This window comes from Gossypium arboreum, chromosome 7 (assembly GCF_025698485.1).
Source record: "Gossypium arboreum isolate Shixiya-1 chromosome 7, ASM2569848v2, whole genome shotgun sequence".
Lineage (NCBI taxonomy): Eukaryota > Viridiplantae > Streptophyta > Magnoliopsida > Malvales > Malvaceae > Gossypium > Gossypium arboreum.
The window spans coordinates 105,104,086-105,176,174 of record NC_069076.1 but is presented as its reverse complement, the minus strand read 5'-3'; the positions used below and the strand labels follow the sequence as shown (position 1 = coordinate 105,176,174).

Sequence of the window (72,089 nt, the reverse complement as noted above, 5' to 3'; positions counted from 1 at the left end):
GTAGTGGAGTAGGCTGAAGATTGTAGATCTTGTCTCCCTGAAGTTGCAGTGGAGCAAATTGATCTTGTCTTTCTAAAGTTGCAGTGAAGCAGATTTAAGCCACCATCCTATCTCCCTAAAGTTGTAGTGGAGTAGGCTGAAGATTATAGATATTGTCTCCCTGAAGTTGCAGCGGAGCAAATCAAAGAAGCAAGCCTTAACTCCCTAAGTCATAGGGCAACAGGCTGAAGATTGTAGATCTTGTCACCCTGAAGTCGCAGCGGAGCAAATCAAAGACGCAAGCCTTAACTCCCTAAGTCGTAGGGTAACAGGCTAAAGATTGTAGATCTTCTCTCCTTGAAGTTGTAGCAGAGCAGTTACGGTAGAACAGATTAAAAGCTACAAGGCTAGTCTCTCTAAAGTCACAGTGGAGCATATTGAAGCTATTTGAAGAAAAAAGTGCCAAAAGAAGTCGAGACTCAGCAGGTCCTGGCAAAATTAGCCCATTTATAGTCTTTGCTCTATTCTCGTTACACGATAATGAGCAAAGAGGGGCAGCTGTAGTGGGCCAAATTTGTCCGGTCTGTTACAAACAAAAAATAAATAATAAAGCTAAAATAAATAAAACCAAATAGTCTAGTCCAACTCCATTTACACATCAAAAAGGCCCAAATTAACCCAATTACAACCCAAGCAGTAGCCCAGAAAATACAAGGCCCAAATGGCCTAAAATTAAAACATTAACAGGAACCCTAGGTTACCCTATTGCGCCGTAACAGCCTCGCAGCAGCCCTCATCCGCATCTCCACGTCGACACGACCGTACCACCTTCGTACACGCCACCTAGTGCCTCCATACCTGCAAGAAAATAAAAAGGACAACAGCAAAACAGAGACAAGGAAAAATGAGCAGATTTTTTTTGTATTCTTTTCTTTTTTCTTTATTTTTACTTTCGGCTACAAAAGCCAAAGAAGGGAATGTAACAGACATGCACACCACGCATATTAAAATAGAGATACGAAACAATCAACTAAAAAAAAGCAAAGATTTCAAGGTGATTCGCAAATTATTTCTTTGTTCTTGTTCTTTTTTTTACTCTATTTTGAATCCATTCGACGAATCAAAGGAAAGAGGGTTTATTTACCTTTTTTTGAGGATAACTTGGTCGATAGATCCTTGTGGATCTGGTCAGAACCGCGACGGGGTGGAGGCGTGTTTGGCATCGGTGAAGCCCACGAGTCAACTGAGAGGGAGGAGAGGTTGAAAAGTTTTGAAGAAAAAAGGGGTTCTGAAATCTGTTTTAAGAGAATTTGGGGGTGTTTTGAATTTTTTTAAGAGATAAAAGAATGATTTTTCTTTTTTTTTCTTTCTTTTTGCTTTTGTACGTCGATCAGACGACGTCGTTTTAGGCCAATGTCAATGGCCTCAAAACGGCGCCGTTTAGGGTACGACCCGCCCGACCCGGCCCTATGGAGGCCATGACCAACGTGTTTTCACGCCTTATGGGTTATTTGTGCTGCGGGTCCTTCCACTTTGTTACTTGCTTTCAATTTGCCCCATTTTGCTCTTTCTTTTGCGTTTTCAATTTGACCCCATGGTTTTTGCGTTTGTCACATTTTGGTCCTGTGTGGAACAGCACGCATGAGTGCTGGGGATAATTTTCTCTTCGGTCCTTGCACCTTTGCGCGTTTGCTATTTTACTCCTTAAATCTAATTTGATTTCTTTTTATTTTAAATTTACCCTAAAAGTTCGGCTAAGTTGTATTTTAGTCCCTAATCCGTCTTGTTTATTCATTTAAAAAAAAATTGTTTTATCATTATTATATATTTTAAGTTTTGTTTACATTACTTATTTTAAAACTGTTCTATTATTATTTACTTTAAGTTTTTTACATATTACGTACTTTTAATCATTTTAAAACTATCACCCATTTTAAAGTTGTACATTTATTAGTTATTTTAAACTATTTTACGTATTATTTACTTTCAATATTTTTTATATATGCTATTTATCTTAAACTATTTTGTGTATATACCTTTTACTTTTGTTTTGTATATAATTTATTCCTTAAAAACGTATTTTATCATATATCTTTGTTATGTAAGACTCTTTCAAATATTGTTGTCACCATTTATATGTTATTGGTGTTAATCTTATTCCTCATTGTATGTATATTATCAACCTTGTTCTTTATTGTATGTATATTATCAATCGTAAATAGACATGTTTCGCTTTTTAAAATATTTTGTACAAGATTCGATCCAAACTCCCTCTTTCATAGCATCTATTAATCTTTGAATATTATTAGTTTTTATTTTATACATATAAATTATTTCAAATTCTAGCATGTGTTATTCCTCTTTTAATTTCTTATGTAGTTTTTAAATCGTTTTGTATAATATTGTCTCCTAGTTTCCATATTGTTTTATATGTTATATGTGTTGTTTTTATATTATTTCATATATTATTATTTCATATTGCCCATTAGTCTTTTGTGTTGCTATTTAATTTTACTTATCTATGTTGGATAACTTGTTATAGTTTTCTTCGATTTGTTACTTTAAATAGTTACCTTTTTAGTTTTCATATTTTCGATTATTATTGTTTGGATGTAAGCTTATCACTATTGTGTATTATATCCCACCATGTATTATTCTTTCATATTATATTTTATTATATAAGTTGTCATGTACATTGTCAATTTTAAATGAATTGTGTTTAAAATATTTTACATATAATTCGATTCAAACTTTTATTCTATAATATCTATTTCAAAATTATATATCCTTAGTTTCTCATAAATTTGTCAACTTATATTATTATGTGTTTTAAAGATATTCATTCTATAATACATATTTTAATGGTTGCATGTGTATATTAAGCTTGTCTTTACAAATGGTTTTTAATTGATCAATCCATCAACTCATACATCATATATACCATGTGCTTATCACTACTTTAAACTTGTTTCATATTATATTTTTTATTTTTGCTTTCCACATCTTGCTTTGATTATTTTATATCCTGTTATGTATATTATTGTGGCATATTGTTGTGTGTATTATTTTGGTTGTGTTGTATTGTTATTATTTTCGGCATTGCATTATTATATCAATTATTTCCCATGCATGATCGTAGTCGGGTTATATTTTTTAGGTTAGTTATACTTAATTATTAGCTTGTTAATTGATTGTATCTCATGTGAGTATATTATCCCATATCATTGTTTTCCACTTGGTTTATGAAATTTGGTTTTATAAGGTCCAAATCTTTAAGATTGATTTCGTTTTAGTTCAAGCCGTATTAACGCGTTTTAAGCTATTTTTGCAATCATTCATTTAAAAATCCTTTAAAACGAAGGCGATGTTCGATATTTGGCAATACGCGGAATCGTGCCCTATCGTACTGGGTTGCGATTTCTCGTTTGCTCAAAACAATCGAATGTCCCTTTAGAATTTCACTCATATTTTCTAAAAACTCTTTAAAATGAAGGAAATATTCGATGTTTGGAAATTCGGGGAGGCGTGCCCTATCGTGCTGGGTTGCAATTTCCCGTTTGTTCAAAATAATCGAATATCCCTTTAGAATTTCACTCATGTCTTTAAAAACTCTTTAAAGCGAAGGTAATATTCGATTTTTGGGAATTCGGGGAGTCGTGCCCTATCGTGCTGGGTTTCGATTTCCCATTTGTTCAAAATAATCAAATATTCCTTTGGAATTTCACTCGTGTTTGCTAAGACGGGGTAATGTTCAATGTTCGAAAATTCGAGGAATCGTGCCCTACTGTGCTGGGCTTCGGTTTTTCGTTGGACTAAATAATTGGGCATCCTTTTGTAATTTTCAACATATAAACTTTTGGAAATAGAAATTTATCGTGTCTTCAATGGTATAAAGGATCGCGTCCTATCATGCTGGATGTGATGCTGTATTTCTCCGAAACAAGAGAATTTTGATGACCAATTTGGGCTATTCAAATATTTATAAAAGGAACCAAATTTAAAAAAAAACATTTTTAAATATTAGACATAAGGACAGTATCTAATCAATTTGGTACCAATTTTGGGCGTAATGAGGGTGCTAACCCTTCCTCATACGTAACCGACTCCCGGACCCGTTCTCTCATATTTACGTAGACCAAAATTGTTGTTTTAATAAGCCAAAATGTTTTATTAAAATGACCAAACTTCTTGGTGATCCAATCACACCTAAACAAAAAAAGATTGGTGGCGACTCCATTCCCATTTTCTTTCTTTTAAAAGTCGATCTCCCGTTTTTCTTAAAATTTAAAAATGGTTTCGACAAAAGGGATGAAATTGAACAATGTTGTTCTCTTTCAATGATAATTTAAATGGAGAATGGACAAACAAAGAAAGAAGAGCCCCGGCTGGCGGATAATAGCATGATTAGGTACATGACCCTAAAAATATGAAAAGTTTAGATAAAAAGGGTAAAATTCTGGTTTTGGTCCTTATACAATATTCAATTTTAAAATTTAGTTCTTATACTTTAATTTGAGATAATTTGATCATCCTAGTTTTATCACATTTCTTCTAATTAAAGTTTAATTAAAATATTTTCTCAAAAACACATTTTCCAACTTATCTTGTTGACATGGTTTTTATTTTTGTTGGAAAGGGTGTTTATAAGTACGAACTATATCAACATTTTAATTAAAATTGTTAACCTTATTAATTATTTAGATTAATTAATAATATTATAAAAATAAGAAAAAATATATTATATAAAAAATATATATAAAAAAACATCTCAACTTATGTATGATTGTTAGATATTCCCATAAAAAGAAGAATCTACTATCCATAAAAGCAGTGGGTGAATGTAGGAACCATTCCATAAGGCAATCTACGGTGACCTTCCTAGCTCTCAAATTTCAAATAGGCTATTAACATATGATGTTATCAGAGTTGGAGTTTTGTAAATAAAAACATTAATACTTTCATTTATAAATTTTATTGAACTCAACTAAATATTTAATTGAGATTCTATTAAACATCAAATGTAAGTAAAATAAAAAAAATGATGGCATTAAAGAATTTCATAACATTGTCAATTTTGAGCTTAAATTCTATTTGTTTAAATTAAATTAAAAGCAAAGCCAACAAGCAAGTCTTCTACTTGTACATTTCCCATTTGCAAATAGAATGACAAAGATGCAAACTATATCTCACCAAAAGATGCAGAAAGAGGGAAAATTAAATAGAAACTGGGGCCCTACAAAAGGTGATAGTCACATGGGATGTTAGAGCTTTGCACACCATAAAAAAAATGATGTAAAACTTAATTGAATTTTGGGTTTAATTTTACCTCAAAAATGGGGCATAACTATCATTTAATTAGTGTTTGGACAGGCTATGATTAGGTTTCATGTATTGATGGAACAATATAAAGCCATTGCTTATCAAAAATAATTTAATATATGATTTCTTTTAACAATTTCATTATAGGTTCATTCATTATTTGTTTTTTTACGTAATATTTAAAACTACTTATAGCTTCTCTCCAACTCATAAATAGGAGGATGATACGCTTTTAGCGCACTTGAATCCATAAATAGGAGTTTGACATTTTTAAATGTATTATTTTGTTATTTTTAGTCCAATTTAATACTTGTATTTGACAAAAAGTTATAGTTTTGGTAAAGTGACGATGTTAATTTTTAGTGTTTAATTTTAGTTTTAGAGTTGATTTGGCGAAAGTTAATTGCTAATATTATTAGTTGATTATGAATTTTTATAATATCAAACTTAGAATCCGAATTAAATACAAAAAAAATTATCATTGTTATCTTTAGCACCATAATATATAAATTTTGTTAAATACAAATATTACATTTAACTAAAAATAACACACAAACTATATTAAATATATATTAAATTCAAGTACAAAATTATACATTAAAATCATAAAAAATTGACCCCAATCAACCAAATGCAAAAAGGAAAAGTAAATAAAATAAGCATTTCCCCATCAATTTACCAAATCCCACCCCCAATGATGTAACACTCCAAACCCGTATCCGTTGCCGGAATAAGGTTAACAGGTATTACTTGACTGAACAAAACTTCTATAAGGTCAAAGATACTTACCAGACATAAATAATCAACAATGCAAACATGTCTCATTGATTTTCCATAAGAGCTCTTATAAATTTCCAAAATGACTCACTATCAAAACATAACCGAATATCTAATAACAAATTAACTCATGTCAAGTTATAACTAAAGCATTTCACCACATTAGTTCAATTATAAGGCTTTCTAAACAAAATGAGCAAGCCATCTTCGCATGGCTATAATGTATACAAAGTCGAAATATCATTCTACCTATAGTCTATCCTATACATGCCTTAAACCATGATGATATACAATCTTCTCAACTCACATAATGACTCGATAGTGTGATGATATCTCCGCCCTTCCAACTCGAGCTAAAGTATAAACCTATAAGAAATGGAAAAGAGAACACGGAGTAAGCTTCAATGCTTAGTAAGTTTTAAGCAATGCAAACAATTAATTTACTTATAGATCGATTATTTCAAATTTTCAAGAAATCATTCCTAGATAATTGCCACTTTGGCCAAGTATCCATGAACGTAATGCATATTTAGCAAATTCACCTCACTTGAATCTGAACTCAATTAAAACCAAATATTTAAATCACAAATAAGATCGTAAGAACTCGAAAAGCATCTCATTAACAAGTTTTAACCATGTTTGCAACAAAATCACAAATTCACTACAAGCTGTCTTCCTGAGCAACAGTCACTAAATTATTTATAACTGGAGATAAGAAACTCCAAATCAAGTGCTGTAAATTTTGCCTGAAAATAGACTCATATATTTTCCATCTATAAAATTTTCAGAATTTTTTGTTTGATCAATCAATACCAGATTTTTATTGAAGTTTCCCCTGTTTCACTGTTTGACTATTCTGACCACTCTTCACTACGAATCAATTTTCTCATTATAAAAAATTCGAAATATGTTATCGTTTTTTTCATTTGAAACTAGACTCATTAAGGAGTCTAAGAATATAAATTTTATCTTATAACCATTTTTGTACCATTTATAATGATTTTCTGAAGACAGAACAGGGGACCTCAAAGTCATTTTGACTCTATTCCATGCCACTTCAATTATCTCATTATTGGAAATTCTTTTGCTTACACGGTTTCTTTTATAAGAAACTAGACTCATTAAGATTTCATAACATAATTTATTCAGCCTCTAACTCAACTCCCACAATTTATGGTAATTTTCCGAAATCACGTTACTGCTGCTGTCTCAAGCAGATTTATTACCCATTCTTTGCATTCATATTATTTAACATGTATATCACCAAATCAATCTCATTTAACCTTTCACCATAACCGAATACACACATACACATATGAGATTTTCACATATACTTCTCATTTCGCATTCATGATTCAATTCCGATCAATCTAACATATAAAAGTATATAATACATACCTGACCAACTTAATGTATTGAACATATTCAATGGTAGTTTACTACGAACATTCGAAATCAAAATCTTACTCCAATCATCGGCATTAAGTCTGCTAGGTTTAAAACCCAAATCCAATCACCACCATAAAGCATGCGGGACTTTAAGCCCGGATGTAATATCAGCACAAAGCCTTCAGGACTTAGCCCGGATATAACACCAGCACGAATGCCTGCGGGACTTAGCCCGGGTATAACACCAGCACGAATGCCTTCGGGACTTAGCCCGGATATAACACCAGCACGAATGCCTTCGAGACTTAGCCCGAATATAACACCAGCACGAATGCCTTCGGGACTTAACCCGGATATAACACCAGCACGAATGCCTTCGGGAATTAGCCCGGATATATATCTCACACAAGGCCTGCGGGTCTTAGCCCGGTTAAAATCCTCAATTATCGTTCACATATATATATATATATATATATATATCATAATACATTAGCATTTCATTTACCTTACTAGAACTCAAGCACAACATGCTTATCAATAATTTCACTTTCAGCTCAATAGTCACATGCAAAGAACCTGATTTCGTTTCACTATCCAACATGATTTCTATAACCATTCGGATACAAGTCATATGTACAAATTACTTATCTCACTACTTAATTCAAGTAGATACATTAGGTCACAATTTATATATTATGCTTATATATCATGATTTTATCAAATCATAAGCTAAGTTCCATTGAAAATTTTGAATAGTTGTGAATAGGCTATTCGACTGCTTTCTCCTTTCCCTTATCGGATCTAGCTCCTCTTTGCTCTTGAGCTTAATTTAAACCAATAAATTTGTTTAATCATTTCGAACATCAAAGGCAATTTAAAGCACTTAACCCTTATACTCAATAATGAAACCAAACCGTATACCTAATTATTTTAACACATCACCTCCAATGCATATATTGACTAACATATACCCAATCCACATGCCAAGTTACCACGAATAAAAAAATTACATGTATATATACTACTAGTAATCTAATTATCTACTCGATCATATAGGGTAACTTCAATGCATCATAGTTATACAATTTGCCATACACATACCGCATATTTGACAAACCGAAACTACTCATACATATTATCCATTATAATCATTTCAATATATATATATTGTGAAAAATAAAATAGAATAAAATAAATAAAAATAAAGAACACATAAATTTTACGTGGAAACCCTTTCGGGAAAAAAACCACGGGCAGAGGAGAAGAAAATTCACTATGTCGAAAAATTTTTACACAAATACAAGAGGAATAGACTATGTCTATTTATAGGCTTGCAAAGCCATATTCTAGTAGGATTGAAACACCTTATCCTAATCAATATAAAATAGATGGAGTTTAATAAGGTTTAAAACCTTATTCTAAAATAAAATAAAAGAAGTCTAGTTCTATATGGATTTTACTTTTATTTTATTTTCCATCGTATTTTATTTAAATAAGAATTTGGGTCACTTAATTCTAACAATCTCCACCTTGACACAAATTCTCAATGAACAAGTTCTTCATCGCGAACTTTCAATAAACAAGTTCTTCACCTCTTCCAAAAACCCCTTAAGGGTTTAACTTCAACAATGAACACCAACCAAGTCTAAGCAATGATCAAACTTGGTTATAGGAAGTGACTTAGTCATCATATCTGCAGGATTTTCATGAGTGCTAATTTTGCTCACAACAATATCACCACGAGCAATAATATCACGAACAAAATGATACCGAATATCAATGTGTTTTGTTCTCTCATGAAACATTTGATCTTTTGTAAGAAAGATGGCACTGGTGTCACAAAATCATTGTCTTGATTTGAAGGTCTTCATTGAGTTCACTAAATAGTCCCTTCAACCAAATAGCTTCTTTACAAGCCTCGATGAATCGCCATGTACTCGCTCGTTGGTAGACAAAGCGATCGTAGTTTGCAAAGTGGCTTTCCAACTAATTGCACAACCTCCGATTGTAAAGACGTAACTCGTGAGAGATCTTCTTCTATCAAGGTCTCCAGAAAATCAGCATCAACATACCCTATAACTCCATCTTTAGTTCTTCCAAACTGTAAGCAAACATTAGTAGTGCCTCGTAAGTATCTTAAAATCCATCGAATCGCTTTCCGGTGTTCTTTACCGGATTCGCCATGTATCTCGCTAACTGCGACCGACCGCATATGATAAATCGGACGTGAACAAACCATAGCATACATGAGAGATCCTCTGCACTAGAGTATGGAACATGTGACATGTACTCAATCTCATTATCGATTGAGGAGATAAGGCCGATGAAAGTCCGAAATGGGTCGCTAAAGGAGTACTAACGAGCTTAGCACTCTGCATATTGAACTCGCAAAGAACTTTCTCAATGTACCCTTCCGACTTAGGTACAATTTACTTGCTTTTCTATCTCGAGAATCTCCATACCAAGTATCTTCTTTGCTGGTCCTAAATCTTTCATCTCAAATTCTTCACTTAGTTGGGCTTTAACCTTTCTTATCTCTCTTTATCTTTTCTTGCTATCAACATGTCATCAACATAAAGAAGTAGATACACAAAAGAACCATCACTATTTTTCTTAAAGTAGACACAACTATCAAAACTACTTCTTTTGAAATCATGAGAAGTCATAAAGGAATCAAACCTCTTGTACCCTTGTCTTGGTGATTGTTTCAAACCGTAAAGGGACTTTTTGACAAGCAAACATAGTCCTCTTTTTCGAGACTATAAAACCCTCCGGTTGTTGCATGTAAATATCTTCCTCAAGTTCTCCATGCAAAATGCGTTTTACATCTAACGCTCAAGCTCCAAATCATGCATGGCAACAATACCAAGCAAAGCTCGAATCGAACTATGCTTAACAACTGGAGAGAACACATCATGAAGTCCACTCGAATTTGATCTGTAACCCTTTGCAACAAGCCTTGCTTTATATCCGGGTTCTTCAACTCCTGAGTCCCTTCTTTCTTTTAAACACCCATTTACAACGAATGACCTTTTTACCTTTAGGAAGTTTTACAAGATCCCATGTTCTGCTTTTTGTGGAGTGATTCCATCTCCTCTTGCATAGCAAACATCCACTTTTTCGAGTCTTCACACTAATCGCCTCGAGAATAATTAAATGGCTCTTGATTCGCATCTATATCTTCACCACATTTAAAGCATAAGCAACTAGATCAACCTCGGCATACTTCTTTGGAGGTTTAATTTCTCTTCTTGTCCTGTTTTTGGCGATAGAGTATTGCGGTGAAGAAGCAACTCTATTCTCAATTTTGTCTTGGCTTGAGGAGTTGATTTCGTATTAATCGATGCTCCACCGCTTTTGGTTTTCTTTATTGGAAGAGTCTTTAAGAGATAAGTTAGGTAGCATAGCGGTTTCATCAAAAACAACATCTCCGCTAATCACAACTTTTCTATTTTCAGGACACCATAACTTATAGCCTTTTACACCACTTTATAACCAAGAAAAACGCATTTAATGGATCTCGGTTCCAATTTTCCATTATCAACATGAGCATACGCAGGACACCCAAAAATCTTTAAATCGTAATAATTAGCGGGATTACGGACCATACCTCTTGTGGAGTCTTTTCTCAATGGCAACGGATGGAGATCGGTTGATCAAAAACATGCGAGAGGTCGCTTCGCCCAAAATGACTTGGTAAGTTGGCATTTGACAACATACATCGAACCTTCTCCATGATCGTTCTGTTCATTCGTTCGCAACGCCGCTTTTTTTGTGGAGTATGACGAATCGTCAAGTGTCTCATGATCCTTCCGACTTGCACAATCTATTAAACTCATCGAATGTAACTCTAAGCCATTGTGCATGCGGAGGTATTTTATCTGCTTTTCCGTCTGTTTTTCAATCATAATTTTCCAAGACTTAAATGTGGAAAACACATCGCTTTTCGCTTCGGAAGAATGCCCAAACTTTTCGGAAAAATCATCAATAAAGGTTAGCATATAATTAGCTCCACCTCTCGAAGGCACTCTGGACGGCCCCACAGATCGAATGGATATACTCCAACGTTTCCTTCGTGTTATGGATTCCTCTAGTGAATCGAACTCTCTTTGCTTCCCAAAACACAGTGCTCACGAAATTCGGTTTGCAAATTCCTTGCCCATTAAGAAGTCCTCTTTGCTTAATTTCGCCATGCCATTCTCACTCATATGCCCTAGGCGATATGCCAAAGTTTAGTAATATCATCATCGACAAGGAAGAGGAAGCGACAATTGCATCACCGAGAATGATGAGAACCTCTCAAAACATATAACTTGGCAATCTTTCTTTGCCCTTTCATCACAACAAGGACCCTTTGAAATCTTTAAACCCCACTTTCACGTGTGTATCTGCACCCTTTTGAATCAAGAGTACTCAACGAAATTAAATTTCTTTTCAATTCGGAACATGCCGCACGTCACTAAGTGTTTCGACAACTCCATCAAACATCTTAACTTTAATTGTTCCAACACTGCGATTTTACATGAAGCATTATTTCCCATCAAAACAACACCTTCAGAATCTTGTTTCATAAGTTGTAAACCAATCCCGATTGGGACTCATGTGGAAGGTGCACTGAATCAAGTATCCACTCCTCGCTTACTTTAGAATCATTGATGAAGTAACTAGAAGTTCACCATCATTGTAGTCTTCTACAACATCGCCTTCACCGAATTTTTCATTTTGTTTTCCTTTTGATTCGCAGCCTCCTTTTAATCTTATTTTGTAGCTTATAGCACTCAGATTTAATGTGCCCTTTCTTCTTGCGAAGTTGCAAGTTTTACCTCTGTTTGAAGATTTCGATCTACCCTTAGATTTACCACGAGGATTCCGTTCCTGTGTTCTACCACGATCATCATCAACATTCCGGTCTTGTCTCCCACGAACAATGAGACCCTCTCCCTGAGAGTTGGGTTTAACCACAAGATGCTTCAGCTTATCATACGAGGTTAAAGAATCATAAACCTCATTAACTGTGAGAGACTCGCGACTATATAAAATCGTGTCTCTAAAGGTTGAATAAGACGGGGGCAACGAACAAAGTAGAATCAACCCTAGATCTTCCTTATCATACTGAACTTCCATGGCCTCCAAGTTTGAGAGAATTTCTTTAAACACATTAAGTGTTCGTGTATGACGCACCTTCCTCCAAACGATGAGCATAAAGACGCCGCTTCATATGCAACTTGCTTGTTAGAGTTTTCGACATACATATTTGTTCTAGCCTCTTCCATAATCGTGGCGGTTTTCTCTTTCATCACATCCCGCAAAATTTCGTTGGACAAATGCGATGTAATTGTGTTAATGCCTTTCGATCCTTACGCTTCTTCTCTTCATCTGTTAATGTCGAAGGCATCTTATCTATCCTAGCAGGGCATCCTCTAGATCCATCTGCAAGAAGCGCTTGCATCTTAATTTGCCACAACGCAAATCGGTGTTGCGATCCAACAATGAATTTCATACTTCAAAGACGCCATTACCGTGATCGAGATGAATAACCAGGAAGCTCGATACCAATTTGTGAAAAATAAAATAGAATAAAATAAATAAAAATAAAGAACACATAAATTTTACGTGAAACCCTTTCGGAAAAAACCACGAGGCGAGAGGAGAAGAAAATTCACTATGTCGAAAAATTTTTACACAAATACAAGAGGAATAGACTATGTCTATTTATAGGCTTGCAAAGCCATATTCTAGTAGGATTGAAACACCTTATCCTAATCAATATAAAATAGATGGAGTTTAATAAGGTTTAAAAACCTTATTCTAAAATAAAATAAAAGAAGTCTAGTTCTATATGGATTTTACTTTTATTTTATTTTCCATCGTATTTTATTTAAATAATAATTTGGGTCACTTAATTCTAACATATATATATATAACATAGCTGAATATTCCTTAATATAAATGTATATAGTGATACTTTAGTAAAATATAATAACCATCTCCATAAGTATATTTTTTACTCATGCAAAGACCGTACCTAAATCAACCATAGGTAGCACCCAAATCATCAACATTTTAACGCACCAACTACTTAAACTTAACTTTTCATACACTTATATCTAATGTCATAAGAAATGCCGAATGCCTAATTTAACCAAACTTAAAGATTTAGCCTTCATCACTTTCATTAACCACTACCTATTTTTCAAGACTTCAAATACAAAGAAATGAACACTTATACTCTTATGCCGAATTAGCTAACACTTATAATCCATAGCCGAATGTCATTAAACCTAAGCCACCATAATAATTTTACCTATCACCTCATACTTTATTATCAAAATGAATTAATTATACTTATAAAGATAATATCAAGCGAAACCTATGCATAACATTACTTATATTATTCAAAATTATACCTTAAAATCATATACATAGCCGAACCTTTTGATAATTAAACCTCTAATTATTTATTTCAATCACCCAAACGGCATTTGCTCCCATTTAACATTTATATACTAAACGATTGTTCAAGACAAACAAAATCTCATCTCCTCCCTTGACAACCACAACTGAAAGCTCAAACCAACATCCAAATTTCAAAGTTTTCAAATGGGCTAAATATGAAACTAGTTAATTAACTTAAACTAAGCTTAAATTTTCAAAAACTAACATAATTTACTAACCTTCTTCAAGCTTCAAGTGACCGAATGTTTTTGCCCCATTTCTTTCTTTCAATTCGGCGAAGAAGACAAAGATAAAGCTTTGTTTTCTTCACCCAAATTTTTACTTATTTCTTTATTCATTAATATTATAAAAATTATAAAGCCATTTAGTTGCCTTAAAACTAATAAATAATACATATATATTGTCATAAACATCAACATGGCCGCCACTATAAACAAAAAGGGACATTTGACATGCAAGTCCAAACTCTTTAAAACATGCATTAATAAACCACTTATAAATTTATCTATCACATTTCAAAATTTTCTCACATAAGTCCTATTTAATAATTTTACATACAATTAACAAAATTACAGTATGAAACTTTCACACATGCACGTTCACATATAATAAGCATCGAATATGACGATTAATTATTTTTACGACTCGGTTTTGTGGTCCCGAAACCACTTTCCGACTAGGGTCAAATTAGGGCTATTACAAATGATTTGTGCTGTTCTTATGGTAATCTTTTTGCCCATACTTGCTATCTAAGTATTATTAAAAACAAACAAATCCTTACAAATAGGTAACCTTAGAAAAATAATACATCTTGATGAAGATATTAAAAGAGGATTTGTAATTTTGCATCCCAATGATGATCTAGATGAGTTAATGTTGAGAGTAGGGGCAACCCGCCAAATCCGAATTTAATATATTATTAGCTGATGTGGTACCTGTATTTAATAAAAATTATATATTTTGGTACTTAAATGTAACATTGTTAATTTTTTGGTGTTCAATTTAGATTTTAAAGTTCATTTCATAAAAATCCATAATTAGCTAATAAAATTAACAATTAACTTTCATCAAATTAACCTTAAAACCCAAATTAAATAACATCCATCGGACTATATTTGACAAATTAAATGTAAAATTAAACAAACTCACAATTGGCACTAAATTTATTATATCAACAAAATCATGAAAAATTCAAACCTAATAATCTTAGCAATTAACTTTCATAAAATCAACCTAAATAAGCACTAAATGTTAGTACCATTATCTTTAGATACCAAAATATATAACTTCTGTCAAATATAGTTACTCAGTTGGACCAAAAATAATACAAGTATCACATAAGAAACAAGTGTCAAGCTCGAGTACCAAATGATATATTAAGCCATTTATTTATTATATATATCCTTTGCTATCTTTATATATTTATTATTTTTAAAATTTATAAATGAAACAACTTAATATATTTTTAGTATTACATTACAATATACTATGTCTATTTTTTCATAATATATAAAAGAAAAAATTATAAAGTTCAAAAAGAGTTAAGTTGAGCTCATGTTTTGAATTTTAGGGTTAGAATCATCCCATATTTTAATCAGGTCTAATGTTTTTATCCTAACCCATTTTTCAATTCTAATATGTATGTCCTAACTCTCCCAAATTTCGGACAAATTTTGGGCTTGAATGAAAAGCACGATTCTTGAACATGTTTAGGTTTAATTATGCCTTTAGTTTTCTACATTATTGAAATTTAATATTTGATATTTAATGGTTGGAAGGGGCTATTTGGATTATGGTCTTAAAACCACTGTTCCGATTAACCCCAAAAACGGGCTGTTACAGATAATGTCCCAATCTCAGATCAATTTTCTAAAATACTGTAGCCCCTTTCAACTGATCAAACAAATCATCAATCTGTGGTAAAGGATATTTGTTCTTTATAGTCACTTTGTTCAGCTGTCTATAATCAATACACATTCTCATCGACCCGTCTTTCTTTTTCACAAATAATACCGGAGTACTCTAGGGCGAGAAACTTGGTCTAGCAAAACCTCTGTCTGTTAACTCTTGCAACTGAACTTTCAACTCTTTCAACTCTGTTGGTGCCATTCTATACGGAGTTATCGATGTAGGTGTTGTTCCCGGTATTAATCCTAGTAGTTCTTCAGGAAATACATCCGAAAACTCGCAAACCACTGGTACAGATTCAATTTTCGATTCCGATACCCTAGTATCCAGTACATATACAAGATATGCATCACAACCTTTTTCATACATTTCTGTGCCATCAAAGATGATATCACAGTAAAAAAGAACAGATATGATAAGAACCTATAATGAAATTAATACTATTTTTTATATATATTTTTTACTTTAATATGAGTTATAACATTATTAGTAGGGTGTAGGTTCGATTGCGCTGACACGCATTATTCTCCTATTTAAGGGTTGGGGGAGGGCTATGGTTAATTTTAGGCATTGTATCAAAAAGAGCACATATGATAAGAGCTTATGATGAGATTAATATTAAAAAAAATAATAAAGTGATGACATGAAATAAGCTTTTAAATGGTTTTAAATATTCAATTGATATGTAAATTTTTTATTGATAATTTTAAGTATTCAATAAATTAGACTATCTTATCACTCTAATTATATGATCGAATAACAGTAAAAAAAAAATGAATTTCACTTTATAACTTTAACAGCAACAAAATTAAATGATGATGATCTAAAATGAAAATTAAACTTTTCCCCCTTTTATCTCATTGCCCTTGGAAGGGGTTAGTTTTTTTATTCTGATGCTGATGGATTGTTATGATAAATGATGATCTATGGTTATAATCCATCACCATCAAGCCTAATGCGGACGAGCAACATGCATGGATCTTTCAATGTAAACACATTTTAAAAGTTTTGACAAGCGGCATTTTATGTCATGTATTAAAGTAAAGATTTAATCAACTCTTGTGTTTAGTTTGGTGATCAAGAATTGTTTGTATATAGAATCGATACAGATTTAAACTTCTAGAGAATAAATAATAGATTTTTATTTGGACAACTCGCTTTAAATATAATATATATTTGTGTGGTATGAATATGTTCATATTGTGTATGTGTATACAATACCAAAAATAAATTTAACAAAAAAATCAACATAAGAAAAGATATATATTTTAAGGGTTAATTTTAAATAAATCAAATTCTAGTATGAATATAAGGCATGTCTTAAATTCTTAATTTACCCTTGGTGCAGGTCTTACAAATTTTAATCGAATGATTTAGTAAGAATTTAGTCTAATTTTAATTTTCTTGGTTGAAAATTACTTGACAGTTAAATTTATTAATACGATAAATATTCTTAATAAGTAAAATATCTTGATAAATAAGATTTCTTAGTCCATTAATCCCATTCAATAATTCTTAGCCAAAGTTTTAATCAATTATCAAATCAATTTAATTATTAATTTTTAGTTTAATAGTCAATTTAATAATAATTAATATTTTTATAAAATTATAAATCAATTTAGTTATTAACTTTTTTATTTTTATTTTAATTTTAATTAATTTTAAGTAATTCATTTAGACTAACAAATATATTAATTAATTCCCACCCAATTCTAATAACTCGTAACAAATAGTGGGGATAACGGTAAGAAGCGTATTTGAAAGTGGAAAGTAACGTACCAACAAATTACTATTATTTTCATTTTGGTTACTATTGATAGCTGAATTACTTCAATTTTCCCATCGGAACACATGGAAAGAAAAGTCCTCATAAACTGGACAAAAATAGTAAAATATTTCAATTGGAGTCTCAAAGCATTACAATTGTATTAATTAAATCCTTTTTAGTTACTTAATTATCAGTTTTAGCATTAAATTCTAACTTGGATCAGACATGGAATATATGAACCAAGTTTCATGGACAATTTATATATTACATTAGTTCTTCAGGTATTTGGATCAAGTGTGAAACTTGGAATTGACAATGTTAGAAGGACTTTACCTCAATACCGTCCTCGACTTGAGCATGATTAAATTTAAATTATAAAACGGATGAGGTAAATGTGACATGTCATGAGTTATTTTATTAATCATGTCAGTTTTCAATAATATAAATGAATAAAATTTTTAATAGAAAGAATTAATTTGTTCTTTCATCTAACACGCAAGAACTAAGTTATCTATTTTTTTTTTGAGTAGGAGGGTCAAAATGTAATCTAACTCTTATTAAATCTTCATAATATTTTTACCTAAATAAACTCAAGGCACAAGCTAACATTTAACGTCTAAAACTAAAAACGATGCAGAAAATAAGACTAAAACTTTAAGGGATCCATCAGAATGTTTTAAAACTTTAAACCAGTTAACCCAAAAAATTTCACCCTAATCTTGTGATATCACCAGTCTACCCGGTGGATATATTATTTTTGTGGTCAACAGTGGTGGTCGGAAAATCCTACTAACGCATATAGTATTTTAAAATAATTTGAAACTTTAAAAATTCAAAAATTGGGAAGGTACTGGGTGACAATTTCCCCTTTTTTATTAAAATGGGTTGGTTCTTGTTTCAAGTTTGAAATGGGAATGAGATTCTAAAAAGAGTAAAGTCGTCAGCCTAGCTATGAAAGAGAAATTTGAAAGAGATAGAAATAAAAGGAGCTGGTGGCTTTGAGCTGTGATTTAGCTGTCCCTTTATTATTATTATTATTATAAAGCAATAATTTTGGTTTTAGTCCTTTTACTATGTTTAAATTTCAAAATTAATCTATCTATTTTAATTTTACATAATCTGGTCATTCATTTTTTGTGATGTTACAAATATGTTAAAAGTGTAAAGTGGTTTATTCAAGCTTAGGCCACAATTTAACTTTTAAATTATATTCGTATTTTTACTTTGGTACATGAATTGTTTTTATCTATTTTGATACTTGAACTATCAATTTCGTTCAAATTCATCTCAAAATAAAAAGTTGCTAATAACAACATAATATATGACACATTCTTATAGGATACCTATAATTCTTTAACGAATGTTTGATTTTCCCTTTTTTTAATATAACATTAGGGGTAAGGGATAGGATAACACCATTCAAACCCATGCTAAATAAATGTATAATAATCACTACTCCATCCAAATCAAGGCAATGACTGATTTTCATATGATTTGTGTAATTGAATAAAAAAGATAAAAGAATTATAATGTTACTTCAATGATATGAAGTAATTGTGTTGTCCTTCCGAACCTATAATAATATTATAAGATTGTAAAATTAAAATTATCCCAAAATTGAAGTAAAAGGACTGGATATCAAATTTTACTATAATATAAGGACTACAGATAATATTAGACCTTAAATCTAAAAATATATTTTATATATAACAGCTTTACAAAAATCCTTATCTTCTCTCCCATACACACATACTCCATACTCGAAAAAACCCTAAAAGCTCTCTCTTTTGTCTCCTTCTCTCTACATTTTCTTCTTCAGATCTCCAAATTGAAACCCCAAATTCGTGTTTTCTGCACAAACCCCATTTTCAAAACCCAAGCTTTTGTTCAAAAAAAGTTCAAAAAAAGGTGGCATTTTTTAATATCAGATGTCTCATGTGAAATGAAGAAGACGAACATTATCGACCTCCATTGTTATCCTTCTTTTTGTTACCTTTTGTTTCTTTTAGTTTCAGTTTTTGTATCCTTATGTTCATGCAATGAGCATTATCTTTCCAGCCATGGCGGATTTACCGACAAGGAAGTATCGTACATAAAGCAACGACATCTGCTTTATTACATAGATGAGTTCGGTGACAGAGGGGAGAACGTCACCGTCGACCCGTCACTGGTTTTTGAAAACCAGAGGTTGAGAGACGCTTATATAGCTTTACAAGCTTGGAAAAAAGCGATTCTTTCCGACCCGTTTAATCTCACCGCCGATTGGGTTGGATCCGGGGTGTGTGACTATACTGGTGTTTTCTGTGCTCGAGCGCTTGATAACAAGAGAATCAGAACCGTCGCCGGTATTGATTTAAACCATGGAGATGTTGCCGGTTACTTGCCGGAGGAGCTTGGGTTACTCACCGATCTGGCATTGTTTCATATCAACTCGAACCGGTTTTGTGGTACGGTTCCGCATAAGTTTATAAAGTTGAAGCTGATGTTCGAGTTGGATCTTAGCAACAATCGGTTCGCCGGTAAGTTCCCTGAAGTGATTCTTAAGCTTCCTTTACTTAAATTTTTGGATTTGAGGTTTAATGAATTTGAAGGAACTGTGCCCAAAGAGCTTTTTGATAAAGATTTGGATGCTATTTTTATTAATCATAACCGGTTTAGATTTAATCTACCGGATAATTTTGGTAACTCGCCGGCTTCTGTTATTGTTTTGGCTAATAACAAGTTTCACGGTTGTGTACCGGCGAGTCTTGGGAACATGACGAGTCTTGAAGAGATAATTTTAATGAACAATGGGTTTCGATCTTGTTTGCCGGAGCAAATTGGGGGGTTGAGAAATATGACTGTTTTTGATGTTAGCTTTAATGAGTTAATGGGTACTTTGCCGGAGCAAATTGGGGGAATGGTTAGCCTTGAACAGCTTAATGTGGCACATAATATGTTGTCTGGGAAGATTCCAGCAAGTATTTGTCGGTTGCCGAAGTTGGAGAATTTCACGTTTTCGTATAATTTCTTCACCGGAGAACCGCCGGTTTGTTTGGGGTTACGTGCTTTTGACGATAGGAGGAACTGTTTGCCGGCGAGGCCTTTACAACGGAGTGCTGCTCAATGTAGGTCTTTCTTGTCTAGACCGGTGGATTGTAATTCATTTAGGTGTGCTCCTTTTGTTCCTTCTTTGCCGTCTCCTCCTCCGCCTTCTCCGCCTCCGGTTGTTGTGCTGTCACCGCCACCCCCATCGCCTGTTTTTATTCCACAATCACCACCCCCGCCGCCACCACCGCCAGTATACTCTCCCCCTCCCCCTTCACCATCTCCACCAGTATATTCACCTCCACCTCCGCCGCCACCTGTGTACTCTCCTCCTCTGCCTCCACCATCTCCACCGCCACCTGTTTATTCACCCCACCACCCCCCTCACCTCCACCACCTTCACCACCCCCACAAGTATATTCTCCACCACCACCACCTCCATCCCCACCTCCACCATCACCCCCGCCACCTACTTATCCATCACCACCTCCACCATCTCCTCCACCACCTTCACCAGTATACTGTGTGAGGTCTCCACCTCCTTCACCACCAAATTCACCCCCTCCACCACCTCCATTGTTTTCCCCACCTCCACCAGTTCCTTACTACTATAACTCCCCGCCACCGCCACACCATTCACCGCCACCTCCTGTACATTCTCCACCACCCCCACCACATTCACCTCCTCCACCAATTTATCCATACTTATCTCCACCACCGCCACCACCTCTTGTTTATTCCCCACCTCGTCCAGTTCACTCACCACCACCACCGTCACCTCCTCCATGTATTGAGCCACCTCCACCACCACCACCATGTGTAGAGTACACGCCATCACCCTCACCCCCAATTCATTACAAACCACCTCCATCACCTTCACCCCCACCCCCACCCCCACCAATCCATTATCATTCACCTCCACCACCATCACCTCCGCCGGCTCCCGTATACGAAGGGCCACTTCCACCAGTAATCGGAGTATCATACGCATCACCTCCACCGCCACCTTTCTATTGATTCTTTCAAGAATTTCCCTCTAACCTTGATTAAAAAAAACCCCAAAAAAGAGGAGAAATTCTCTCCCATAAATTATTTGATATTTGGAGTTGTGAAAAATAAAAGAAGAAAAGAGTGTAGGTTGAAAGGAAAGATGTATGTATAGGGGATGAATTTCCAAAAAAAGGAAAAACCATTGTAATCTAAAGCCCTTACAATGGTAGCAACAAGCAACACTTTCTTCATGTTGCTATCTTGCTTCTAGTTTGTGGGCTTTTTTTCTTTTTATTATTGTTATTATTCTCTCTTATTTTTTCTTTTATAGTATATTCTCATGAATATTTTACATGTACTTTATCATCATTTAGCCATTCATAATCAATTCTCCCTTGCTTCATTCATACCTTTTACATTCTAAATGCTGATGGAGATTTTGCTTCTTCAATGTAATTTGACTTTTCCTATAAAAAATTTTGCTCTTTTAAAATTGTGTGGGGAGCATTTTCCAGTTTTTTTGGCTTAAAAATTCTGGGTTTTTTAAATTAGTTTTGTATGAGTTGATTATGAAAAGCTCCCTGGAATTTCTATAGAGGAAGTAGGTGGTAATTGAGATGATTAGTGGGACCCTAAAAAGGGGGCCATTTTCAAGTTTATTTTTGCCCTTTCCTTAATTGGTGGTTGATTCAATCTGCCATCAATTTTTTAAGCATTTAATTAATGTTGTTGGGATTTAGTCCCATGTGCAACCCTTAATGCTGGTGGGTTTAAATTTTCCAATTTACACTGATTGTCTCTTTCTTTTATTAAGAGATATAGAATCAGTGCCATTACAAACGATGGAACTGATTGTCTATTTGAACTAGTTCAATGATTTCTGTCAAAATCTCCTTGAATATTTTAAGATCATAAGAGAGATTTTTCATTAATCTAGTTAAAGTATGTATTGTAATATTGGCTTCTTTTGAGATCTTTTGTATATTCACCCAAAGTTCGTAAATTCTTATCACCAAATCTCTATTCGATTGTCCACCAATCTTATTCAAAATTGCTGAATAGCTTGAGCCCAACTCGGAGAAGGTGAACCCTTACTGGTCGGCGTCGGTTGGTTTCTCGTCTGTGTCCTTTTCTTATTCGTATTAGTATACGACCGATCATGGGGTCCATTAGATTGGCTAGTACCGAGTGAGATTTTCCCGTTAGAAACAAGATCAGCAGGTCAAAGCATGGTGGTGTGTATGAACCTCCTCTTCACAGCATTAATAGCACAATGCTTCTTGGTTTCACTTCGCCAGTTAAAATATGGGATCTTCTTGTTGTTTGCTGGCTTAATTTTCATAATGACTGCTTTCATTTACTTTTTATTGCCTGAAACTAAACAAGTTCCCATTGAAGAAAGTTTATTTGTTGTGGAAAGATCATTGGTTTTGGAAAAGGTATGTTGATGATCATGATCGGTATGGGTCGGACTGGCCATGAAGAAAAGCAAAAATTGTTTGGGTTAAAAAGCCGAAAAAAAAATGTAAAACGGCGTCGTTTTCTGTTCTTTGATTTTTTTTTCAAAGATGATGATTTTTTAGTTAATAATTTGATCTAATTTGTTTAGAGTTTTCCTGTAAATGCAAATGGAAAATGATGAAATAGAAATTACTTGGTATGTGGTAGTGATGGGTAAAAGTTATACGTTTTGGTATTTGAAGTTTATGGTGATAATTTTTAGTATTCAATTTAATTTTTATAGTTAATTTGATAAAATTTATAATTAACTAATAATATTAACAATTAATTTACATTAAATCAAACTCTTAAAGATGAAAAATATCACAGTCGTCAGATTTTATTTAACAAATTAAATATAAAATTAGATAAATTCACAATTAACATTAAATGTATTCTATTTATAACAAAATAATGAGAATTCAAACTTAATAATATTAACAATTAATTTTCATCAAATCAACTCTAAAATTCAATTAAACACTAAAAATTAACATTGTTATATTTAGATTCCAAAATATATAGTTTTCACCAAATAAACTCATTTAATTGTTGTGGAAAGATCAATGGTTTTGAAAAAGGTATGTTGACGATGATGATTGGCATGAATTCGAGAAACCATGAAAAAAAACACAAAAGTGTAGGAGTTAAAATGAAAAAAAAGGAGAAATTATGTCTTTTTTAATCATTCAACTATAAAAAATTGTAAAATAGACATTTAATTATTAATAAATCTTTTGTCACTCAATTATTAAAAATTACAAAATAGTCACTTAATTATTCAATTATATTTTTTATCATCTAATTTTCTTAAATTTTTAAATATTTCTATTTTTATGTTAGTCAATTGGTGACTACAACAAACAAAATTGAATTAAATTTCCATCCCATGGTTGTGTTGCCAAGTATGATGTTTGTCCATTTACAGCTCTTGCCAAGAAACTTACCTCCAACCTCCAAGGATCTTTGTGGGCGATGATGTGAGCTCTTAGGGGGGTTAGCATCAAAGGAGTTAAGGATGCATAGGTAAAGCTCATTTATCATTTTTATGGCTCCATTAAATTTCTTGAAAATAAGCTTATTTCTTAGATTTTTTGATAATTTATAGGGTGTAAGTGAAGAATGTATAAAAATTTATTATCTCTTATTATTTGAGATTATTCATCTGGAGCTATTAAAAAAATCAAGATTAAAATGAATTTATTCGAAGAGAGAAAAGGGAACCGAACCACAACGCTCTAGCAAAGTCATAATGTATGAAAAGGTGTTCTAAGGACTTAGAGCTATTCCAGCATATTGGACAACAGTTATCTGTTTTGATGTTCCATTGTTCAAGAGTATCCTTCATTGGGAGATAGTTCTTGCAGATCTTCTTCTGGAAAATGATCAATTTAAAGGGAAATTTTAATCTCCAAAATTTATTCCATACTTTATTGTTAAGAGTCATGAAGAGAGCCGCTTTGATATTCAAAGTATCAAAGACGTATATAGGCATTTTTTTATAGAGAAACACTATTATGATTGTTTCGCCAAACAATTCCGTCACTATCACCTTGGAATGATATCGGTCTATTAAGGAGATCATTAACATGCTCATATCTAAGAATTTTTAAGGATTAAAAATCATAGAGAATAGTGATTAAATTCATACCTTATATATGGTATAGGACTAATGGCAAAGTTAGATCAAGTCAATTGTAAGCACCAAACCATGTAGTCATTTTTTTTTATTTTTTTATTTTTAAGTTACTACAAATATAGTAAAATTACAAAAACATATTAAGGGTAAATTATATCTAATATAACGAAACTGTTAGTAAGTTTACGTTTTAGTCACTCAACTTTAAAAAATTATAAAACGGTCACTGAACTACTTGAAAGTTTTCAATTAAAGGTAAAATCACTGTTGTATGGCATTCTCTATTCACACTGCCTGTACAAATAAAAAACTTTCATTCTCCTTCTATTTTACAGTTCATTTTTTCATGTAACAACTTTAAACGTTCACGAATTTACGAATCAAAATCTAAATAACTTTCTTATCCGATCTTCTGTAATGGCTATTAGATTGACTTGGAACTAATGTATATTTTTTTACCAGTACTTGAAGCTCATTAACCGAATTTTTTTAAATAAAAAACTTAACTGACTAATTACTTAAATAAAATTTTTTAAATATTTCAATGACTAATTTATAATATTTTAAAATTAAATTACCAAAATAAACTTATTTAATCACAGTGTAGTTTATCTAAAATTAAAACCCTAAAGAAGTTGCCTTCTTAACACTTAAAACAGTAAAAGCTGCAAATAAGAACATATTTTTTTTAATAATAATAAAAGGTAACCCCACCATTTTTGATTTTTTTTTTTGGGTGGGTCTTTTTGAAGAATTTATTGGTTAATAATATTAAATTCTTGCAAGTTGCAGCCTTGCAGGTCGGGAGCCAAATAAACGAGCTTTTCTTTTTCTGTTAAATTCTTCTATTAGTCCCTATACTTTAAAAAAATTATAAATTTAGTCTTTATACTTTATTTGGATCAATTTTAGTCTTGTATTTTTCAAATTGATCATTTTTAATCTCTATACTTTTTATTTTTGAAATTCTAATACTAACCCAAAGAGTAACAGTTAAATCCCCATGGTTAAATCCAATTACTAGTCATGTACTAGTGATAGCTATAGATTTAATTTATATTATCCAATTAGATCATTCAAAGACACTATATTTTTTAAAATTTTAAAATATTAGTCTTACCACAAATAATAAGCGTCAATCCATTAACTGCATTTTTAGAGAGTAATATGTAGGAATAATAAGTTGATAATATATTACACATATGATAATATGTTTACCACGTCAAATTTTGAAAATAAACATAAGTTGACTCAATGCATTTAACAGTTATCATTTGATGATGACTGAAGTTTTAAAATTTGAAAAGTAGAGTGACTAAAAATACCAAATTACAGGGACTAAATCCAAAACTTGCATAAAGCACAGGGACTAATAACAGAATTTAACCTTTTTATTTCTAGATATTTGATTTCACTTTACTATTCTCGTGAATATTAAATTTGCTGTGTTTTTTCTTTCCTCTCTTCCATCAGACAAACCTCACACATATTTTTTTGCCACCGACAGGACTCCGAGGATCTTGAGGTTTGGTTTTTTTTCAAGAAAACCCCTTTTTTTCCCTAAATTTCGTGTCTTTTTTTCTCTTGTTAATTAACGAATTGATGCTTACATTTTCAACTGTAAAATGAATCAAATTTGCTGTGTTTAAAGCATTTCTGGGTTTTTACTTATTTTGATTATGGAATTACTCAATGGGTTCAAAAACCCATTTCGTAGTGAATATAAAAGATGGGTTTTTTTAGTTGGATTAGTAGCTATAAGTCATTTATTGTTTCAGTCCTTTTTGCTTCCATATGGTAATGCTCTTAGATCTTTATTATTGCCTGGTATTGATGATTCAATTGAGGGTAATTATGGAAATGTTGTTTCTCCGGTTCGATCGGGTTCAAAATCGGTTGTGGTTCGTAATACTCTTACTATAAATGGTTCTGATTTTAGTACTAGGGATGTTATTTTGTTTAATGATGGTAATGGTGGTGGAGGTGTTGGAATCAGTGGTCGAAAAATCGGTGATTGGGTGGAAAAGGGTGTGAGTAACGTCATTTTCGATGGAAATGTTGACGATGATTATGCGTCCGAGAATGGTGAGGATTTAAACGAGAATGCCGTGTTGGAAGAGGTCATTCGAGATCAAGATAATTATGTAAATGCTACGTCGCGTATAGAGCAGGTTGCGAAACACGGCCGGGAAGTTTCGATCGGTGAACTTCGGGATGTAAATACTACTTCTCAGTATCCAGCATTGTCTTCGATGGCAAACCCAACCCCGAATGCTGGCTCTTCTTTCCGTTCCACGTCCCTGCAAAGTGATCATACAGTATCTAAGAGTAATTCTTTGATGGTTGTTAAACCGGGGAAGAAAAAGATGAGATGTGAAATGCCACCAAAAACAGTAACTACGATAGATGAGATGAACCGTATATTACTACGGCATCGTAGGTCGTCACGTGCAATGGTAATCTCTAATACTATATTTATTTGCTTTATATACCTAACTTAAATTAAACTCGTTTTATTGTGTTATTGTAGAGACCACGTCGTTCTTCTATACGTGACAAAGAAATCTTTGCCGCAAAATCTCGGATTGAGAATGGTCCTGTCATAACAAATGATCAAGATCTTTACGCTCCCGTTTTTAGGAATGTTTCATTGTTTAAAAGGTAAGTTCGATAACATCTATTTGTCTATGAACTGTTGACCTTATTCTCGAATGATGGTTTGTACACTGTAGGAGCTACGAACTTATGGAACAAATACTCAAAGTTTACGTCTACAAAGATGGGAAAAAACCCAATTTTCATTTACCAATACTTAAGGGATTATACGCGTCGGAGGGATGGTTTATGAAATTGATGCAAGGGAATAAGCATTTCGTTGTGAAGGATCCTCGTAGGGCGCATTTGTTTTATATGCCGTTTAGTTCTCGAATGTTGGAGTACACGCTTTATGTTCGGAATTCTCATAACCGGACTAACTTACGCCAGTTTTTAAAGGATTACACGGAAACTATATCGGCAAAGTATCCTTACTTTAATCGAACTGATGGAGCAGATCATTTCCTCGTTGCTTGCCATGATTGGGTATGTTCTTTGATACAAGCACTGTTGTATTTTCTCGGGTTTGTAATTGGAATATAATTACTGAATTTTTATAGGCTCCATACGAAACAAGGCACCATATGGAACACTGCATCAAAGCACTTTGCAATGCAGACGTCACTGCGGGTTTCAAAATCGGGAGGGATGTTTCTCTTCCGGAAACATATGTCCGGTCAGCAAGGAATCCTCTTAGAGATCTCGGAGGAAAACCGGCTTCTCAGAGACATATACTTGCTTTCTATGCCGGAAGCATGCACGGGTATCTCCGTCCGATCTTACTAAAACATTGGAAAGACAAAGACACCGATATGAAGATCCTCGGTCCGATGCCTCCCGGTGTTGCGAGTAAAATGAATTATATCCAACACATGAAGAGCACTAAGTACTGTATATGTCCCAAAGGTTACGAGGTTAACAGTCCACGAGTAGTTGAATCCATCTTTTATGAATGCGTCCCCGTTATCATCTCCGACAATTTCGTGCCACCGTTTTTCGAAGTTCTCGATTGGGGAGCTTTCTCGATAATACTTGCAGAGAAAGACATCCCTAACTTGAAAGACATACTTACGTCAATACCGCAAGAGAGGTATCTCGCGTTGCAACTCGGTGTTCGAAAGGTTCAAAGGCATTTCCTATGGCACGCGAAACCTGGGAGGTACGATCTCTTCCACATGACACTTCATTCCATTTGGTATAACAGAGTCTACCAGATAAAACTTAGGTAGTAGTAACATTAATGGCCATTCCAAATGTGAATATACTTTTTTTTGTCCCTTTTATGGTCCATGTTCAGGTTTCGTAGTTTTCACGTCTTTGTGGCTTTTTCTTGGATTTGTATATATAAACTAATGATATTTTTCAGTGATTCTTATATTTGGTCTGTAATTTTGTTTTAATCTTGAGAGTTAGTATTGTTTGCCTACTCAATTAATCGATTTAATTGACCAAATCGGTCGATGTTAAGTTGGTTTGGTTGAATCGATTAATGCTTATACATGTGGTTAGTCAGTTATAGTTGAAAGTTAAGTGGTTTAGTCCGGTTATGCATGAAAAAATCAGCCGAACTGTCTGATTTAACCAATTGCTCACACTTATCGATCCTATTTCGTCCATTAAAAAATATATATCAATAAGTATTAACAAGTGGTTAGATGTAACGGTAAGACACGTTACACTCTTAAGGGGGACCTAGATTCGAACCTTGGAGATGACATTATTAGGAGGGGTAGCAACGGACCCCGAACATAGACCGTAAAACGGATATAAAAGAATATAAAAAATATATAAATCAATAAGTGAAGGTAAAAGTACTATAGAAGTCATTGTGGAAAGAGTTAAATTGCAGGAGATGATTTTGGTTTTAACATAGATTTAAATCATATAAGGTTTGAATTATTTCGATTCCCATTGTCAGGTTTTTCCGGGTCGAGTTAGTTTTATTTTATCACTCAAGTTGGATTTCGAAATTAAATAGAATATATCCTAATAAAAAGGTGGAGAGGACTAAATTGAAAGAACGTCGACTGGATGGCCCATTTCCCAAGCAAACAAAATAGCTTCAGGTTTCTTGCACGGAACTGAACTGAATCTAGACCATTTAGAAAAAAACAATGATTAATGTAAGAAAGAAGAGTGAAAGACTTCTTTTCAGCTTTCAGGGGGAAAATTCTAAACGAAGTTTTTATCCACTTCAATGTTATATAAAATATTATAATAATTATAATAATATTTTTAACTAATTATTGTTTTGTGTATAAATTTGTGTATAATTAAATAAAACCTTAGACATAACAATTTTAGCTTATTTAAAAACATCATAAAAGAAAATCGTAATAATTTATATATTTTTAAAATTTCATTTTCCATGGAGGAACTGTTAAATGGCATTTGTCCACCAAGCTTAGCTAAGAGTTTGTTGCCATCATGTCACGTGTCCGTCCCTAAACAGAACAACCCAATGACAAATCTCTCCACACGTGTTGTCCCTCCAATGCCAGTTTTTACAGTTATGTCGGTTAATTTTAAGTAATTTTCTTTTACCTAATTAAATCTAAGGGCCTAATGCTGCTTTTACGGCTTATATTGTGTTAAAAGTTATAATTTAATCCCTTTTACTTTAATTTTATATAATTTAATCTTCTATTTTTATATTGCCAATTAAAAGTATTATGAATTTAGACTTACTAATAAAATTACAAAAGTTATTTTTATAAATAAACAATCAATTATGTACTATTAATTAATGATATTGTTATGTTAACAAATTTATGAAAATCAACCTCATCACTTTAAAATAAAGGATTAAATTCCAAATTTGCAGAACAATAGAAGGACTAAAACCAAAATTAAACCAAACTCTAAGTGTTCCTAATTTTTCGACAGACAAGCATGTCTAGTGTCTACTTAGCCATTGTCATAATAATTTCCTTTCCCTTTTAATTTTTTTCATTCAAAGCAATGGAAATATCATCAGAAAAATGTAATCAAAATTGGGTATTTTATAATAAGGGTAAGACCAAAAAAATACAGTGGAAAAACAAAAGTAGATAACGTTATTATCTTCATTCAGCTGACGAAGCCATACAGACAGTTTATTTCTTCTTTTTTTAAAAAAAGAAAAGAAAAATTTTCTCAGTGAACAGAACACTTTTGCAGTGCTCTTTGCTTGAGAATTGGGCAATCTAAATTTCTATCCTTCTTTTTATAGATTTGGGTTTTGAAAGCTTTCATTTTTGAAAACAAATTCTGGGTTTTTCCTTCTTCAGTGGTTAGTTTATCTCTTTAATGTCTTTTATTTTCTAACTTCTGTGTGGTTACTGAGAAAATGTGTCATTTTTTTGTTTTTAAATTGGATTTTATGTTTGGATCAGGCAGTGGTTGAAAAGAATTTAATGGGAGATTTACACAACAATGGAGGATTTGCTGAAAACCAGTTATCTGTAAGTATTGATTCAGACCATTCTGATTTGTTTCTGTCTTAATTACATCATATTGTGTTTCTTTCATCGCATTATTTAAACCCGAACCCGAAAAAATCCGATTCTGATAACTTGATTTAATCTGATTTGATCAGAAAAATACATTGACTTGAAAAATACTGAATGCCAAATGACCCGAACTTGAAATGATTTGGAAATTTTAAAACCGAATTGACCCGATCCGATTCTTGTTATCAGGTCCATCATGGTAGTCTTCTGGATTTTCTCTTATTTTCCTCACCAATGGATGATATTTTCACACGTATTCTATCTTGGACATCTTATTTACGTCGCCGATTCATCGATTTTGTAGGTGAGTTCTTCGGTTTTTGGTGCGTGCGTACGTAGGTATGCATGTATGATATATGTATGTGTGTTTAGACATTAATATGTGTCTGCAGAGAATCTTGTCGTCCAAGATGTTTACAGAAGCAAAGGTTCTGTTTCTGTGTCTTCGACATCTTACACGGAATATTTTAACTCCGGAACTTGCCAAACTTCGTCGGGCCAGGGGGAAGAATTTCTCGCAAATACGGACTCCGGAATCGTAAATACCAATCGCTCTATGCAACTAAGACAAGCGGTTCCTTTCATCTTTCAAGGGTAATGTATCGATACAATGGTTGATTTTCAAGTTTCAATAGCTGTACCTTGAATGTATTCTGATAATATTATACAGCTATGATGGTAATGTTTCATAGCAATGCGTTTGTATTCCGTTTTTGTTTTTATCATTTACCCTATTTGCAGTTGCTTCTACCGGGTTGTAGGTTGGCATTCCCGTTTTTAGCTTTGCGGCTTGCTTGGAGTTCGGTCTTGGTGCCGTGGAGGTTCGCTTTCTGCTATGTGAAACGCACTCAAGCACAAGTCTATAGGTAAAAAAAGTGGGTGTCTTCGATTTTCTTTTTTCGTGTAATTGAATTTATACTTCAATATCTGAAAAAGTAGAACCAGAAGAAAAAGTCTGAAATAAGCCGGCAATTGTTTTGGTTTAGGCCATAGTTCCAAAACAAATCTCTGTTTATAGGCTTACGAGGAACAATGGAACAAAATCGACCTGTAATCCCTAAACTCCTCTTCGGGTCATGGGAAACACATTGTGGGACCTAATTCAGCTTCCCGGGGCTAAACCAAAAAGTACTCAATTCCAGTCCCATTGCTATAGAATACGATCTTCCTCCTACCCCAACCTCAAAGTCTCAGTCTTTAACTTGACAGAAACTGTTTTGCGTTTAGTATTTTCTACGTACTTGTCCTCGTACTTTGCTATGTTTGCTTCTTCATGATGAACATAACCGATTTTTTATTTTCAGCATTATATCACGGATGGAGAGAACGTTACGCGGTTCATTCGATGATATCGGATGGTTACAACGCACCCCTGGAATGGCTCCTGTTGAGGACGGTACAGCAAGATTCCTTGAACTGCTAGAAGCTATAAGGTACAGAATTAATTCAACTTCTTTTTTCTTGATCTTCTCGAATAATAAGAGATTATTCCGTGCTAGTTGAACTGAGATTTTCACGTTCAGGAACGGAGAACACACGTTGCCAAATTCATTTGTATATCTATTTGTTCCAGGTATGAGAATATCACGGTATCCCTTAGTTTCTCGTTTATTGATTTCGGATTCACGATAGATTTCTAATTCTTTGTCAGGCCTTTTTAGCAATCATGGTCCCTTATATTTTGTTGCCACTAAGAAATTCTTTTCGAAAATGGGTCTCACATGCCATATAGCGAAAATCCACAGCGAGGTAATTACGAGTTGCCTCGCAAATTATCACAAGAACTATTGTTTTCGTGTTATTGAGTCTGAGTTTTTATTACTTTGTCATACAAAGGCGTCGGTGGAACATAACGCGTGGGAGTTGAAGCAATACATTGAGGAGCTTTATTGGGGGTCGGGTAAACGTGTAATGCTGCTCGGTCATAGCAAAGGTGGAGTTGATTCGGCCGCGGCGTTATCAATTTATTGGTCCGAGCTAGAGCATAAAGTTGCTGGGTTGGCGCTGGTCCAGAGTCCGTATGGTGGTAGCCCTATAGCTTCCGATACTCTTCGTGAAGGCCAAATAGCTGATAAAGAAACTCGAAGGATCTTCGAGCTTTTGATATGCAAGACGATTAAGGTACTTTCCTTTCCTTTTCCGATAAATAAATTCCCGAGGTTTTCGAGTCAAAACATTATAATCAAGGGCGTAGATAAGGGCAGGGGCTAAAAGTTAAAATTTTAAATGCAATTTCACTATATACTAATTTATATAATTTTTTCAATAGCAAAGATGCAATCTATAATTTTTAAATGAGAAAATTGAAGTTTTATCATTTTTGGGGGCTAAAGTACAATTTTACCATATACTAATTTAAAATTTTACAAATTGTAAAGGAGCTAAAAGTTAAATTTTCCATTTTAGGGGACCAGGCCTTGCCAACCCGCACTACCATTAACTGAATTAACTGACCCTTTTAAACTCTTAACCGTTAACCGAACCGAATTTTTTTTTAAAAATTAACCGAATTGAACTTTTTTGGTTAATTTTGTCGGTTAACTGAATTAATCGAAATTTATATATATTTTTTATTTTTGGCTAAAACAATTATAAAATACATAAAAAAATTAACCGACTTAATCGACCGATTAATTTATTTTTCCAAAAAATTAACCGAACTGACCGAATACTAATATATTATAATATTATTTATTAAATTCAGTTAATTCGGTTAACCGACCGATTTCGAACTGAATTAACTATTAACTGAACTTCTAAAAAATTATTAATCGACCTCGGCCGAATTAATTCAGTTAACTGATCGATTAACCGAATTCGGTCGGTTAACTGAATTAATTCACTTTTATTCGAAATTTGCACACCCCTACCCGAGGGGGCAGGGGCAGGCAGTGACCTTAGCTCCCAAAATGGTAAATATTCTTTTTAGTCCCTTTGAAGTTTATGAAATTATAAATTAAAATAATGATAAAATTATATTTTGGCCTCAAAAAATTTATGATTCCATCTCTAACTTCTCAAAAGCAATTTTCTAGTTTCTCCCCTGATTATAATTCAAATATATATGAATTTTCTAGTTTCTCGCCTGATTATAATTCGAATATATATGTTACAGGGTGACATGCGTGCATTGGAAGATCTTACTTACGAAAAGAGAAAAGAGTTCATCATGAAGCATAAGTTACCCGAGGGAGTCCCTCTTATCTCGTTTAGCTCGGAAGCGAAAGTGGCTCCCGGTGTACTAGCTACCATGACACAAATAGCTCATGCCGAGCTTCCCCGGCTTCCCTTTCTAAAGTTCAGGAATTCAGAGTTTGACGATGTCAGTCAACTTGGACACCAAGTGCCTATCGTAATTCCAGTTTCCGCAGCCATGGCCTTATGCGCTCTTCACTTGCTGCTTAGATACGGGGAGAAGAGTGATGGACTCGTAACGTGTCGTGATGCCGAAGTTCCGGGTTCGGTCATAGTGAGACCCGAGCAGAAGCTCGACCATGCTTGGTTGGTGTACTCTTCGAAGAAGAAAAACCCAAACGAGCCAGACGCTACGGAAATGTGTGAGGCTATTTTGACCTTACTTGTAGAGCTTGGGAAAATGAAGCAAGAAGAAATAGAGAAGTCTTAAAAAGTAATTTCATTACAAACTTTGTTAAATTTGTTGGGATTTAATTAACTTAATGAACATCTTTGAATCCTCAAATTGCAAAATTCTATTTAATTTTTGTATTTTAATTTGACATAATTCGTTTTCTTTATTTTTGTAATGTCCTTCTAACATAAAAATATCGAATGATCAAATTATGTCGATTTAATTATCATTCAGTTTAATATTTTTACTTTTAATTTTAGAAATTTAATTTCTCTACTCTTTTAGGTTAATAATTAAAGTTCAATTAATAATATTGTAAAAGGATTATGTTAAATTAGAGATAATTCAATTTAAAGGAATTTTTGGTAGTGTTATCAACTGTACTTTAATTATGTATTAAAAATAGGATTAAATTGTTGGGACTAAAAGTAGAGATTAAATTTTAAATATGTAAATATTAAAGGGATTGGGAGTACTATTAGACCAATTATGCCAAATTAAAGTAGAATATGACGATATGTCAAATCAGATCATAGTAGAGGTACCAAAAATCAGAATTTGACCTAAATCAAATGTAGAGTATTGCTGATAAACTTGCTTCAACGAAAAAATAGTACTATTTACCATGGGCCACAAAAAAGTGGGCAGGCAGGGCTTGGCCCCAAATGACAAATTTTCTGTTAATCCTTCTAAAAATTACGAACTTTTAAGTTAGTTCATTGGTGAACTTTTTAAAAATTTAAAATTCAGTTTTGGCTCATCCAAAAACAAAATGTTTATAGTTTAATCCTTCAAAAAATTGTAAAATTCTATATTAATACAATAATAAAATTACATTTTAACTCTCTTAAAAATATATAATTCAAATCCGGATCCAATAGCTTTATTCGCATAACGTTAGTGAAGTATTCAAAGCTACTCTCATCATAAATGAAAGTAATAGATGCATTAACTTATAAAGATTACAAACAATGTAGTGTTAAGGCACATAACACTCTGTGAAATAGAACTTATGTTCAAACTTTGGAAACAACGTTGTTAAAAGTAGATGTACTTATAGGTCGGGTCAGTCCAAGTTCAGGTTGGATTTAAGCATTATATTAACACATTTTATGTTTACTCAAGTCGGATCGAAAATATGAGCCTAAAATTTTGTCTAAGACCAACCCATATTTATAAATGGCTAACCTAAGTTCATTTTAGACACACCCATATAATTTTTATTTAATTTTATTTTTTAATTTTTTATATATTTATTCATCTATTAAAATTTTATATGTAAGCATCTTATTATGGATTATATAGATTTAATTTTTGTGTTATAAATTATAAAATAACATAATATAACATATCATAAATTTAAAAAATGAATTGGGTTAGGTCTGACCTCGGTCTTGACTGTTTAAACTAGAGTTTGACCCATAATTTAAACAGGCCTAATATTTTTACCTAACTCTATTTTTCAGATTTTATATTTTGTTCAAACTCTCTTAAATTTCAAGGGAACTTTGAGCTGGGTGAACAATCCAGCCCATAAACAGTTCATATAAAAAAAAATTATGAAAACTTTCATTGCATTGCATGCATTCTCATCTCATCCACCATTTTCAGCAATGCAGCAATTACAGGTTTCTTTCAAGTTAATGCTCGATTAAGCTAAAAATAGTATATGTAGTTATTTTCTGATGCAGAAAAATATTAAAGTCCCAAAGGGGGTACAAACAAAATGTACTGAATTAATAAAAAGTATCCCAATCAATGAGAGGGTTTGAAATAAGGTCCCCCACCCCCCATAGAAATTAAAAAGCTTACATCATTGCATGGGGATTTGACGAGGTTAATGCATTTGTTTTAGTTTCAATTTTGGGTTCAAGACAAAGCTTGGACTCTGTTTTCCTGTACAAAAATCGCCAAGCGGATTGATGTTGGTTGGTTGGGTTCTCTGCAAAGAAAAAATTAATGGTCTAATTCTGATTTTAGTCCCTCTGTTGTGTTGAAATATTGATAACAACGTTAGCAATTGCTTGGGTTTGCTTTCATATCTGTATTTTACTTAAAACCTATGTTTGTTAGAATTGGACCGGGTCAATTGGTCAAATCAATTGGACTGTAAATATCGATTCGGATAAAGATTTGAACTCACTTTGAACTAGTTTTTGAGTGAACTCCTTAGAATCGGACTAAAAAATCGATTGAACCTGTGGTTAAACTAGTTTTCTCTATTTCTTTTTTCTTAATTTTTATGAATTTTTAATAATTTATTTAATTAAAATAGTACTAGTCAATTAAACTGATTCAACTAGGAACTAATAGTCCAATTGGTTCAACCATTGATGCAATTCTAAAAACCTTATCAAAACTCTTAAGTGTCATGAGCTAACAGGCACTAACTTAGTTGAGAAATGACTAACAACTATTGGTTTACCGGTGCGATGCATAGGTTAATTGTATAAATTAGTTAGGCTTAATATAACATTTGGTACCTGAACTTGATGCTTTTTCCTAAATTGGTACCTAAATTGACATTTTTTTCTAAGTTGGTACTTGATCTTTTTTGGGACCCAATACCTGAACTTGACTCATTTTCCTAAATTGGTACCAATTTTTTTTTTCGATCTGGTACTTGAACTTGTCAAACGTTTTACAAATTACTCCAATATGCAAATAATGTTATTTTTTCTATGAGGTTGCAAAAATAATCAATGATGATTGAGATGTGACAAATGACATGATTTTTTTGTATTTTATAAGTTCAATTACTTTTAGTTTTATTTATTTATTATTTTAATAATTGAAATTAAAAAATTCTTTTAATTGAATTTTAAAACTTTTTTCTTATTTAATATTAATTGTTAATCATAGCTTAGTACCTAATATTTTTAACATGATTTTCTTCTAATATTGACGATATTTTGTAGCATAACAATTCCTTTTTAATATTATTAGTATTTTGCGTAATTTGTATAAAATTTAATAAGTTTAGGTACCAAATTAGAAAAAAGTGTCAAGTTCAAGTACCAAATAGGGCAAAAAAGTTTAGATACCAAATTAGAAAAAATGCGAAGTTCAAGTACCAAATGTTGTATTAAGCCATTAATTACAATATATTAAATTTATCTGTAAAATTTGTATATTTTCATAAATAATAAATAATATTGTTATACAAAATATTGTATATTGTATACTGTTTAAATACCATATTTTTATAGTATACTTTACACTTTAAAAATTTTAAAATTTTATAAATGTTGTTTAAAATTTTAAAATTGTACAAATAATGTATTATAACAACTATAAAATTATCTTTCAAAATATATAAATTACATAAAAATATGATTGCGCCACTTGTCAAAACTATAGTGTGTATCTTGTTATATATACCATTTGAGCTCACAACAACATGATATTTAGATCTTCAAGTTTTCATTTCAATCAATGCTTCATTTAGTTTTCATATGAATTTTTAATAAATATATTTGTTACATAAATACGGATTGACGATGGTGGTTCTTTATAAAATAATAATTTGATTGTGGTTTTAATCCCTATATTATGGTAACCTAATTTGATCATCCTGGTTCTATAACGTTGTTAATTGGTTCAAATTGATAACATTATTAACAACAACTAACGTGATTTCTATGAATATTTTAACACTATTATTACTATTGTTAATGAGCCATTAGTATTCTTAATACTTTAAAAACAGTAATTAATAGCGTCATCCATTTGGATATATTAATAATATTATAAAAGTAAAAGAGTGAAATGATACTAAATTAAAGTATAACGATTAAACTTCAAATTTTAATATAGTAGAGGAACTAGAACTAAAAATTAAACCCAAACTAGTTGAATGATGATGATGTATGGCTGGTTGGTTTTGCTAGTGCTATCAAATACACACATTTTTTAAAATAAAAAAAGCCCATAAATCTCTTATTGGTTGCAAAGTAGTCCAAACAATAAATTTGGTAGCCCCAAAAACAATGAAAGTGTCCCCAGCCCATTAACTATTCACATCTTCAAACTTGAAAGTGGCCACCTACCAAGATATTACCCATTTAAGTTGATAAATGACCAACTCCATACTACTAATGATCTCAACTCCAATATAGCTTTTATTGCTTTCTAAGTTGGGAAAGGGGACCAAATTACACACATCATTCAAATTAGGGATCGCAGAAAAAACCCTAGCCGGATTGATTTAAACTCAATCCGATCTAGTAGGATTAGAATTTTATTTTATTTTATTGCTTTGAAATTGAGTTTCGAAGTGAGTCTAATTCTTCAATTAGTCAAGTTGAGTTGAGATAGAGTTTAGGAATAACTCATTTTCTCTTTTCATATATTATATAGATGGGTAAACTATCAAAATAGTCACTTTTATTTCCCTTAAGTTACATTTTAGTCATTATGTTTAAAATGTTACGTTTTAATCACTTACGTTAACGTGTTGTATAACATTTTAGACATTGAGCCGTTAATTATCGTTAACGGTGAAATGATAAGCTGACGTGGCACGTTAAATTGTTATTTCAAAAAATAATTTTAGGTTAAATTATACAATTGGTCCCATAATTTTTCATTTTGAGCAATTATACAACATCCTGCACACTAATATTGCTTAAAATGAAAAAAAATTAGGGACTAATTGTATATTTTAACCTAAAATTTTTGTTTTAAATGATGATTTAACGTGTCACATTAGCTTATCGTTACACTATTAACGACAATTAACGCTCAGTGTCTAAAATGTTACAACACGATAACGTAAGTGACTAAAACGTAACGTTTCAAACATGAGTGACTAAAACATAACATTTCAAACATAAGTGACTAGAAAGTAACCTGATGGAAACAAAAGTGACTTTTTTGGTAGTTTATCCTATGTAGATATAAAATATATGGTAATAAATTTTATAGGTTAAAATTTGACATAAGTCATCGTACTTTTTCAGAAATTTAAAATTTAGTTTCTCTACTTTTATTTTTAGGAATTTAGTTCCTATCTTTTCAGATTTTAAAATTTAGATTCAATTATTAATACCTATTATTTTTGTTAAATTTAAATTTATTATAATATCATTTTTTTATTGTATGGCTACCAAGTGAATTTTTTTATTATTTCAAAATATCACACTTAAATTTTAAAATATGAAAATTAGAGATTAAATTTTCAAAAATAAAAGCACAGACACTAAATTTTAAATTTTAAAACAACATAAACTTAGCACATTCTTTAACAACTATTATATTAATATTTGTTTCAGCATAATTAGACTTAGAAAACAATTAATAGTATCATTAACATAAAAACCATTATTTTATTTTGATAAGAACAAATTAAAACATGTGGCATATAGGTCATGTCAGAATTAGTTTTAACTAAAATATTTCATTGGCTAATGTAGTAGTTTAATCTTTATACGTTAAAAATATTTTTTATTTAAAAATTTAATTTAATTTATTGAGTTTTTATCTAATTGGTATTGATGTTATTGTAACAACAAGGAGGATTTGAATTAAAACACGTTTAAACTCATTTTTCTCCAATTTAATGAGTTTAGAGGGGTTACCTCTAGCATTTTTAGTCAAAATTTGCTTACTATCAAATATACTTATTATCATATCACGAGCTTCAAACATGAATTGTAAAACGAAAATAGACAACACCGAAATATCTTTCAAACTTTTAAAATACAAAGTAGGGTATATTAGAAAAATGAAAAAGGACTTTAGTGGTGCATTATTGTCCTTAAAAATCAAAATTAAAGACCAAATAAAGGTAGCCAGGACTTTTCCACCTTAGGATGTTCGTTTTACTTATGAAAAATGAGATTTGCTTTCTTAGTTCTATTTTGAAATGATTCAACTATTTAAAAATTAAATTTGAGAACAGAAGTTTTCATCTATAAATTAATGCTAATTCAGACTAAATTCTTAAAAATAAAATTAAAAGACTTAATTCTAAGTGTACCTAAAAAAATTAGAGCATATTTTAACTTGAATTAAATAAAAAGTAGTTGAATTGTGAATATAAATCATGGGGGGAAAGAAAGAAGAAAATAATGTGGCTGACCCAATAAATGCTATGAAACTAACCTATCACATTCATTTCAAAATGCTACCCTAAACATAGTATTAAAAAAGTCACTAATATATATATATATATATATATATATATATTTTAATTGCATTTTGAGAAAAGGACCCAATACACCATATTTATTCTTCATAAAATTAACACCATACATTTTGTTTCGAAATATTTGGAAACCAAAATTTCCCTAACAAAGGAAAGTGACTTTGAAAAAAATAAAGGATTTTGGGGCTTTTATTTTCATTTATTGGTTGTTGAATTATTAATTTCTATTTGCATGAGCATTCCAATATTTCTTGCTTTTCACATGAATTTTTTTAAATGAAAGTGACTGTAATTTACATCATATATATATATATATATATATATATATATATATTCAAGTTGGAAAATATTTACTACTTACTTAACCTTTAAATATTTAGTAATTTTTAAATTAAAATATAAAAATTTAATTAATCTCAAATTACATTAAAATTTATTTATCTTAAATCTTAAATTTAAAATTAAAAATTTTTGCTAAAAATTTATCTTAAAATTAAAATTGTACATAATCATTTCTATTTAAAATTTAAAATAAGAAAATTTTATCTTAAAATTAAAAATGGAATAGAATTAAAAAGAATAGTGGTGAATGGTTAAAAAGATATAAAAAGGAAGGATTATTCTTAACGGTCCATGTTCGGGGTTGTAGTTGTCCCTCCTAATAATAGGGTTTTTAATACTTGAGTTTGTATTCTTCCCTTAAAATGTAATATGCTTTAAAGTTACACCCAATTATTTATTGATCCTAAAAGATTTGATATTGTTATAAGAAATACATTAAGTAAATTATTAATTTTAGGTTTATTTGTTGATCATCTTAGTGCTATTATTTTTATTGATTTAATTTTGAATTTGTAACTTTTTTTAAGAATCATACCATTGTACTTTTAGATTTTATTTTTAAATATTTTTGAAAATTTTAAATAATTATTACATATTTTAATATGTATATTTAAATTAATTCCTATATAGGAATACAAAAAATATATATTTTGATTTTTTAACAATTTTATTATAGTTTCTGATAATATCTCGCTCTTTTTAAAGTAATGTCTAGAACTGTCAATAGCTCTTCCTAATCCATAAATAGGAGGATAATGAGCTTCAGCACATTCAAACTCACATCCTCCTAAATTGGCAACAATGACTGTGCAATTGATCTAAGACTTAATCAACATATTTTGATTTTAAAAATTCTCTTATGTAGTTGGAATTTATTAAATTAAAAATGTGACCATGGTTACATGTGAGAGAGACTATATTCTTTATTATTATTATTATTATTTTAATTTGGTTAAAAATTGAATAGATTAAATTGGACGGTTTAATTATTTTAAAAGTTTAAAAATATAAATTTTACTTTTTTTCAAATTAAATTTACGAAAAGAAAAGAAAAGAAAAACAGCTCTACATAATAATTGTGGGAATATTGAGCACATGCAAGTATACTAACATGAGACCCATGGCTCGTAAATAAATCAAATGTAGAAATGGCTAAAGTTTGTTCTAAATGTTTTTCTTTCGTTTGCTTTTCCGAAAATAATAAAAGAGTAACATAGATTTATTCACTTTGGTGTATCAAAAATATTCTTTTAATTTACCCCTTTTTAAGAAAAGGGAATTATAAAAATAAATACCCAAATAGAATAGTTTCATCGATTTACAATATCCGATGTTTGGAATTTGGACCATTTTGATGGAGTTTCAATTTTTAGCTTTCAGGGTCTTCAGGGTTGAAAACTATGAAAGACCACGGAATCTTTTTGGGTTCCTCACCTTCTAATAAAACAAACAATAATTAATAAATAATTAACCGTTTAAAAAATAATATAACAATAAAATAGTAACAATTCTTTTTGTAAATTCAGGACGGCCCAAGTTAAAAAGAACTTATCCGAGGTTTGACTAGTTTAAGAAATGGGTATTATTTTTTTTAACTAAACCCTTTCACTTTTGGATTTATTTTATAATTTCGAACTTAAATTTTTATAATTTTATCATCTTTACTCTTAGCTTTTTTTTTAGAATTTTAAATTTTTATTTAAATGTTAAAAAAGTCATCATTAATCAAAGATAATTTTAAAGGTTTAATTGATCGCTAACTTTTAGTTAAGACTCCAATTGAGTACAATCTTTTAACAAGAGTTTAATTAATTTTAAAATTATTTTATGAAGACATTCTTTTATATTTAAGATCCAATTTTTTTGGTAAAATGAATAACATATAAGAGTCATGAAAGCTCCTTTTATTAACTAATAGAAGTCCTTGGAATAGAATTGGAGGTTCTTAAAAAACGACTAAATTTGGAGACTAGATACCGCAAGCCTTGCTATATGATCAACAACAATATTGTGGGATGTAGGAACATAGCGAATGCGCACCTTCCATTCACGATTAAGGATACCATGAATTAAACGTAGTTTCACCATTTTGCTATTGACAGATTCACTAGCCAACAATGATTCCACTAGAAGTGTATTATATCACATTCGACCTCAACCTATTGCAATCCTGTCCCCCATGGAACACACAAACCCTTTATCACCAGCTCTCGCTTCCACCTTGAAAATATTATCCTTGCCCATTCCCATAGAAAAACCACATTCCTAATTCACATATGAATATCTGAAAGCACTCCCGATTGCTACCTGCTGATTAGTCAAGGACATTGCCCCATTAGTGTTAAGTTTGAACCATCCACTCTCTGGTGGGGACCAGTGAGGCGTTGTCACCATAAGACTCGGCTGTAACACCAATGACCCAGATGTATCATAATCCCATTTCCATGACAACCATGTATCCAACACATCTTGCACACTAATATTGCTATCAGAGAAAACATAACGATCGTGATTCTTCCACAATAACCAACATAAAAATGGAAACAAAGTTTGCCAATCAACATGTTCTCTACTCAAATGCCCTACATCACATAAATTCCAAACCAACCATTCGTTGAATGGCATAGAAAAGAAAAGACTATGCAATGACTTTCGTTACACATATGTCTCTTTGTCTGCTCTTCATTTCTCGGTAACCTATTCTATCACAATAATCAAATAAATACCCTGATTTAAGGTGCAAAATTTTAAAAGTAAATACTTGAATTATAATTATCTTTTTTATTCTCAATTTACCGGGTTTTTTTTTTCTTTTCTGAAAATGAAACATAGTAGCATAAGGTATATGAGAAAAGAACGTGGAATAGCAAAGAAAAAAAGGGAGAAAAAGCTAGAAAGTTAGATGTGGGGTAAATTAGTCATTTAGTTTAGGGTTGGTGAGGAACAAGAATTGTAACATTATTGTACCATACACATTGGACAGTATATATTAGGTGAAAATAAAATAAAAATATATAAGAAAAAATTGAGTTTTTATTAGTATAACATTTACAACAACCAAAATTAAGGTTCTTTTAGATTCTATCTCTTATATTGGGTAGTCGAATTTAAATTTATGGAACATTTTTCTTTCTCTAACTATTTTAATAGTTTATTATTAGGGTTTAAGGTTTAAATTTATTAAAGTTTCGGATTTTGAATATTTAAATTTAGAGTTTAAGTCTTATAATGAGTAAATATTACTAGAAGATGTTTTGATTTTCAATTTATTATCCTTTGAACTTTTAATAAAAGAATACTATTATGATTAGGTTCCAAGGGGTCAAGTTCGAACTTAGACAACCGAATGCGATTACCCTCATTGTTTATATATTATAAAATGTTTTATAATTAAATGTAGGGTAAATTACATAAAATCACTAAATTATTTGTAAGTTTATGTTTTGATCATTTAATTTCAAAAGTTTCAAAACAATCACTAAACTATTCAAAATTTTTATTTAAGTCACCGAAATGTTAAAATTTTTAATTTACCCTTAAATTTAAATAACTTTGTTCCTTATTCAAATTAAATTTAAGTTGAATTGTATCGGTTCAATATAAAAATTAACTTACCCAAATTTTACTCGATTTAACTAAAATCTATCCATAAATTGGATCATGATCGGGGTGCGATTCCAAAAAAATTTTCAAACCCATGCCTGAATTCGACCTGGCTAACGGTCCATTTCATTATTCATAAATTAACAAAATATTATATATCTAAAGTGAACAAATTATTCTATCCGTAAACAAGTCTATCTTAAAATTGTACATTTTAGAAAATGAAAAAGTAAAAACAAAAAGGGAAGGCTTGGCTTGGCCTAGCCTGGCGTAGCCTAGCTGACTAAAAACAGTTCTAAATTCTAAAAGCAATAACTAAAATAATGCTAAATGACCCATTCTATATACTATATAAGTATAAATAGCAACCACGGCGCAGCTTCAACAGGACGGCGGCGCTGCCAGCTGTGAAACAAAAACCCCACCTCCCACCCTAGGAGGACCCTTCATTAGACCCTTTGACACCCCTAAACTTTCTAGGTACTTCATTGATTTTATAATATATTAATTTTAGTAATTTGTGTTAATAATAATAATAATTATATAGGTAAATGTGATAGCTTCGTCATTTAATGGTTGCTGCTGCTTGCCGATAATGATACTGATGAAGTTAAAAAAACAAAGCCATTCAGGTCGGTGTTATATGTGGGTTTAATTTTTCTCTATTCCCTATACTTTTTAAAATTTTAAAATTTGATCTCTTTTACTTTTAATTTTGATTTAAAAAATTAAAATTCAATTGATAAGATTTTTGTTCAATTTGAATATACGATATCAGTTCGATTTTTATTTTTAAAGCAAAATTTCGGGTTTTTTTTAGATGTTATGATACAATTACAAATACAATCGCAGATCGTAAGTTCCAATCAATATAATCAAAATTATCATTACAAATTATAATTAAATTGATAATCAAAATATATCTAGATCGAAGTCAGGATAAATTTAAACAAAGCCCACCTACAATGAAGCTCAAACAAAAAAAAAATGTAAAGAACTCACATATGATTTAAACAAAACGATACTTAAATATAGGGATTTCAAAGCCTCAATCACACATTCATATTTAACATAAATTTATTAAAAATAATTTAAAATAAATAAATAAATAACCCCAAACGAGTTATAACACTACCCTATATCTTTTAATTTTGAAAAATTATCACATGTCCCGTATGTGAAGTTTTTATATTCTATAAGCGGATGCTACAAGTATTTTATAGGATGTAATAAAATATATATAAATAAATGTGACACTTTTATACACTTAACTTGCTTGCAATTAAATAAAAAAAATCCACAAGAGTATAAAGCTTGTACTTAAATATAATAAAAAAAAACTTAATTTATAGTGATTTAAAAGAATAGGGATGAAATTGTAAAAGTCTAAAAGAGCATAGGAAGCAAGGCAGAATTAAACCTTTATAAGTGCGCGTCTCATTGCGGCCATCACTTAAATAGACCACGTTTTCCCCTCGATTCCCTTACTATAATACCCTCTCTCTCTCCCCTTTCTCTTCTCATAATCAAACCTCGCTTTTCACTCTGTGTTTTCTTTTCTCGAGAAACAAACAACAAATATAACCCAAAACCCTTCATCCAAAAAACCTTACCTTTATTGCTTAAATTTATATAAAGTTTCTTACTTTACATATATATATATAGATAGCATTATATCGAGTAGCTTCTTTTTTGTTTCAGTTACAATGGGTGACTCACTGAACTCGGAAACTGAGTCTAGCACGGTTAGTAACAACTCGTCTCCTTCATCGTCACCATATGGAAAAAGATTGGGTACTGAGTTAATACCCGACCCGAAAAGGGAAAAGCGTCCGAGAGATAATAGTAAGCATCCGGTTTACCGTGGGGTCCGAATGAGGGCTTGGGGTAAATGGGTATCCGAAATCCGAGAGCCCCGAAAAAAGAACCGGATCTGGCTAGGTACTTTCTCCACACCCGAAATGGCAGCACGAGCACATGACGTGGCGGCTTTGAGTATCAAAGGTAACTCGGCGATCCTTAACTTCCCTGAACTCGCTGAGTCGTTGCCTCGTCCGGCTTCCAACTCGCCGCGTGATGTACAAGCAGCCGCCGCTAAAGCTGCCGCAATGGAGTTCTTGAGTAACAAAAACAACAGCGTCGACGATGCCACGTCATCTTCGGATTCAACGTCGTCATCGTCGAATGTGGATGATATGTCATCGACACCGGAAGAGCTGAGTGAGATAGTGGAGCTGCCGAGTTTGGGGACGAGCTATGAGTCGGCTGAGTCAGGGAACGAGTTCGTGTACGTGGACCGCTTCGATGGGTGGCTTTTTAATCCTTGTGGTATCCCTTGGTATTATGAAGAAAATTATGGGTACTTTGGGGATGAAACTTCAATGCAAATACAAGATAGTCTCATTACAAATGGGTTTAGTCCTTTACTATGGGATCATTAATGCATAATTAATAATAAATCAAGTTTTGTTTGACTAAATTGCCCTCCTTCAATTTTTTTTCCTCCCTATGAAAGGGCAAAAAAATAATACTTTGCTTGTTTATCAAGATGCTTGCATTGTACTCACTTGTGCTTATAGTTTTTATTTTTTCTTTTCTAATTTTTTTTTAAAAAAAAAATTTAGTATTTGAGAATAGTGGCAGAGAGCTTTTGCATTCACTTGTTTTGCTTTGATTGGTCAAAGTTTTTCATTTTCTTTCTAGAAGAAGAACAATTATCTTTTTTATCCAAGGTCAAAGATTATAGGTTCAATTATCGTTTTGAGTCCCTCTACTCTTTATATTTGAAATTTAAATTGGATTTAAAATAAGTTGCAAATTTTTTCAACACTATTTTCAAAGTCTATTTTTAATCAATTTAACGAAATTCTTTCAATAATGTCATTTGATTGTACTTTAATTATCAATACAAAAGAATAGAAAGTATGGGGACTAAGACTAGAATTAGACCAAGATGATATGTTTTGTTTTATTATAAGTATATTTAGTTGCTCGAACTTTTGTGATAATTTAATTAAAATCATATCTTTCTATTTTAATGAAAAATAATCAATTTTAATAAAACAAATCTCCCAATGTACATTCTCACTATTTTAAAAATGCAAACCTAACAGCCTATGGAGCAGTAAATTGAGGGCAAAACTAATTGTTCATCTTGTTTATTATAAAAATAAAAATAAAAATAAAAATAAAAATAAAAGAAAAATAGTGAAGCATAATAAATGGTCTGTTAGGGAAGCTTATTCCTTTGAAAGGTGCACTTCAACCACCCATATTTGTTTACTTCTCTAAGGTCCTTACAAACTGTGTATATATATTCAATAAATATGTGATGTATGTTTGATGCCAAAAACACACTGCATTTAGGGAATTTATTCATACAATTTTCTGTTGGCTCTTTTTTTAGTTAAATTTTATCATTAATTTTTTAATGATATTGATATAACAATTTACGTGATAGTCTTTAGGTATATGATATTATTTATTTTGTATATTACGTTTATGACACGTATATACAAAAGAAAAAAGAAAAAAGGTGATTTTTGTGAAAATGATTGGTGAATTCTCCTTCATGAAAAGGGCTCATTGCTTTCCATTTCAAGCTTTTGAAATTTAACAAAATTATGTGCCATTTATTAAGTAATTGCAAATACAATTAGTCATCTCAACCTGCTCAATATCTAGCACACAAAAACCAGCTACTGCATTAAATTCCTTTGTCACTTCCTGTCTAACAATACTCAATTTATATATTCCATTACAAAGAAAAATCTTTTGATTAAACATTGAAAAAATAATCAAACAAACCCATTTTTTTAATTTCAACCTCGATTTAAAATCATGAGAAAAATAAATGATTAAATTAGACAGAGAAGTCAAACTCCATGACCCATTGCTCAGCTGGAAGATGTGAGAGCGAAGCCAAAGCTATAAATTTATGGGACCCCATTCTTGGTCTCACTACATATGTCCCTTTTGATAATGATATGTAGATTATTATGGGTATAATTCCGAATCTCATCCCTTCATTTTATGAAAATTGATAATCAATAAATAAATTCCTTAAATACTTATCAATTTTCACACTTTTCACTGAAAAAAATTATATAATTTTCTTTTTATTATGAATTACTAAATGTGCTTAGAAAATTAAATAATTTTTTAAATGGATTATCAAATAAGGTCTTGCTTTGCGAAGAAAATGAAAAACTGTAAACACATGAACGCAAACCGCTGATTTTTAACAGTTGATATCAAAGTCAATAATTTAATAATAAAGTTTAACGGCGTTACCCAATTGGATTAACTTTTCAATGTCCGTAAATAATATTGACCCAATTATGATAAATTAAACTAGAGAAATTATTTATTCTCATTTTCTAAAGTGGAAGGATGAGATTCATAAATAAACATTTTATAAAAATATAAAAAGTTTAATTATTACTCTAATTTTAATGTGATTTGGGAATTGAGAAACCTCAAATCTATCAATGAGACAGAAAGAGAACATTTATTTAAAAAATATACTAAAATGAATAGATCGATTATCAATAATCAATCTGGCTGGAACAACATAAACAAATTAATTACAGATAATAATATAGTATTTTAATTTGGGTATTAAATGCCCATGAAATTTGATTTTTGTGATAAATTTTTTTCTCGTAATTGGTCTCACACGTGCAGTTTTAATTACATCGTTGACCTCTGGTTTCTAAATTGGAATTAATTGGGATTGAGAATTACAATTTCAAAAGTACCCATTGTTTCTTTAAATTTTTTTTTTTAAATTTGTTCATCAAATTCATAAAATAGTATATGATTTCTTGAAATTTAAGTGTCAAATTTGTTAAACCAAAGCATAAATGGTCAGATCCAGCTATTATCATCGTCTTCCTAGTTATTTATTGCATTAAAGTGGCAAATTAGCCATTAATTAACACCATATATGAGTAGCTTAAGCATATTATTTAAAGCTACATTAATATCATTATAATTAAGGGTGAAGTTTGAATTTCCACCAAAAGAAAGCCATTGTTGTTAATTTAAAATTTTATAATTACCAAAAGGGTTAAACTATAATTTTGGAGGGTCTGAATTGAATTATAAATTTTGAGTGTCACAATATAAATTTATCATTGTCTTGGGTCCCTTGGTTATAATCTGTATTTATATTAATAAGTCATCGATTGAGTTATTATCGTGAGTTAATCGAACATCATCATATTTGAAAAAATATTAAAATATAATTTTGTATACAGAGTAATAAATATTAATACGAGGATATTTTTATCCTTTTATGTTTTTAAATAAAATAATACGATGATAGGATTTTGAGTTGATAAATATTCTAAACTTTTAACTTAGCTAAAATGTATAACTTCTGTCAAATATAGATATCATATCAAACAAGGAAAACACACATACTAGATTAAAAAATGTCAAACTTAGATACTAAATTATGTATTAAACAAATATTTGTAAATATATTGATGTAACATAATCTAGTATTTAGATAAATCTCCACCCAATGAATTGAAAATAAAAGTCAATGATCCAATTTATATAAATTAGAATCATTCATGAATTATCCAAAATGAGTATTAATTACATTAATAAAATTAAAATTATAAAATAAAAATATTATTATTAAACAATATAATTATATTTAGTATTTAATTTTATTAATATACTAAATAAATTTATAATATAATTTCAGCATTTGAATTTCTAATTTATAGGATAATAAATAATAAAGTTTTGCAAAAAGAAGGATATTTTTTACATTCGTATCTGTTTGAATTCAGATAGGAATATTTTTGTTCAAAATTCGCCCCACGAAATTTGGATTCTTGTTATTACATCTTAAATTTTGTTCTCTAACATATTAATTCTCTAGAATTATGTGGCCAAATCTATGGGAGCTACTCCCACATGTTACCAAATACTAATAAAATATTGTCTTTTATAAAAAAATAAATTGTGAGTATTAAGATTTGAATTCATACTTGATATATAAGGTTGTGGTCGAGGGTAAGTAATGGGTGAACATTCAAATTTTTCGGCTGTTTTTTAACTTAACTGGCAACTTCCAATATTAACTAGATCAATCAATCGATTGATTTAGGTTTAACCGACATAATTGAACCAACTCAATGTTGGACGGTTAAGTCAACTAATAGACTTATTTTTATAATATATTTAGGGATAAATATCGAAACTATACATGAGCATTGTTTCAATGTGTAATTTGATAGTAAAATTTGGTTTAGTGCAATTATACGAATAAAAGTTTAATTGTATATTTCTAAAGAAATAAATAAGTCAATTTATTTCTATATTGGATATGTATAATTATTTGCGTGTGCAATATATAGATATATTATAACAATAATAGTGCTAGTGGTTTCATTAGATTGAATCGAACAAATATTTCATATATAAAATTGCATAAAATCAAATTTAATGTATAACATTGCATATTAAACTAAGTTCATGTATAAATTTGAACTTTATCCCATATATTTAAAATAAATAAAATATATATTAAGCCGATTATATAAGTTGGTTCAATTACAATTCCAATAACCAACAATTAATTAAGAAAGACCATTATGAAGTAAATTAATAAAATATTCAGTCCTCAATACTTGCACATTCCATCAAATTAACGAAAACAATGACATAATTTATTTATTAAATTATTTAGAATTAGGATCAAATTGATATAATATATAAGTATTGAGAACTAAATGTGTTATTATACCAATTAGAAAAGACCGCGTTATCATTATCGTTAACTATTTAACGGAGAATGATCAAAATATAAACAATCTAAAATATTAGTGATGAAATTAATTTCTTTTTATAGTTTAACGACTAAAACAAAATATACTAATAATTGAATCACTAATTGTATAAAGTGTAACCTAATATATTATATGAGTGTATAAGGTATGAGTGTATATAATTATAATGTTTTCCTTTTGTTGGTGGAATATATAAATATGATCATATCTCTTATAATATATGGTCAGAATTTTTGTTGGTAGGTTTTAAGGGTTAGTTGGTTGGTTCATTATTTTATTTTATTTTCCTTTAAGAAATTTAATGTTTATTTTAATTTGCACAATGGAGCAGCCATTGAATAGCTTTTATTTTTAAATGTAATTTTTATTTTGCACCATATTTTCTTTGGAAAATCTAATATTTATTTTGCATACATGCTGAAATTCAGGTTTCTCTTGTTCTGCAATATTTTTTAATTACGGTCTAATTCTATGGGAAGTCATTGTAAGATGAGTTTTTTTTATTTTAATTTAGTCCCTATATTATAATTTGATAATTTTTATTTATTTACTTTTTGAAATATGTATTTTCAATAATGGGTTAATTTTTACATTAATTTTATCAAATATTTTAACATGAAATATATTTTTAAACATGTGATGATATGACGTATACATATTAACATTTTTAAACATGAATTGTCAAGTCTAAAGCAGCCGATGATGGGTTAAAAAAATTAAATCGCTAATTTCTTGTTTTTAAATAAGTTAATATTTTGATAACCATAATCTTCTCTTTTTATTAATTTATAAGTATAATTACAGTTAAAAACAGGGTAAATTATACTAGTTATTACTCAATTGTTAATATTTTTAATTTTAAAAAATAAATATAATTTTCTTAAGAATAATATATATTTAATTTTAACTAGTTAGAATTTCATTTCAATGAATTTCAAAAGATCAAATTTCTCTAACAAGAAGTGCTACAAATTGTGATAGATTTAGACCCATTAACCTTAACATAACCAAAAAGAAAAACATTTACTTCAACACTTTGAGCAATTCATAAATTAATTGAAAGAGGATAAGAAGAGTAAATTAATGGAATTAAATTAAGACCCAAAAACTATGAGTATAATTATTAATGGGTTCAATTCAGCCATTCTTTTTAGCACAATGGATGCTAAGTTTGTGGTTATAATTAATATATTAAAATTTATTTCACATATTATTAGTGAAATCTAAAAAAATATAGGATTTGGAAATGTTTAAAAGATAGATATGTAGTGGAATTCATATTTTATTCTATTAGAGATTGTATGACTCGAAAATTGTCACTTGTTGAAGAAATAAATATAGTGGCATATTAAAGGGATCTGTGGCGGGCTACGACTTACCATACATCACAAGTTGAATTTGTATAGAACTATTCTTCTTCTATTTGACTTTGATTAGAACATGATTTTTCAACTCTTAAATAGATGTAGTCGAAACTCCTCTTGTATCATTCATTTTTCAACATTAGCGAATTTCTCTTTTCCTGCATGTGTTTTTTTTTTTCTGAAAGGGTTTTCATGTAAAATCTGTGTGTTCTTATTTTTCTTTTCTTATTGCTTTGCAATCGTTCTACCGCCGTTATCGACATTTATTATAACACATTCATAAAATTAAAATACTTTATTAACAAGGTATTAAATACTAACCTTAATTATATATTTTTCCAAATATACTTGTTTTTGAAAAGTTATGATATTAATAATGTTAATTTTGATTTGAATTCAAAATTCGATCTAATTAATTATAAGTTAAATTTGATTCAATTCAAATTGATCATAATAAATTAACAATTTAAAATAAGAAATGACCTAAACCAAAAATTACTTGAATGTAAGATAATATTAACAAACAACTTAAAATAATCCGAAAACCCAAACCAAAAACTCAACCAACAAACTCGAGTGATCTTAAACCCAAAATAACACGAGCGAAATTCACCCACTCACCCATTTCAATGAGTAAATTTTATTGTTTCAATCATGGATAAGTTGGCAATTATTTAAAGAGAAGCAAAGAGATGACAATGATATTTGGCAAAAGAAAGTAAACTTTTGTCATATATGTTTACGTATAGAAAACTATAAGATATATATCAAAAGAATCATTAAAAAATAGTTGGGGTAGCTTAGCTAGGGTTCTTATATATATAACAAGTTTGTATGCATTTGAAACTTAGCTATTAATTGGCTAAACGTGCATTAATTAACATAAGCTAGATGTCAACTAATGTATAGCTATATAGAGGTGTGGTTTAAATATCACTCTGTTTTGGCAAAGTGAGATTGAGGGCTAGCTAGCTTTAGCTAGGTTGGGATATTTGCAAATAATGTCACTCAAAAATGGTGGGTTGTATGCTATTCTATGTATGGCCTATGATGGTGCTAATTCTAACACTAATTATTGGCTTTTTTTTAGAAATATATACTTTGAAAAATTATTGAATGATCTAATCTACATTTCAAATTATTTAGAAAAATTGATGATTATTTTAATTTATCATGTCAGACTATGGATTCAACGTGACAGTGGCACATTACAATATTTCTTATTTAAAAATGAATTTCTTATATCAGATGATGGATTTAACATAGTGATGACACATTACAGCTTTGTCATTTAATATTTGGGTTCGAAAATTTTCTTTCAATTTTTAAAATGTTATTTATAAAATATAAAAAATTGTCACATGTCATATTTACAATATGCTCTTCGTCTGATATGTTACTTTCACTTAAAAGTGATTTCCAAAAATTTTAGATAAATATTTCAAAGAAATCCTAATTATTTCCCTTTTTGGCTTGAAATATGTATATATATCATCTTTGTATATAGAGTGGGTAATGGAAAATGGAAGTAGATTAATTGGTTGAGCCATTTAAATATAGGAGAGGTAATGATAAGTCATAATTTATACATATTTTTATCCCATGCTTAGTACATTTTTGGATGAATTATCATTAGATTTGTGGAATTTGATGCTCCTAATCCTTTAATTTCATGTTTTATAGTCAGTTGAGCATAGGAGAGTAAAAAAAGCGAGAAACGGTCCAAAAACAGAGAAAATAGGTCAACGTGGGAAATCAACACGGCCTGGACTTTCCCATACGTGTAGACCACATGCCCGTGCCTATTTAGCAGACTCTAACACGGCCTAAGCCACCCCACACGGGTGCGTCACACGAATGTGTCCCTGTCGAGCCCAAATCTAGTTCTATTTGAAAAAGGTCACTTTTGAGGGTTTGGAAGCATTCTAAAGCCTATATAAACACCTTAGAAGGGCACATAGAGAAAAAAAAAAGGGAGTAGGAGGCAAGGAATTACTCGAACAAAGCCGATTGATCCATCTCAGAAGCCAGATTCTCCCTCAAGACTAAAGATCTCCCTTCAATTTCTTCCAGGGGTTTTTGAGTTTTCTTTATGTTTTGTTATCATTATTCTTCTGAGATGTTTTCTTTTACATATATGAACTAAATCCCCTAAATACCTAAGGGGGATGAAAGCTAAGACGGATCTTGTTATTATTTTCTAAAAATTATATGATAAATACTTGATTTGTTCTTAATTATGTGTTCTTAATTCTTGCCTTAATATTACAGGATATTGATTCAAGTATTGATGTGCTTATTCTGAGGAGCAAAAGTCCCTGTCTAAGAGTAGATCTAGCATAATTAAGCGGAGTTGATTGCACCCCTAGACATAGGGCGACATAAATCTGCCGGATTAGGGTCAAACCTAATAAGGGAATCCATAGATCGAGTTTATGCAACACTAGGGGTTTTAATTAGAAAGAGATTTCAATTAGATGTTGTTAGTCTTGAGAGAGATAATATAAATTAGGGATTTCTACGGATCAAGTCAAGTGAACAAATTGTCTAGTTTAGAGTCAAATAACAAGTGAAGTCTAGGTGGATTCTTCCTTGAGTATTGTCTAAATCAATCAATTTTCCCAAAAGTATTTCTCAAATTTACTTCCTGCACATTCTTAGTTTAATTAATTAGTTTAGATAAAGCAAATTCCCTTATTTTTAGGCTAGATAATAAAAAGAGGGTTAATACTATTACTTTTAATTCCTGTGGGTTCGACATTCCGGTCTTGTTATAAGCTATATTACTGTTCGATAGGTGCGCTTACATTTATCGTGATAATAGTTAGTTTTCAAGTACGATCAATCATAAATATAAAACTTATCACGCACATCAAGTAATTATAATACAAAAATTGGTGAATTATAAGTTAAATTTTGCTACTAATCCTTATACAATTCATAAATTGTCAATTTAATCATTATACTTTAATTTAATATTTTAATCCTTACATTTTTAAAATTTGAAGTTTTAATCTTCACCAAAACAGTAATTTGATTTGCTCTTATAGCATTATGGAATATGATAAGATTAGTGTAAGATAACCATTGGAAGTTGATTTTTTTGAGTCTTTTTAGGATCCCTTTTAATGCAAAAATAAACTTTTTAACTACATAAAGAACATTTTCTTTTTAAAAAAAGAACAGATAGCATCTCATCATAACATTTTGATTTGAACCACTTCATTACTATTTGGTTATCATTTCCATACAGGTCCAAAAATTATACAGTGATTTGAAATGTTTTATTTTTATTAAATATAAAATTATAATTAAAAACATTTCTGGATTGAAGTAGAGAATAATTAAGATTGTAAGCGCATGCATATTAATCATAAGTATAACTTAGATTAACATGATAAAAATATAGTTCATGTGAATAAAATTTGGAGGCTTATTTATTAGAGAATTAAGTTAAATATTTTATAAGAGTTAAAATGTAATTTTATTATTTTATTAGTTTATAATTTTATAATTTTTAAAGGATTAAATGAAAATAATTATCTTTTGAGGATCAAAGTATAATTTTATCATATATTAGCTTATAATTTTATAAAACTTAAGGGCTACCCAATATTTCATGTAGTAGGTACACTTACTAATTGGTTAACATATTTTATATACTTATACTTTGAAGTTCTATGATTGATTTAAAATCTGAATTAAGATTTGAAAATGTTTAATGCAATTGGAAAAGAAAACCTTGATAATATTTAATAATATGATTTCTAGAAAGTTTATCAACCCTACCAATTTGAAATTTTAGCATAGCTTTCTCTCTAATCATCCCATTTTGATTTGAACCAAGAAGCAACGCAATCCCTCCATTTGCACGCACACACACATATATAAAGCAACTATTTATGTAGTTTCCTTTTTTATATTTGCATTTGGCCCCACCTTTTGTTCAATTTAATCCAAAGGATGGGAAGTGATATTTTTATCTTATAATTGGATATTAACCTTAACCATAGTAATTAATTAACATCCAATCTTAGTTTTGAATGTTGGGATGGAATTAATGATGAGATATAGCCCAATTATAAGCTTAATTTTTTTCTTATTAATTAATTAACCCCTTTTTGGATTTTGCTAGAAAATGTTGTTTTGTGATTTGTCCCCATGGCCGTGGGTGTCAAGATTTAATAGTTTAGCAATTACTATCATCCTTTTTTGGTCAAGCACTTAATTATTCTTTTTAGAAAAATAAATAATTCTCATTCATAATTATTAGAAGATATTATTAATAAATTGTTATTTTGATGAGAAAAAATATTAGAAGATAATTTTTTATATGCAATACATAATAAAAAATAGGAAAAGAAAACTAACCAATTCAATAGATTATCTGATTAATCTTTTCTTTTTCATCCTACTGTTAGAGATATTTCAGTGTCAAATTTTGATATTTTCAACCTCATTGATTTATCTATGGGTAAAGCATCAATTCAACTATTAATTTTTCATTTTAGTCACATAACTTTTTAAAATTAAATATTTTAGTCACAGTTTAGTTGTTTGCTTAACAAAAGTCTAACGTGAGATGTTTTTTTTGGTCTAATAAAATTGAGGGCTAAATCTGTTGAACCTTTTAGATTGATGATCAAATTGATAGAATGTGTAAACATTAGATAGCTAAGTTTCATATCAGGCCAATAAAACAAAGTTTGCATTGGACTTCCATTAAGGCAACTAATTAAAGAGTGACCAAAATATTTAATTTTAAAAAGTTGAGTGACTAAAACGAAAAGAAAAATTAATAGTTGATTAACTAAAATAGAACAAACTGAATAGTTGAGTGACTATTCTTTTACTATACTCAATTATCTTTTATCAATTAGATTTGCCCATTTTGGTCTGAATTTGAAAATCTAATTTGATTAAATTAAATTTAAACTTTATTTAATTCAATTTGAATCATAAAAAAGTCAACAATCCCAACTTGCTCTACTCAAATGAAAAAATAACTCAAACAAAAAATGACATGACCCTAAAACAAAAGGAACTCAAATTACCTCAAGAAATAACCTTAAATACTCAAGCCCAAAATAACTCGAAAAAAATAATTAAAATGACCTAAATTCAAAAAATACTTCAAATAATCTAAACTCCAACTTGATACAACCCTTATCTCAAACTTTTAACTATCATAGTTGCACAAAAAAGAAATGAGAAATGAAGATAAGAGTGTAAAAATAGCAGTCTTGTTAATAGAATGATGAAATTTGAACTCGGATAAATTTGACCTTATCACCAACTTTAACAAATAGGATATTGAGAAAATGATATTCATTGTAATTGGTCATTTCAACACAAATTACTAATTTCATCTTGTGGAAATAAAGTACACAAAATTAAGACATAACTAGGAAAGATCCAAATATTCTGTATTAAATTATTATTATCATAAATGTTTCAATGATTAAAATTTTGAATAAAATATTTAAAAAGAAAAAGAAAACTCGTGCTTTGCATGCTTTATTTACATGCATATTATATATTTAAAGAGAAATTTTAAATTTTAAATAATAAATAATAAAATTTTATTTTACAGGAACAGAATCTAAAAAGCTGATTCTCTCATATCATTGAAAACTTGAAAGCTAAAATTTTAAAGAAAAAGAAGAAGAAGAAAGATTGTTCTTCACCTTTAATTTTCTTTTCCACGTTTACCATCACTTTGTATAAAAGTGATTAAAATAATTAAAATTGTTTAATTTTGTTCTCAGTCCCTAAACTCTTTGAACATTAGAAAGTTAGTCTTTATATTTTTATCTCCATAAATTTAGTCATTGTACTTGTAAGATTTGAAAATTAAAACCTTGTTGATAACTCTATTAATGAGTTTTTATACTGAAGATCTAATTTAAAAATTAGGGTCTAATTGATAAGACAATCAGATTTAATAGAAGTAAATTAATAGTGTCGTTGATTAGATTTTAGTTTTCTAAATTAGCCAAGTATACGGACTAAAATTCTGAAATTGAAATTAGATGAATTAAATTATAAAAAATTGAAAGGTATAGGGATCGGGGCAGAATAAGACTTAATAGAAAATGCTTAGTGACTTTTATTAAATAAGTATTTATATTTTATAAATAAATATTGGGTGTAATAGTAAGGCATATTGTACTTTCAATGATAGGATTTGGATTTGATCTTTAGAGACGATATTGTTGGAATGGACAACTAAGAAACTTAAAAAAATTAATTTCTATAAGCCGTAAAACTGATATGAAGAATGCCTTAATTCCACACAAAAAAAAAATAATAAAGATTTTGATAATTACAAAAGCAATTCACATTCAAGTCACTGAAAACAAAATTAACAAAAGCATAAGTTGAATATAAATTAGACTAAAAATTTTTGAATAGGATTCACATATGACGAGATTTAAGTAGAAATAAATATAAATGAAGTTTAAACATGGTTTGCTGAAATTTATAGAAAGTTTTATTATCACAAATATAGGACATTCACAAATACAAATATATGTTTGAGCAACTATAATATAAAATCAAATTAGTACAAGGCATAACGGATGGAAAATCGAAAATAATCGGGAAAAACCATAAAGAATTTGGACAAAACCCATCAATGGTATTAGTCCATGTACTTTTGAAATTTGTGTATTTAGTCTTTGTACTTTTTAAAATTTAAAATTACAATCCTCACCAAACGATAATTGTTAAATTTATTAAGTTTATTTATGATATTTCCAAAATCTAATGTGGCAACATATTATCATATGTGTAATATCATGCCAGTTTGTTATTTCCACATATTAGTTGCTAAAATTTAGTTAATGGATTAACGACTATCATTTATGTCAAGACTGAAATTTTAAAATTAAGAAATTATAGAAACTTAAAATGATCCAATTGGAAAATATGGACAGAATCTTCAAATAAATACATAGTACAAGACTAGTAATTGAATTTAACCAAATAAATTTAACTATTACGGTTTGGATCAAGACTAAAATTTAAAAATTTAAAAGTATAGGGACTAAAATTGACCAATTCAAAAATATAGAGATTAAAATTGATAAAATTAAAATATAAGGGTTAAGATTACAACTTTCACAAAATACAAAAACTATTAGCAAAATTTAACATATATAAAAAATATACTTAAATAACAATACAAAGCAATACTTGTGATTAAAATTTGCCAGCGTATGATCTTACTATCAAACAAAATACATACCTTAAATGCTAAGAAAATTACTTTATAATCAATAAGCCAACTTTGAAAGTCAATATAAAAAAACAATTCCTTAAAATCATCAAAAACAATATAAACAAAAACTGTATAATCTTGGGGATTAATTAAGCAATTAGATTTGCTAATTATTTCGAGAAAATGAGGCAATTATTTGACCAATTTGTTTTTGGTACATATATTTGACTTAATTAAGCCGACATTATAAAAATGAGTTGTCTGATTTGGACAACGAAACCTTAACACCTGTTGTGACACTGTTGTATTGACAAAAGACAACTCAAAAACAAAAGTACTCACAGGAAGCTTACTAATCCACTTAATTAAAGGTTACAAAACATATTAATTACGATAACTATGTTGATTAATAATGCTAGTCACTATCCTTCGATTGTAATAAATTCTTTTTGTCATCTATCAGTTTTCGTCCCATATAATTTGCTGTTTATTTTAACTAATCTTGTCTGTTTCTCTGGCATAATGACATACATTTTCATAGGGTAAATTGCATTAGTAGTCATTCAATTATTAGTAAATTTTCTTTTTAGTCATCCAACTATAAAAAAGTTACAAAATGATTACCCAATTATTCGACTTTTTTCTTTTTCTTTTTTTGTTCGTCATCCGTTAAATTACGAAAGGCAACATAACTAGGCAGCTTTTAGAATTGGCATAATAGTAACTTTAGCATTTACCATTTATACATTGTGTCAATTTAATCTTGATTCTAAAAAAATAACCCTTAACATTTGCACATCGTGTAATTTGATCTTTTTCTTCTTTTTTATTTTATTTTATTTTACAGTTTTGATTTTCTTTGTGACATTGAGGGTTAATTCTAAAATAATAAGAAAAATGGAAATTATTGTATTAGATTTTTGGGTGTTTTCATTTTTGGTATATATATATTTATCAAATTTATCTGATAATTTTATTTTTTAAAGCTTTTTATGTAAAATGGGTTATAAAGAAAAACAAAACTGTGGAAAAGACAAAATTACATGATGTATAAATGTTGAGGGTTAAAGTTGCTATTATGTGAATTTTAAAAGTTGCTAAGTTATCTTTTCATTAACCATTTAACTATTCATCACAAAAAAAAAACAACATAATCAAATAGTTGAATGTTTGTAACTTTTTATGATTGGGTGACTAAAAAAACTTACCAATAATTGAGTGACTATAAATGCAATTTACCCATTTTCTTAAAAAAATATTAAGAATTTAATTGACGTATGGATGTGTTATTAGTTGAACAAAGATTGATTAGATTTGTATGTCACTCTAATTGTATGATTGAAAGGTAATAAAGACGATTCAGTATAATCATTGTAATAATAGCAATTAATGGTATTATCAATTTAGACATACTAATAACTTTATAGAAACAAAATTATCAAATTATGTAAAATTATAATATAAAAATTAAATCATAATAAAGAGAGGATATGAAGGAGACAAACATATGATCCAATTAATTTTAAATACCATGAATTTTTTCAAATACATTTTTATTTATTAGTGCTAAAATGAAATCATTTTCCCATTTCTCTATTTAAAATGCATTTTTGAAATGATTTTACTAAATTTGAGGTAATCAATTGATTTAAATAATTTTATAATTATAATTAGAATTAAAAATAAATGGACTAAATTTTAAAAATTCCAAAAATACAAAGATCGATGCATAATTAAACCTAAACAATTTAATAGGGTTGATTAAGATTTACAATTCAATTTAAAGATGCCATGCTTGAATCACGAGGAAATGAAAGTGAGAAGAAACAAAAATATGTACATAGATCCGACATAATCTTTTGGCCACTATTTTATTACATTGACCATGTCTATTCACTAGACCACTAAAGAGTATGATTTTTTTTATGTAAGATTTTGAGTTTAAATTTTGAGTATAAAAATTTTAAAAATTATATTATTTTGTAAATTTATTTAATTTAATTTTAGATTTAGGATTTAAGTAAAATTATCACATATTTAGAATTTAAATTTTTGAATGAAGAAAATAAAATGAAAGAACTTTTGCCTAAAGGTCAAGAGAGAGTAGGTTCAATCCTGACCCTTTAAAATGAAAAATTATAGCTTTAGACATCAAATTTATTAAATCTCAAATTAATATATGATAAAATTATAATTTGACCCTTAAAAGGATAGAATTTTGATTTAATTATTGAATCATAAAGATATAAACTAATACAATGGTGAAATTATATTTTAATTCTCATAATAATATATAATTTAATCTCAATCTTCCTAAAATAATTCTGGGTTCACCTATGAGAAAAAATCATTTTTTAAAAAAAACCCAAAAATCATTAAACATGAGAAGCTTTCTTAAACATAAAGGAATCACGTTAAATTTTTTTTTTTAAAAAACTAATATATATGAAACTAGAGAATCATCACATGGTGTAGTTCCACGATGAAGTGGCAGCCAAAGGAGAGGCAGCGCCACCGCCGGGGGAACCGTGTTTTTTGGGTGATGGGTGGCGATGGTGACAGATAAGTTGTCACTGTCAAATAAATGATCCAAATATGAAGCAACAACAGCCCAGTGAGACACAGTGGAAACGGCGGTGCCGGCGGTGAAAGGAGGAAGAAACTGACCAATGAACAGTGACTGTCGGCAGAAACTGGTCACCGCACGTGCAAATCTTATTGAACCCACCTTCCCCTTTCCTTCTATTTTAACTTTTTTTCTTTATTGATAATTTTTTTCTTTAATGTATATTTCCCGACAGGGTCTCCACTTTCTTGGCATTTTCAGTTTTCAAAGATTTGAGGCTGTCTTAAAAGTGAATGTGTATTTTAAGTTTGAAATTTGGGGTTTGTACTTAACATTGGATTTTAAAATTTTAGTCGTCAATATGGCATATTGATTAATAGATATCACATCATATCGGTGCATTTGATGTTATATTTATTTTGTCAATTAATTGGCATTTTTTTTAGAAATTAATAATGCAAACAATAATTGGCCAACATTTAAATTTTTTTTTTTTTAGAGATTTTCAATTTTTTGGAAGAATTTTGTAAAGTATTATCTGTTTGGAATTGACAAATCCTTCAACAAATCTAATATTACTTTAGTGATTGATTGAAAAGCTCGAGTGATTGAAAAGACAACGAGTTCACGAGGTGAAAGTATCTTGTTTGTTGCTTGAACAAATATAAAACTAAAGAAATTAAAGAGTTTGCGATTGATAGGGTTTGAACTTGGCATGAGTACAATACGAGTATCACTTCTTCATGTACTTGAGCTTTAAATAGAATCGAGAAATAAAATTCCAACCAGAGATAAACCAGTGTTATTAAGAGATTCACCGGCTTCGAACAAACGACACTTGACAAACTTCTTCTAAAGGAGTAAAAAATCCCTCAATGAAATTGAATAACTAAAAGGATTTTGATTTTTAATGTTTTTATCTCTTTGGGTTTTTATCTCTTTGGGCTTGACATGTGACAGTGCATCACATTTTGGGCTTCTATTTATGATAATGACATGCCATTTATGGGCCATTTAAAAAATAGTTTTTATTTTTTATTTTTTTATGATCCATCAATTTTCCTCCTCAATAATTCAAGTCCTTTATTCCAAATTTGGATTTAAAAGTGATCATATGGTTAGTGGGTCCTATTTCAGGTTATTTGTTATTATCAAAGCTTCAAAATTTTAATTTTGGTGGAGAATAAAAATTATAAAATATAATTTAAAAAATTAAATCGTAAAAAATTTAAATATTTTATACAAATTATTAAAAACATAAATAATCTTATAATATTATTTGTTTAAAACAGATTTTTAATTAAATTAGTGTCCAGATAATTTATTAGATTAAATATAGTATAATATATATAATATTTATATATTTCATAAATATTAAAATTTTCAGAATTTATAGTTGCTTCTTCTACTAACAATGACGTCTACAAAAAGTTTATTATAAATTTTAGGTTATCAAGTTTATTTTTATAGTTGAATAATTTTATTTTACTTAAAATTTGATTATCGTGGTTAGTATTAATTTTGTCCCAGTTTACCTGAAGCTAATGCGGGACCAATAAGAAAGTGTCGGATTCTTCACGAATGCCAAAATAAATATAATTTAAGCAATAATTTTGACCAAAAAAAAATACCAATATCAGAAAAATTGTGAAGGTACATGTTAAGCCCTCTAATATAAGGACTAGAGCAGATTAGTCCATTTACTATTATATAGATAAATTTAGTCCATGTATTATTAAAAAATTAAATTTTAATAGAATTAATATTTACATATTTAAAAACATGACATGATCTTTTTTCATTTGCAGTTCAATTTCAAATAAAATATTTCATTTGTAGAATTATAAAACTTTCAAAATATAATGTTAAATAGTAAGTGACTTTTTAAAAATAATAAACGTTAACTTTGATGAAATTTGACATTATTTGTATTTTAAAAATAAATTAAAATATTTATTTAATAATAAAAGGTCTAATTTGATTCGGTAAGCACCTACCAAACACTTTTGCCTACAAAAGAGTATAATTTAATGACCAAAATAATGCAATTATATTCTAATATTAATTGGATGAAAAAAAAGGGGAAAATACAAGGGCGAAACTTCATTATGGTTGTGTTTTATTCACATGTTTCTCGTTTTATTTATTTATTGTTTATACAATATTTTTTGTGGATATGGATACATGGAACCATTGAGAAAGTAATAATCATAGCTCTGAATTGGATAGTACTTAAACTTGATAAATTAAATTGGACAATGATGAGAGACAATGTACCAATAATCAAAACCAAACAAAAACATCTCTGGTTTTTCATAGATGATGCTAAGGTCCTACATGACATCTGCTTTTGGTTTTGCAGTGCAATTTTGTCTATTAAGGGCGGAGATGGAAAAAAAAATCTAATCTAATAAGTATTGACTTGTCGCGATTTGATAGGGTTGATAGTGGGGTAGTTAAAAAAGAAGATAAGCAGTGACTTTGAACTTTCAAATTTTTAAAATTTTATTTTCATCCCTTAATAATAAATTGTTAGCTTCGTTATTAAAAATGGATTTAATTTTTAATTAATTAAGTCGGATCAAGATCGAATTTAAGGTATCAAAAGTCTATTATAGATTAGATTAATAATTATTATTATTATTTTTAATTTTTAATAAATTAACAAAATTCGATTGTATAAATTTCGGCACGTCATATTGGAACACTTTTATATTTTCTTTAATTTCATTTTAATTTGTATGTTATATCGACATATCTTATTCAATATTTTATGAATCTAATGTGAATACATATATAATAATGTAAATCTAAATCGAATGGGTGCATGTACCATAAGGTACGTATTAAATTCCAAACTATGCATGTTCTATAGTCGTATATAAATGACTGAAAATAATTATGTTTCCATTGGCAAAGAAATAAATTAAATTGTTTGAATATGGCATGCAGCTGGCATGATGCCTAAATTTGGACAAAAAATTTGGGGATGTAACTTGTCACCTAATATGTCAATGTCCATGTCGGTCCCCATGCAAATAGATTTGGGGTAAAATAGTTGATAAAAAGTGTTTATCAAAGTTTAAAGATATGAAAAATGGACCGCCACTTGTCTTTGTTTTTGCTTCTTTTTTCAATTTTTCATGGCCTCTTAGAATTTGCCGACCTAAGCTTAATCAAATCAATCAAATGAATACAACATTATCGTGAATTGATAAATAGTTCCGTCACGTGAATTGATAAATGGTTCCGTCATAAATCAAATACGATATATTTGGAGTGATTACAAAAACTTACTATAATAAGGAAACTAGACTTAGATGGTTCAAAACGATGGGTAAAAATCGATAAAAGAATCGAGAATCCACCAAACTAGAGAAGACAGTGACAAAACCATCCCTAAAATCACTTGCAAAAGTAAAATTATGTGCATAAGTAATACTAAAAAACGTAGTATATGAGTACACAAAAACTTTAAAAGTAAAGACTTATTAAATAATGAAAAACAAACAAAAAAACATATAAAACTTAAAACACAAATTCGAACTAACTCGTGAAATCATTTATTATTTTAAAATACTCTTAAAATAGAAACAAATTAAAAAGCTGACGAAGAGCCATCCACTTTCCAAAAGAAACGACTGATGGCTAGTAGAGTTTCAGCGATGATAGGCACCGTTATATGTCCATCACAACTTGTGAAGACAACAAATATACTCACAAAATAAATCTGCAAATTGAAAAGAGTGAAGACACAATGAGTGAATGAGGAGAATAAAGAAAGAGAGGATTGATGGAAGGAGGAAAAACAGACAGTAACCAACTTAGAAGCTAGCACCGCCATTGGGTAAAACAAAAGAGAAGCAAACGACTTAGACTTAGATAAACAAGAGAAAAGTTTAATTTGAATAGATTTAATTTGATTATAAACTATTAGTAATTTTATATTTTACATTTTAAATTTGAAAATGATATAAAATATAAATAATTTAACCCAAAATATTCTTAAAACTAGAATGATTTGAGCTCGAGCTGAGTGAGATTCGAAATTGAATTGAATCAAAAATAATCCTAATTTGAATCGGTTCATTTTAAATTAATTTATATTGAAAGTAGCATGACTCAAATGAGAAATTTCTTAATCTGAAAATGATTCAAACAATTTTAAAATACTAAAATAAGTAAATTTCAAATCCAACCAACCAAACATAACAAAATAATTGATACTATTAGATAATAGCTTCTTTGTTTTTCATGGTCAAATTGAGAGTAAAAAGTTTGACAATTTCGATGATAAAAGGAGAGAGAGAGAGGCCTTCTAGTGTCGGTCTTAGCGTTTTAATGGCGAAGAACAACACAGTGGAGGGGCCATGGTGATTTTGCGGCGTGGAAACATCCATTGGTTCAAGCAAAATATCTTTGGACTAAAAATCAAAGCCTCTCTTTCCAATAGGACCGACCCTCATTAGCTATTTGCTACTGTTCTTAATGGCAACAATACCACACGTACTGTTTCCACCATTTTTGTTGATTAATTAGCTTCCATTTTGTCTTTTGCTGCATGTTATTATAGTGGACACTATCGAATTAGGGTTAAATGTCGGGAAGATGAACATGGTGGGGCTGGTTTTCTATTCTTCTTATGTATATAAATTAAAATGAGAAGGGAATATATGTTCTTTTCGAAACAGTTGTTTGGGTTAAAGGAAGTTGTAGTTATTTGTATTCTTCGTAAATTTAAAATTTAATTTTTATACTTTTATTTTAAGAATTTAATTTCTATATTTGTCGATTTTAATATTCAAGTTCGATTGTTAACATGTTAGATTTTTATTAAATTGATTGATTTTATATTTAAAAAAACTCAGTTGATAGCAATGTAACTAAAAAATAATATTGTAATGAACTTGAATTTAACAAAATAATTTTAACAAGATAATAATTGAACTTGAATTTTGAAATCTGGAAAGTAGAGCACTAAATTTCTAGAAATAAAAGTATAGAGGCTAAACTTTAAATTTACAAAGACTACAAGGACTTATAACATATTTTAACCTTTTTTGGTGTAAAAGGACCTTTCCAAGCAAATTGGAGATCTTATGAATTTTGATAGTTAGCAGTTCATGACAATTAATCATGACATTAATGTTTTATATTAATTGTACATATTTTGATAGGTATAATAACAAATTTTACTCTTAATGTTTATATATTTTGTATAAATATTTCGATTAAAATTATAAATCAAAATAAAATTGATAAAATATATAAATTTTAAAAGATGAATTTACTATTATAAGAAGAAAAAATATAATTAACGAAAAATATTAATATTATGAATAATTATTATTAATACTCATAGTATAGAGATGAGAAAATTATAAATGGTGGTAAGACTTAAAATGTATCTTTTCAAATGACATAAAAATCGAGCAATTTAGTCCTAGTTAAAATAAATAAAATTTGATTTTTTAGTGATTATTTTGGATAATTTCTATTATTAATCTTGTATTATGCGACGTTATAAATTTAGTCTCTGTATTTTACTTTAATTCATTTTAGTTCATATTTTTATCGAATTTTGAAATTTTACTCTTAATCCAAACCATAAATCTATTTATATTAAATATTGCTACTAGCCCTTACTATGTATAAATTACGAATTTAATTTTTATTCTCTAATTTAATTATATTTAATTTATATAATAATAAAATTTTAAAATAACAGAATTTAATAACTATCGTCTAATTAGAAATTTCAAATTCGAAAAATATATGTAACTTATGCATTTATGTAAGGACCTGTCAATTAGGTTATTTATTTCAGTTCATCTAGTGATGGATTATCACATGTGAAAATCAGACAAAACTGCAATTGTATGGCAATGGCAGATGAAACTGTTTTCTTTTTCTTAGTAAATACAAGACAAACAAACATCATTCAAGTGAAATTATTACTTTTTTTTTTTTCACTTCATAAATGTTTGGGAATCTGAACTATTCTTTTAACATTGTAATGTCTTTTTCTTCTTAAGGACGGTTGTTGAAATTGGATTAAATTCATTGGTATAAATTTAAAATAACGAAATATATCTATTAATTTATAAATCATTATGAATTGATTGAATTTAATTTTATAATTTTATATATTTTAATAATTTATTTAATTAAAATTAGACCAACAATTAAATTAATTAAATTAGAAATTACTAATATAACAAATCAATCAAACTGCAATTCAATTCTAAAAGATTTTTAATTCTAGGCCTATTTTCAGGCTTGCCCAACCTATAAGCTTGTTTCATTATTGACAATATTAATAAAAATAAAAATATATTTTATATTAATATTTATATATGTTCATAATTAAATTTAAATTTATTTTTTATTATTTAAATTGAATTTGGATTGAGCCTAATTAACTCGAGATAATTTTTTTTTATTATCTTTTAGCTCAATCCAAGTCCAACTTAGGGCTAGGCAAGTCATTTTAACTTGAGATAAGAAAATTTATTTTTTAATTATTTAAATTTATATTAACAAAGTTGTTATATATATATATATATACACACACATGTGGGCTTTGTTGTTGGTTCTCAAAGGGAGGGCGAAAATTTGCTTCAAATTTTGGTCACGTTGGTCGTTTTAGAACCTTGCATGCAGGCCCATGATATTAGAACCTACAAAAGTTTCAAAAAAGATAACAGATAAATTTATTTCTTAAAGTTTATATATATTTTATCAATTTGACCCTTATTCTTTTTAATTAAGTTTAACCATTAACCTTTCAAAAAATAATCAAATTATATTTTTCTAATAGAAATGCTAAGTAAAACAAGAACTTTAACGTAGTTGGTGGGGTAACCCGTGTGACAGTCTATGTATGTATTATGCTGACATGACACTATTTATCTTATATGCTATGTCAAAAAATAATTTAAAATTATAAAAGTACGAAAGAATTAAAATTTAAAAAAAAAAGCATGAAGTTTAAAAGTTTAACATTTTCATTTAAAAACAACAATTTCATTTTTTTTTTTGAAAAGTTGATGTCAAAATTTGACTCTTCTTAAAAGGTTGAATGCCAAATTTAACTAAAAAAAAAGAATAAAAATCAAATTAACAAAAACTATAAACATCAAGGGCTACATTTATCATTATCTTTATAGATTTTTTAAAATATGCTTTAAAATGTAAATGTTGCTAAGTATATAGGGTTTCTTCGCCAGAGTTTGAATCTATCAAATGATGTGTTTTTAACATTTTGTTTCAATTGTAAATCGGTATAATAACGAATTTAGTTCTCAACTTTTACAAGGTTTTGGTAAAAATATTAGACCCTTCTACTAGGAGTTAGATTGCATTTTGTTTTCTCCACTAAAAAAAAATAGGTAAATTAGTCTCTATATGTTAGATCAATGAACAAATTGGTCCTTCTGTTAAAAATTTGATTCATTTTTATTGTTAAAAACTACTCTTTGTACATCAGTATGAGATGCACATGGTATGTCACATGTAACAGTCTAATTATTCCATCAACCACGACAGTTTTTAACATCAGAAATAGATGAAATTTTTAACAAGAATGACCGATTTACTCTCTTTAATCTAATGTACAGGGACTAATTTGTCTATTTTTTTAGTAAAATAAACAAAATATAATCTAACTTCTAGTACAAGGACTTCTATGATACTTTTACCCAAAATTTCATTTATCTTTTTATATCAAAGGTAAGTGAAGCAAATTCAATTCAATTTGACAGTTAATTATTTTATTTTAATTAAATTAAGGTTGATTATTAGTCAACAACATGTCAAAAATTGTACATTTAATTTATTTTAGAAAAAAAAAACAAAAACAAAAACAAAATGTAAACCCGTAAAACTAACGTTGCAAGAATTTTCTCTCAATTTTCTCCCAACTTCCCATCTTCTTTCTCATCCCCCATTTTCTCTCATTTTGTTTTCTTTTTAATTTGTTTACGAGAATTCTTTTTTCAACCACAACAACAATACTTAAAGAAAATTTATTATATGATCATCGTTAAGCATCAGAATTGAAAGTCTCAACGTACATTTAATCTTCGATAATTCAAGAAAATAACAGGTAATTTTTCTTATGATTTTATCAATGGCTTGTGGTTGAATATTTTGATAAAAAAAAAGTTTTGGAAAAATATTCAACTCCATATTCAATTTTATCGAAAGCTTTTTCAATTTAATTTTTATTCATTTGGATATTTTAATATGTTTGATGTCAATTTTGTTACGACAACATCTCGATGGGTTGCATTATACCTGCAAATAGTTTTTTTATATAGAGCCAAGGCCTTCAAATCATGCCAATTATGTGTATGTGTGCATATAAACATATATATCCCCAATGATGGCTTTCCAAGGACGAAATCATATAAATAAAAACAATCAGGGTTATGAAAATAAGGGGCATAACTCTAATCAAACCATCTAACAGAATGGTGAGGTTTATAAGAAGTTTAAATGTATATTATATAAGATTTTAAGTTCGAGTCTTGTGAATGAAGAAAATAATGTTAGAAAAAATTTTGTTTTCATTTAAATATATGACTTGATTCGACTTTAAATTTAGTCAGAATTCAATTATAGGATTTTTAAACCGAATGAATTTAAAAAGACTGGAAATTTGTTGAATTTTGAGACTTTGTATCTTGTTTGGATAGGAGGAAAATTAACACTACGAGCGAGAAAATGAGAAAGAAAATCTTCCACCTAGAGAAAGACATCACCATCATTTCCCTTAATTCCTTCATATCCAATTTAAACTGTTCAAAAATCTGTCAGTTTTCATATTTTAGAACTGTAATTTTCTGTTTGATGAAATTCCCAGAACTTTCATTTTGATTTCCTTTATATACAAGCAAGGTTTTTTTTTTTTTATACATTTTAATCCAAAAAAACAGTGCATTAATCACTAATCAGTCCCACTATAAAACACCTTCAATTAACATGTCGATATTAATGAAATAATTCTTTTACTTACTTTATTTATTTAATTAATATGTGGAGTAGATTAAAGAGCATAACTTACAGGAAAGTAAAACGACATCACCATCATCATAAAACGACGGCGGCGGCGGTAACGGCGGCAATGCCTAGTGAATGTACTGAACCCCTTACGAGTCCCTTTGGGGAATTGGCGACGAATTTATCGGACTCGGAGCTCCGAGAGACGGCTTATGAGATCCTCGTCGGAGCCCGTCTGAGTTCAGGCGGGAAATCGTCGACTTACGCGTCGGATTCGGAAAAGAATTCGGAAAGGGCGGCCGCGACACCGCAGACGTTGACGTCAAGGGCGGCGAGTAAAGTGAAGAAGGCATTGGGATTGAGATCAAGGAGGAAGAAAGCGAGTGAGAAGGCCGAGTCGGAACGAGTCAAAAAGGTGAGTACGATTGGGGAAACGATGCGAGTTCAAATGCGAGTTTCAGAGCAAATGGATTCCCGAGTTAGAAAAGCTCTTTCCAAAGTAGCCGCTGATCAGGTTCGTTAAAGAAAAAAAAAATTGTATTAACGGTTTCTTTTTTTTTGGTTAATTTCGTTAAACATCCTCAAGATATTAACTAAATTTTAAA

At 29.8% G+C, this 72,089-nt stretch overlaps 5 protein-coding genes across 7 annotated transcripts in view; all 5 read left to right on the top strand.

The window, feature by feature from the left end:
- Positions 1 to 19,329: 19,329 nt before the first annotated feature.
- Positions 19,330 to 22,016, top strand: LOC108472495 (leucine-rich repeat extensin-like protein 4). Its single transcript, XM_053030432.1, is given in 2 exon segments — positions 19,330 to 20,993; positions 20,996 to 22,016. Coding segments are annotated over 2 exon segments (2,100 nt in total). The 5' UTR covers positions 19,330 to 19,538; the 3' UTR covers positions 21,641 to 22,016.
- Positions 22,017 to 26,176: 4,160 nt separating this feature from the next.
- On the top strand, positions 26,177 to 28,829 carry LOC108450920 (probable glycosyltransferase At3g07620). The gene is made up of 4 exons (XM_017748688.2): positions 26,177 to 27,208; positions 27,283 to 27,413; positions 27,485 to 27,833; positions 27,908 to 28,829. The coding sequence occupies exons 1-4, from the start codon at positions 26,432 to 26,434 to the stop codon at positions 28,574 to 28,576; spliced, it is 1,926 nt and encodes a 641-aa protein (XP_017604177.1). The 5' UTR covers positions 26,177 to 26,431; the 3' UTR covers positions 28,577 to 28,829.
- A 1,478-nt stretch (positions 28,830 to 30,307) lies between these two features.
- LOC108472141 (uncharacterized) lies at positions 30,308 to 34,602 on the top strand. Of its 3 annotated transcripts, none has more exons than XM_017773665.2 (10): positions 30,308 to 30,618; positions 30,726 to 30,790; positions 31,028 to 31,142; positions 31,231 to 31,432; positions 31,600 to 31,704; positions 32,143 to 32,271; positions 32,362 to 32,411; positions 32,490 to 32,587; positions 32,675 to 32,959; positions 33,954 to 34,602. In XM_017773665.2, exons 2-10 carry the CDS (start codon positions 30,743 to 30,745, stop codon positions 34,461 to 34,463), a joined length of 1,542 nt encoding a protein of 513 aa, XP_017629154.1. In that variant the 5' UTR covers positions 30,308 to 30,618; positions 30,726 to 30,742; the 3' UTR covers positions 34,464 to 34,602. The 3 variants fall into 3 exon arrangements, with proteins under 3 accessions (XP_017629154.1, XP_017629147.1, XP_052886391.1); XM_017773658.2 differs by having other exon boundaries at positions 30,722 to 30,790; XM_053030431.1 differs by having other exon boundaries at positions 30,308 to 30,790.
- An 11,409-nt stretch (positions 34,603 to 46,011) lies between these two features.
- Positions 46,012 to 46,999, top strand: LOC108484083 (dehydration-responsive element-binding protein 3-like). Its single transcript, XM_017787725.2, has one exon. It carries the CDS (start codon positions 46,227 to 46,229, stop codon positions 46,959 to 46,961), a length of 735 nt encoding a protein of 244 aa, XP_017643214.1. The 5' UTR covers positions 46,012 to 46,226; the 3' UTR covers positions 46,962 to 46,999.
- A 23,338-nt stretch (positions 47,000 to 70,337) lies between these two features.
- Positions 70,338 to 72,089, top strand: part of LOC108472506 (protein unc-13 homolog) — a 6,515-nt gene continuing 4,763 nt past the window's right edge. Inside the window, exons 1-2 of the mRNA XM_053031058.1 lie at positions 70,338 to 70,588; positions 71,530 to 72,002. Coding sequence (XP_052887018.1) covers positions 71,609 to 72,002 — 394 coding nt within the window. The 5' untranslated portion in view covers positions 70,338 to 70,588; positions 71,530 to 71,608. The remainder of the gene's footprint in view (positions 70,589 to 71,529; positions 72,003 to 72,089) is intronic.

Coding starts and splice junctions, on each gene's coding strand:
- LOC108472141 (XM_017773665.2), top strand. CDS start 30,743: ATGGGAGATTTACACAACAATGGAGGATTTGCTGAAAACCAGTTATCT. Junction 30,791..31,027: donor TTGCTGAAAACCAGTTATCT/GTAAGTATTGAT, acceptor TCTTGTTATCAG/GTCCATCATGGTAGTCTTCT. Junction 32,588..32,674: donor TAGCGAAAATCCACAGCGAG/GTAATTACGAGT, acceptor TGTCATACAAAG/GCGTCGGTGGAACATAACGC.
- LOC108450920 (XM_017748688.2), top strand. CDS start 26,432: ATGGAATTACTCAATGGGTTCAAAAACCCATTTCGTAGTGAATATAAA. Junction 27,209..27,282: donor GTAGGTCGTCACGTGCAATG/GTAATCTCTAAT, acceptor GTGTTATTGTAG/AGACCACGTCGTTCTTCTAT. Junction 27,414..27,484: donor AATGTTTCATTGTTTAAAAG/GTAAGTTCGATA, acceptor TGTACACTGTAG/GAGCTACGAACTTATGGAAC.
- LOC108484083 (XM_017787725.2), top strand. CDS start 46,227: ATGGGTGACTCACTGAACTCGGAAACTGAGTCTAGCACGGTTAGTAAC.